The 72089-nt window shown below is 35.9% G+C and overlaps 2 protein-coding genes and 1 non-coding gene across 9 annotated transcripts; 2 read left to right on the forward strand and 1 right to left on the reverse strand.

The window, feature by feature from the left end:
- The first annotated feature begins 1127 nt into the window (after nucleotides 1-1127).
- LOC126721214 (UDP-D-xylose:L-fucose alpha-1,3-D-xylosyltransferase MGP4-like) lies at nucleotides 1128-29456 on the forward strand. 5 transcript variants are annotated; one of them, XM_050424260.1, is made up of 7 exons: nucleotides 4520-4714; nucleotides 5292-5366; nucleotides 6440-6532; nucleotides 17512-18175; nucleotides 19400-19631; nucleotides 20390-20565; nucleotides 27123-28789. In XM_050424260.1, the coding sequence occupies exons 4-7, from the start codon at nucleotides 17690-17692 to the stop codon at nucleotides 27129-27131; spliced, it is 903 nt and encodes a 300-aa protein (XP_050280217.1). In that variant the 5' UTR covers nucleotides 4520-4714; nucleotides 5292-5366; nucleotides 6440-6532; nucleotides 17512-17689; the 3' UTR covers nucleotides 27132-28789. The 5 variants fall into 5 exon arrangements, with proteins under 5 accessions (XP_050280215.1, XP_050280217.1, XP_050280213.1 ...); XM_050424256.1 differs by lacking the exon at nucleotides 27123-28789 and adding an exon at nucleotides 28796-29456 and having other exon boundaries at nucleotides 4524-4714; XM_050424259.1 differs by lacking the exon at nucleotides 27123-28789 and adding an exon at nucleotides 28796-29456 and having other exon boundaries at nucleotides 4527-4714; nucleotides 19400-19561; nucleotides 20350-20565.
- A 5388-nt stretch (nucleotides 29457-34844) lies between these two features.
- TRNAG-UCC (transfer RNA glycine (anticodon UCC)) lies at nucleotides 34845-34916 on the reverse strand. The gene has a single exon. It is a non-coding gene; the product is annotated as a tRNA-Gly (tRNA).
- A 2479-nt stretch (nucleotides 34917-37395) lies between these two features.
- On the forward strand, nucleotides 37396-50036 carry LOC126721216 (uncharacterized). 3 transcript variants are annotated; one of them, XM_050424261.1, is made up of 14 exons: nucleotides 37403-38237; nucleotides 38422-38508; nucleotides 39875-39984; nucleotides 40572-40622; nucleotides 42238-42409; nucleotides 43288-43605; nucleotides 43686-43889; nucleotides 45067-45546; nucleotides 45682-45891; nucleotides 47050-47298; nucleotides 48322-48485; nucleotides 48612-48764; nucleotides 48877-48955; nucleotides 49388-50036. In XM_050424261.1, exons 1-14 carry the CDS (start codon nucleotides 37794-37796, stop codon nucleotides 49826-49828), a joined length of 3162 nt encoding a protein of 1053 aa, XP_050280218.1. In that variant the 5' UTR covers nucleotides 37403-37793; the 3' UTR covers nucleotides 49829-50036. The 3 variants fall into 3 exon arrangements, with proteins under 3 accessions (XP_050280220.1, XP_050280218.1, XP_050280219.1); XM_050424262.1 differs by having other exon boundaries at nucleotides 37406-38237; nucleotides 47110-47298; XM_050424263.1 differs by lacking the exon at nucleotides 48877-48955 and having other exon boundaries at nucleotides 37396-38237; nucleotides 49388-49683.
- Nucleotides 50037-72089: the final 22053 nt, after the last annotated feature.

Here is a 72089-nt window from a genome sequence, read left to right on the forward strand (position 1 = left end):
TCTAGGTGAAGGTTTTCCTCTATTTCCTTCATTTTCTTCTCTAGGTCTTTGGGTTTGATGATGTTTCGTTGAGTCTAGGATTTTGGTTTGAAGATGTTTCTTTCGATATCTCAAGGAAATCGAGCCTTGAAGACTCGAGTTCCATGGAACTCAAGTTCATCACACTCGATTTACCACAACAAAATCGAGTCCCTTATGCTTGAGATGTTACTTCACTAAATTGTTTTGGAAATGTGTTGACTAACAAAATTGTTTGAGATTCAGTATTATATATATTTTTTTTTTAAAAATCCTTCTTAATAACTTTGGTGTTTAGTTGCCTTCATTAATATTTTTTTTAGTAGCCTATATTATTTTAAAGACACTATTCTGATTTATTAGATACAACGTTTTACTTCTCAAAAAAAAAAAAAAAAACCATTCTTCTTCTAAAAAAAATATACAATGTTCTAACTTTTGGGTAGGGGCAAAATTTGCTAAACAGAATCTTGTTAGGAAAATATTAGATAAATAGCACGCGTTTGAACTTATTTAGTTAGTTGGACTTTTTTTAGAACTCTAGTTTGTTAAACTCGAGTTCCAACTCAAAATTGAGTTTTTGAAACTCGATTTACTCTTGGATTCATCTTATGTGGATTGAAAAAAAAAATCACGTGGAACTCGTTGGAGATTTTTTTTTCCTCGCTTGGAACTCAAGTCTCGCAAACTCGAGTTCCTTGCAGGTAAATTTTTTTTAAAATGGAAATCGAGTTTACTACACTTTAGTTCCACATGGTTCTTTTTTTTTTTTTTTCAAACTAGGTCAGATGAATCCAAGAGTAAATTGAGTTTGGGAAACTCGATTTTGGGTTGGAACTTGAGTTTGACAAACTTGAGTTCCAAAAACAGTCCAACTAACTAAATAAGTTCAAATGCGTGCTAGTCACCAAATTTTTTCCGAAAAATGTACTTTTTACCGAATTTTGCGTTTGGGTAGGAGTTACAAACCCATTTCATGTTCCTACCCATAAAAAACTACATAAATTTTTTAAAAAATAAAATAAAAAGATCTAACACTTTACTCTCTCTCTCTCTCTCTCTCTCTCTCTCTCTCTCTCTCTCTCTATACGCTACTCCTCTCTCCCTTTCTCTCTCTCTCTCTCTTCTGAAATTTATTTTTCTGTGCACAACTTTGAAACAATATCTTTCTATTTGGTGGAAAATCTCATAAAAATGACTTCTCTTTTCAATCCCGCTCTTTGTACATTATTTCTTGCAACAACTTTGTGACAATTTCTCCATACAAGTTTTTACCTATTTACAAGCAAAGCCTCAAAGCAAGAAAAACATATTTAAAGCACGTCGAGACGAAATAGAGACCTGGAGAGAGAAGTTTGAGGGCTGCCAACATTGTCAAGCTAGCACTCACCTTCAGTCGGCAGCCCACCATCGTAATATCACCGACACCAAATCAGTTAATGGTACTTTCTTATGTTCAAAAAATTTGATATGAATTGTTTAGTTTTGATTTTGGTATGTAGCCTAGAATTGGTTTTGATTAAGGTTTAAAATTTAGAATTGGTTTGAGAGAATTAGAAAGATGAGAAAAAGAATGGCACGATTGAGGGATTTTGAAAAGGGTTGCCTGCCATGTGTTTGATGAAATTTCTCTTAGACAGGTGGTACATAATCCTTCGATTCAATTCTTTCTTTTTCCCATATTGATATAAATTTTGGCCTTCTATTGGATTCACAAAATCCTTTTGATCTGTCATCGATTTCTTGGCTTGGTTTGTTTGCAACAGTTTTGTTGCTTTTGGGATTTTGTATATATATGTTAATTTTATTGGTTTATTTGTTGTTCAATTCTAAGATTCCAACATAATCAAACAAAGAAATATGTGGCATTGGTATGAAACTATGAAATATTGGCAATCCTTTGGGGTTTGTAAGTTGGAACACCAGATTACAAACCATGCTGTAGAATGCAATTTTGGGTGTAGGTCCATTTCTTGACGACAATACAGGGAGTTGTCTTTATCTATAACTCATTGTGAAGGTTAGAACCTTAAGTTCTTGAATTACACTCCATAATTTGCCAAAAACAAAATCTATTTTTAACATTTCCTTGGAACTCATTCATGACTGATTACAATTTAAAATGCAGATTTCTTCATATTGATGATCCATTATCAATCACATGACCATATATAAATGGCTGTGGAACTTGATGAATTGATAATGAATGCATCTATCTAATTGCTTTTATGATAAGCATTTGATACCATTTTTCTATATTTGGCTGTGTTAGGATTAGACAAATCATTCTAATAGTAGGTGCATGTTAACAATTAATTGATTGGCTTTCTACAACATGTGAGAGTTAGTCATAGTATTATTAGAAGGGAAAAAGGAAATTTAAAAGGTAGAACATATAAAGTATGCTTGGCAGATTTTCTTGAAAACATTAATTATTTGTAGTTGTAGTTCTTTTATTGACAAGATTTTATTCAAATTAAAAATCAAGTTTTGAATAAATTAAGGTAAAGGGGAATATGTCGTTTTTAATAGTAGGCCAGTTACCATGAATTCTAGACAAGCGTTGTTTAAAACATATACCTTTCTAAAAACAGATACCTGGAACTATCAAACAACAAAAAATAAATTGCAAAACTATTGTACTTTTATTTTCCTTGGGGTTGAATAAGGTGAATTAGATTTGGTCACATGTATTTAGAAGTACACTGTTAGGTTCTAAAGATTTAGGTATTTATGTATTTAGAACTCTAATGTGTATCGTTGGCAAACCATGATCAAAACAATGTGTTTAGAAATGTTTTAGTCTTGCTCAAAGTTGTATCTTTTATGTAAAGTTGGAATCGAGCTAATGCAGAAGTTACTATGCATTTCGACCTGGCTCGATCGATCGAAGCTTAGGCTCAATCGATCGAATTTCGAGCAGAATGCGTTTTTCTGCAGATTTCTAACTCAGCCCTAGTTGTTTAAAACGTTTAGGGTTTTCTAATTTGTCCTAAGTATAAAAGGCAAACCCTAGTCACGTTTTCGTGTTGCTCATATTGCTATTTGTGTAAATCTCTTGTGAGATTTAGAGGAGCTTTCCTTTATACAAACTTAGGGTTTCCAAGGAGGAGATTTTATCTACACCTTGATGATCAACTCAGTTACTGCCATTGAAGCTTAAAGAAACACAAACGGGTGTGCTTGTATCTGGTGGTGAATCCAAGAAAGAAGGAGTCCGTGGATTCGGAGCTTGCACGTGGTCGTGTCAGTAAGTTCTACTGGTGGGTAGCAATAAGAAGTCGAGCGTGGGGACTTGTAAGTCTTATTGTATGAACTTCGATTCTATCAAGATAGTGGATTCAAGTTTACCTTAAGGATAGCTAGGTTAAATCCTCCCCAGGATTTTACCAGTTTGGTTTCCTGGGTGATCATATCTTTGTGTTTTTATTTTTCTGCTGCTTTGCATAATATGATCTTTGTGATTGTGATAACCTAGATTTGTTAATTTGGACTAAGTAACTACTTGGCTAATTACCTAGGTTTATTCAATTGTGTTTTAAGGGGTCCAAAAACCAACATACACTAAAAATATGCTAATGTTTTAAATTCTTATATCATTAATTCATTCTTGCATTACAATAATTTTAATTCTTATTTATTTATTGCTAACTTTAAGGGTCCAAAAGGCTTTCTGTTTTGGTTTAAGGCTCACTTTATGGGTATATTTACTACATACTGAGGTTTTTGTGGTTTCAATTCATTTCATGACTATAAAATATTGATGAGAAAATCATATCTGTATTATAGATTGGGCAGTGAAGACCCTTTCCACTTTTGATGTTACAAAGATTGCATCTTAATTTGATTAGGCAATGAAGACCCTTCCCTTATTTAATGTTACAAAGATTGCATCTTGATTTATTTATTTTGATAGGTAAGATTGCATCTTAATTTATTGAGAGCCATGACACTTCTATCTTTTCATAACAATATGATAGTTTCTGCTTACTTAATGGAATTCAATAGTTTGACAAGTGAAAGTTTCTTCACATGACATATGTCCTAATTGATCATGTTCTTCAAACAGTTCTTGGCTTTCTCAAAAGTGGGTTTGTATTTGGTTTTGTGGCTTTTGTCATTTTTTAAAAAAATACAGCAATTCTTATTTAGTTTTTTTTTTTTTTTTAATTATTGCATGGGTTTGAACATGAGAAATAATATTATTTTTAATTGCTTATTATTTAAATATGTATCATAATATTATTACATCTTTTGAAAAAGTTATCTATTTCTATATCATATACTATATATAATAGCGGAAGCTGAGAGAAAGTTAATTCCTACAATTAAAGAGGTACTGCCATATAGGAAAAATGCCTATCTAAAATTCAGACACGTATACAATTTAATCTTTAAAAAATCGTATGGTACATCGTTTGGAGAGGCTCCTATCACAGCATTAAAACAATTTGATGGTCTCTGAGTATAAACACAACACTAACTGCTTAAATGGGTAAATTACATTCGGAAGGCTTGCCCGTATACGGAGAAAGAGAGAGAATAGAGTTGTTCGTCGAAACCCAAGAGAAAGAGAGAAATAGCCAAGGTCGGCGATTATTCATTCACTGGCCAGAATTAGACCATCGGAACAGCAAGCACAGAAAGAAACCGTTAAGCCATATATCAACCACCCGAATCGTCGAAACCGACACCGGTAAATTTTTTTTCTATTTTTTAGATTTGGGTATGAAATTTTGCTTTTAATTGAGTTCTTTTGTTGGATAGGTTTAGATTTATTCATTTTTGTTTTGGGTTTTAGGGTTTTCTATTAAAAATTTTGTAGATATTTGCTTTTGTTTTAAGGAAAAAGAGAATTGTTTCTCGGTTCCTTTCAAAATTTGCAAAATTTAGGTGAAAATTTATCAATGTGTTATGACTCTTAGTTTATTCAATGATCTTCGATGAATTTTTCCCTAAATTTTGCAAATTGTGAACTGAAATTTGGTTGATTAATGCAATGGTCCACAATTCACATAGATGAGAAAACTTGGCTAATCTTGAAGCAAAGTTTGATATGAAAAGGGATTTTTTTTTGACGATTTTCTCTCTGTGTTCTGCAAGAGAACGAAGAGATTAGGATGTAATTGATTTTATCTTGGTTCTTGGATTATATTTTGACTAATTGAAACCAAAATCCTAAACCTTTATCTTTTAGAACTTTGTTTTGTGTGTGTAATGCTGCCAAATCTTTCTTAGTTTTGTATGTGTAACGTTTTTATGTACATATATAGTTTCCTTGCCAACGTCAAAATCAAAGAATCTACAACTAAAGTCAACCTTCTCTGAAGAGCAAAATCCGAACCCGAGTAAGAATTTTGATTCGCTTTCAATTGAAAACCTACCTACCCTGTTATTATTTACTTTTGGTGTTTTGGGTTGCTATGGCTGAATGATTGGCCTTTAGTTTGCCAGCCTTAAAAAGGGTTTTCCAAAAAAAAAAAATTAATTGTATTTACTTTAGGGGCTATGGTTTCTTCTGCTTTATATCTTATTGTGGTAGAAGTCGAACACTTTAGTGGGTTTTCAAACTTGGGCTTCTTCCTCTAGAGGTGGAAGATTCTTTCTTTAATTTTTGGTTATTGGTTCTGGATTTACATGACTTTGCTATTATTATTATTTTCATACGTGATGCGTAGAATTGGATCATGGGTGAATTATAATTGAATTCATAGATTGATGGGTTTAGATGTAGAGGGTTTAGATAAGTCAAATTATTGGACGCATTGAATTTTTATGTTCCTATCTATGTTGTGATTTGTTATTTAAAAATATTGTATAGTTTATATCATTAGTTGCCCTTTTTAGTTGGTAGATTTTGGATCAAGCTGAATTGCATGGTGTCCTTTCTTCAAAATTCTAGACCTTTACATAAGACTCATTGAGACAAAAAAATTTTGAAGATAGGCCAACCCTATCATAGCATCACCCGATGTGCTCGACAATTGTCTGAGTGAAGTCAAAAAAAAAAAAAAAAAGCTTGGTAAAATTTTTTATGTTTATTTTATGAAAGTCCTCTATTTTCGTTTGGATTTTTTTTTCGTGCCAATACAACATGACATTTGTTTTGTTTACTACAAGGATTTTCATAATTATTAGAATATGATGAGTCTTATACCTTGATGTTTTTTTGCTGATTCTTCCCACTGTAGAATACTGTTCAATATCCCAACCAAAGCACCTAGGTTGTCCACCTATTTCAAACCTTTGTATAGCCCCTTTCAATTTTCAGTTCAAGCCATTGATATCTACACTACCTGCAAGGTCTCTGTCTTTCTCCATGTATATGTGTATGTGTGTAAAGTCTATTTATATGTGTAAAGTTTGACTCTTTTATGGCTTTTCAATGGGTGATATTTTCATTTTGGTTGGGATTGCTTAGGTGTTTCAAGTTAGAGTGAGTTTTGTAAAGGATGTGCAAAAGTAAGAGGCATGCTAGGAAAGACAACATGAACTTGTGGTTGAGAATTTTGGGGTAAGAATTTCTTTTAATATTTCTCATTCTTCTTCTTCTTTCAATTTTTATTTCTTTAAGTTTTAATTTTGTTTGTATAGAACTATTAGCGTTTACATGTATTTTGTGTGGTTGTCTTTAAAATTAATAGATTATGACTTTGGGAATTTACTTTCTGACTTAAGTGAATTATAAATATAGGGGCCTTGAAGCTTATTTCATCATAATTTACCACAAATCAATTAGTATTGTATGACCTATTATCTATATATCTTTAAAAGAAAAGGTTTGTAAAAGGTTTTTTTTTTAATTTTTTTTAAAATTTTTTTGCCCTGTTTGAACCTTCTCAATGGGTATCACTAAGACTTAGTAAGAAAACCACAAATATGATAAACCATATGTACATTTACTTTAAAATTTGATTCACAGTTCGTATTGTTGTTTTCATTACATTCCTATGTGTTATTCTATAGACTTTTACATCTATCATTTTCATTATGTTATGATTTTTAAAAAATCATTTATTTTTAGGAGTGACCTTCTTGCATCAATTTATAATGGTAGATGATGAATTTTGATAAATGTCAAGTTTTGCTAAAGGAGCTTACAGGTATTGATATAAATTTCATGTAAAATTGTGAGTGGTGTTAATGCATTTACTTAAAAGTGATTGTCTATTTAGTACTATTAGAAATAATTCTTGCTGTTGGCTGGGTCATGTAATTAATTGGACGTGGACATAAAAGAAATCCATTTATGAATAGATGATTACATAATAATGGGTGAAAAGTTTCATGAATTCCATAACTTGGGTGTGTGTATAATCTAATATATCTGTTTTGTTTATCACTACAAGGGTTGTTAACAAATTTTCTCTGTATCATTGCAACTTTTCGGGATTGTGAGCTTTTTCTTTTTCTTTTTCTTTTTTTGTTTTGCAATTGAAATTTAGGGTCAAGATTAAGATTCAATGTTGTTTTTATGGGTTACGATTTATGAATTGGTTTCATTTTAAAATTTGAGATTCCCATGTACTATTGATTATGCATTTTATTTGTTGCAGGTGGAATTCTATTTTGTTTATATATTGTGGCTTTATTATGCACTACCGCTTTTTCTTTTTTCTTTTGTGATTGAAAAGTTGGATTCAATGTCTCTTTTAAGGGTTATATCTTGGTTTGGTTTTAGAATTTGAGATTCCAATGTACTATTGATTATGCATTATTATTTGACTAATGTTTTTCTAACTTTTTGTTTCATAAACCAGTAGCCATTTTTTTCTTTTAAACTTTTTGGTTGTAAAATTCTCTAATCTCATGGTTTAATTCACTATAGTTCCTAGGAATGGTAGATTTGGTATTTGAAATTGTCTTGCAAGTTTTAGTTCTGTGTGATTCATTGTGGTTCCTAAGAATAGCAGATTTGCTATTTGAAATTGTCATGTAAGTTTTAATTGCTTAAAGTTAGATTCCTTTTTTTTTAGTCTCTCATAATAGGGAAGTACACACATGAGTGATTTGAAGAAACTAATTTTTAAAAAATTTAGGGGATATTGGACACTATATGCTTAAATATACTACGTTATTTAAGTTTGAATATATATAGTAGAAGTATGATAACTAAGTTTATGTTGGATGCAAAGTTCGTTAATATGTAAAATGATTCCGCGCATTGCGCGGGTTAAACGCTAGTAATAACTAATAGTCGAAACGTTTGACTTTTTGTTAATCACTCCTCATTGCGCCACATGGCTACATAAATTAATACCACGTCTACGTTTAAAAATGCACAAAAAATGTGTCTGTTCAAGCAAACTGTTTCAGAACTATTTTTGCAACTATTGGTGTTCAATTGCATTGTTCCACTAGGTAGTTATTAATTTTGCACAGTTACTGATACATTTCATGTTATATTTCTTTAGGAAAAGAAAAAGAAAAAAAGAAAAAGAAAACAACAACAACTTCAGTTCATTTTTCACCCCCTATCTCTATATGACAAACTTTCTCTCTATACGGGGAAAGTTTTGGGTTTTAACGCCATTTTTCATCTTAGTGTTTTAATTCAAGTTATTGAGTCATATTTTAATCTTTGAAGCAAATTTTGATTCTCTCTAATTCACTCTTACTAGACTAACTTTTTTAAGATCATTAAGCAAAGCCAAGGGGTGCAAGCGTAGAAAGAGGTTTTTGTCCTTTGCAATTATTATTATATCTTAATTTATGAAGAGAACTTTGCAATGGGTCTACCAAGTTGTGATAGGCCAAAAAACGAATTGACCTCTTGTGATATATTAATTGATTAATTAGCCAAGTTTATTAATTAATCAATTACATGCAATGAGCGTGGTAACACAAACAAATCATCAAACAACTAAACGCAGCGGAAATTAAATTTGATACGGGTGATTTGTTTACGAATGGAGAAAACCACCGAGAAAAAACCCCACTAGGTGATTTTAAGGTCACAACTCCCGAGAATCCACTATTATCACAACAAGCGATTACAAGTAAAGGAATCCTAGTACCTTATACTAACCTACAGTTGAACCCTTACCTTAATACCCAATTGGACTTGTTCTGTAGTGACAATCTCTCCTTGTAATGCACAGCTCCCAGTACGTGACTAACCAATTGCGCGGATCCCAGTACTCGACTTCAATCACCAACTAGAGAAGGCTGTTGGCTGCAAAGTTCTTCAATTCATCACACGATGAAGATCGAGAAGCTCCTTGGTTACAAAACCCTATGGTGCACAAACACAGTAGCTTCTTCACAAGAAAGATGAACGAGGGCAAATTTTGTCTCCAGTCACAATTTGCTTGAACAAACTTTGCTCAACACTTGTGCAACTTGCTCCACCTTTGACGGCCCTTAAACTAATCCTTTTAAATGTCTAGGGTTGTGAGAAAAGAAAGCTTAAACATACAATCACAGATTGGAGTCAAAACAGAACTGAAACTCTGTTTTTCATAAACCTCGATAGATGCCTATCTGTCAAGCTGCTATCGAGCCACAGGCTAGAACAGCTCTTCAAGGCTCAATAGATGGCTAGTTGTCGAGCTTTAATGAACAACACTTTCTGCACTTGAATCTTGAACAGACTTGCATGGCTTTAACATTTTAACTTGAAACAAGGTTTCTTGAAGTATTAAACACATCCTGGATCTACCCAATTACAAGTAAAGTGTGTTTTGTCAAAGGATTAGCCAATTACATAAAATAGTGACATGTGTTTCTAACAAGTAAATCACATATGTCCTAACAATCTCCCCCTTTGGCAATCCATGACAAAACCACAACAAATAAATGAACATATGAGAGAAGTCATAAATCACTCAACTCATATTCACTTGTTGAATACAATAAAATCTATCTTAACACAAACTCTTGAAAAACTTTGCAAGAAGTGAGTTTATGACAAGAAAGACTTTGACAACCTGTATTTCTGAAACACTTTAAACAAAACTCATCAAGGCATCTTAGTGTGAAACAGAAATAATAAATTGCATACAAGATATAAGAAACATGTGTATAAAGAAAGAAAAGAAACAAAATATGGTAAGAGTAGGTGAAAAGAAAAACATATATCAATATAAAAGGAATATAAGTACAATGTATGTCAAAACGGTCACAAGACCACAATATACAAGATATGATGTATCTGAAATAGAAAGAAAAGAAAAAAAATACATCAAGTCCTCACTACATCCCTCAATGTACACACTCCCCCTAACAAAAATCTCCTATGCTAACCCTCCCCCTAACTATGACTACTCTCATAACCAAAACTACTTCCCCTTTTTGTCACGAGTGACAAAGGGTAAGAGTGTCAAGTAGACATCTCATCAGAGTTGGAAGAACTAGCATCTCCATTAGTATCATCATCGTCGTCGTCAGAGTCATCATCGTCCTCAAATGCCTCAGGTGCCACAGGAGGAAGAGAGGGAGACTCCACAAAGCCACCAAGGTGAGCCTACTGTCTAGCAATACGGCTGACATGGGTGTTCACTTGATACAACTTAGTAGAGAGTGTATCAAGGCGAGCATCCATACGCTGAAGCTGCGCCATGATCGCATCCAAAGTCACACCTCCCACAGAAGTAGAGGGAACAGAGGTGGATGGAGCTGAAGGAGTGGGAAAAGCTGTCGGACTGGACCGTCTTGAACAAAACTACGCCTCGCTCTGATTAACGGTAGCATAGTCAATGACACACATAACGTGAAAGTGGTTAGAAACAGGGAAGGGAATGGAAAAATGGGGTAAGATCCTCGTGATAGCTGAAGGGAAGATGAGCTTATCATGGGTCGCCGTATCCTTATAAACATCTATGATGGAAAGAATGAAATGTGAGGGAAAATCTATAGTGAGATACTCTAACAAAGAAAGCAAAAATCGAGCACGGGGCTCGGTAATAGAGTTATAATGAGAAAAAGGATGAAGAACAAAAGTCATAACCATGTCATTAATCTAGGACCTTTAGCAAAGGTCGAACATGGAGTAAATTGTCGATCGCCCCAATCAGCGGGACGCTCACAAAAGGCAGAAATCATCTCGTCTTTGGACACAATCCTCAGACGCTCACAACCAGGGTAGTCAAGATGCTCTACCCTCGGGACATGGAGCACCTCGGATACAATATCCGATTTGACCACTATACGCGTACCTCAAACGCGAACCTCGAACGCGAGTAATGAAGAAAGGTACTAAAGAATCAAGTCCATGCATGTTGGAGTAAAACTCCTAGATCAGCATGGATGGATAGGTGATCGGGACGTCACACAGTGACTCCCACCCCAATTGTGAATGATAGTAGGTAGGTCAGTGTTAGAGAAGTCCGACAAAATGACTCGGTGTTTTGAATGAGTACCTCATCTAGAGAAGTTCTCCGAGAAGTCCTTTCGGGCTTGCTCATCACGGAACCAAACAGAAGAGGGGGTAGGATTAGAAGAAGAAGGATGCCCCAAAATGAAGAGGGTTCCAGGATAGAGCAGACTTATATTTCGGTCCTATGACAACACTAACGTAAACTAGAGAGTGAGGGGGAAGAAAGAAACACTCAGAAAAGTCCCAAAAACAGTTCAAATATATAAAAATATATTGAGTGTAAAGGAAATATGTAAGAAAATACATGAGCAAGTGACCTGCAAAGATAATTGCATCATGGGCTCAGCCCAATCAAAACCTACCAACACACAAGCAGTTTAACATATATAACACATCTAAATGCATGAAAATATAGTTATAATGCACATGGGATGCAATGCATGAAGATTTTAAAGCATTTTCACAAAAACCAACCCAAAATTTCACAATAACTTCATTAATTTTGAAAAACCACAAAATATTTTCAAAAACCCAAAAACCTAGGTCTAATGTATGAAATGCATGAAGAATAAAGGATTTAGACACTTACCAAGTAATGAGAAACTTGATTAAGGCCGAAAATCAACTTAGGATGAAGTTTAGAGTGAGAGAGGGAAGATTAGGAGGTGAAAAGACACGAACAGATCGAGAGAGATCAAGCGAAATGAAGTCCAAATCACGCTGAACCCTTATATAAAAGTTCAGTAAATCTCGATAGATAGAGGTGTCGAGAGAGGTGTCAAGCTTTAAAAGCTTTGACAGATGCAACTATCGAGAAGGTGTCTAGAGGTGTCCACAGCAAAATAAGCTCGATGGATCGAGGAGCTATCAAAGGGACAAGAACTTTCTCGATTGATCTACCTAGCTATCGAGAGGTGTTGAGATTGAGATAAAAAGTAACTAAAGAACTCAATAGATAAGGCAGGTATCAAGAGGTGTCGAGGAAGTGTTGAGATTGCTTAAAAACAGTTTTTCAAGAAGAGAAAAATATAGATATGAATGCAATCAAACATGCAACTCAACTAATGATCCAAACAGCATTTTGAACACTCAAAATCATCTCTCAACCAAAAACAATTTAGCACGTAGGTCCCAAAAACACACACACACACACTAAACAAGTCTAACCAATTTTATATTTCAAAAACAAGTCAAGACAGTTTAGTGAGCATACATTAACACATGTAAACATTGTGATAGCCAAATCACATTGTACCTGCACATGTATCAAAAGTAGCAAAGAATATTGCGTGTTGTGTGTGAAAAATATCACAAAATTGCATAAGTGTATACATGTTATGACGATTTGAGATATGAGAAAATCATTTTAACTCACACACAATCATAACTGTTTGATGAGGACTATCACCTTCAAAGTACATCATATAACTCCCACATCTCCTAAAATACATGTTTGCAATCATATATAAAGCATTTTGATCTTTTTGTTTTTTATTTTTCTTTGCATATTTTTCTTTTAATAAGCATATCATGCATGAACATATAAGAGATAGAAAAGAAATACCCAATGATGTTAAGTATTTTGATATTCCACTTTTACTATGCCAAAGCATACAAATGTCATTTCATGATTGGCGGGCAACAGTGGTAAGATGGTTATTTATGCATTTCTCTTAGGATTTTCTAGTCCTTCCCGTAAAAAAGAGTGATACGAGTATTAAGTACAAGAGATTACTTAATATTACTCATCACAAACAAGAGCCACAAAGCTTACTTGCTTAGTTGTGCATAGAGATGCCCATCTAAGCTACAAGAGATACAAAGTTTAGAAAACTTTATTTCAATGGCTATCTAAAATACACAAGTACCAATCTACACAAACACACATTGTTTTTTTATTTTTCTGATTTTTTTTCAAAATTTTTTTATTTTTATATGAAAAAAAAAAACCAAAACTGAAAACAAACAAAAACATGTTGAACAAAGAAAGCATAAAACTAGACTGACTCAAAACAGTAAAGCAAAACACTCAAGTAATGCAAACAAAAACAAGAAGAGGAGAAAGAAAAAAAAATGACATAATCACTTGGAGCCATTTTCCTTCCACACCTTGGAAGAACCTTTCCTTTAAGTAAACCCTTGAATTGGTGGTGAGTGAGAAGAATTGAAACCGTTCAAGTTCGAAAGAAACATGAGGTCTTTAAGAAAATCTCCAAGAGGAGCAAAAGAAGATGGAAATTAATTCTGGTTTCCCGATGCTATCATGTCGTTGTTCTGTTGAATGGCTAGCCACTTATAGCACTTAGGTCGAGTATGACCATCAACTCCACAGTGATGACAGAGATACTGCTTCTTTTGTTTAGGCTTTTGAGGGTTAACCTTCTTAGCCCTAGGGTTTTTAGCTTCTTTCTTATCCTGCTTAGGGGGTGTTCCTAAGATAAATTTACCTTTATCTATGTTCTCACTAGCTAAATCATTTTTAACAACATTCTTCTCAGTTTCAATATTATTAGCAGGAGGAACAAAAACAGTAGTACTAGTAAAAGCAATACTAGGAGAAAAGAAATCATACCCTAAACCGGTTCGATCAGAAGCAGATTTCTGAAGACTGAGCATCTCATCACTTGAAGTCCTCTCCAATTGAGTTTTGACTTGGAATAGTTCTGCTTCAAGCTTCTTAGTCTTCTTAGCCAAGAAGTTGTTCTTAAACCTCAGTGCTCCAATAGTCTGATTGGCTTCATCAAACTTTGTGGAAAGCTCTTCTCGTTCCAGCTTTACATCACTAAGCTTCTTGGTAGTCAACCTATACATCTTCTCATGCTTCTCTAAGACCTTGTATAACTTTGCATAGGCTATATGGATGTCATCTTATTCATCCATCTTCTCAAACTTGTACTCCACCAATTCCTCTTCTTCATTCACATCTTCAAAAATCCCCTCACTAGGATTGATAGTGGCAGTGAAGGTATTCAGGATTCCGTCATCCTCATTATTGGAATCATCCTCAGGCTCAATGTCACTCAATGTAGCAGCAAGTGCCTTGCTTTTCCCAATGGTCTTGAGATATGTGGGGCACTCCTATTTCATATGTCCAAAGCCTTGACACCCGAAGCACTTTGGTCCTGAGGAAACAGTGTACTGGCCACCATCCCTAGCATCCTTATTCCCTTTGTCTTGACTCTTGAATTGAGAAGAACTGGATTGCCTATGGTCCTTGTCAAAGCCCCTTCCATTTGCATTCTTCATAAACTTCTTGAATTGCTTGGTGATGTAGGACTACATCTTAGAATCTTCATCGTCTAAAGACTCATCAGTATCACTGCTCTTGGCCTTCAATGCTATGTTCCTGCTCTTACTCGATTTACCAATTCTTGTTAAACCTAACTCATTGATCTGCAGATTACCAACCAGCTCTGTCAAAGGAATTTTGTCAATGTCCTTTGATTCTTCTATTGTGGTAATTTTGGCATGAAATCTCTCAGGTATAGATCTGAGCACTTTTCTCACAATCTTGGGTTCAGGAATGGTTTCCCCAAGGTTGAAGGCTTAGTTCACTATATCCTTGAACTTGGCATAGAACTCATTAAACGACTCATCCTCCTCTATCTTAATCTCTTCAAAGTTTGTAGTGAGCCTTTGAAACTTTGAATCCTTGACAGCTTTGGTTCCCTCATAGGTTGTCTGGAGAATGGTCCATGCTTCCTTAGCAGTTTCAGTGGAGGATATCTTCTTGAACTCCTCATTAGTGATCGCACTGAATAAGGCATTCAATACCCTGCTGTTGAAGTTTGCCGCCTTGATCTTGGCATCATCCCAATCAGCTGGCGCTTCCTTTAGCTTAGTCCAGCCTATTTCAACAACTTGCCACACCTTCTCATCTAGAGACTATAAGAAAGCTCTCATTTGTACTTTCTAGTATGCATAGTTAGTGCTATCAAATAAAGGAGGTATAATGAGAGGCTGTCATCTATTCATGACAAACAGGGGGTTAATGGATCACACAGCAAAGATTAAAACCTAATAAGAGTGTGCTTGCTTTGATATCACTTGATAGACCAAAAAACGAATTGACCCCTTATGATAAATTATTGATTAATTATCCAAGTTTATTAATTAATTAATTACATGCAATGAGCATGGTAGCACAAACAAATCACCAAATAACTAAACGCAACGGAAATTAAATTTGACACGGGTAATTTGTTTACGAATGGGGAAAACCACCGAGGCAAAACCCCACGAGGTGATTTTAAGGACACCATTCCCGAGAATCCACTATTATCACAACAAGTGATTATAAGTAAACGAATCTTAGTACCTTATACCAACCTACAATTGAACCCTTATCCCAATACCCAATTGGACTTGTTTTGTAGTGACAATTTCTCCTTGTAATGCACGACTTCCGGTACGTGACTAACCAATTGCGCGGATCCCAGTACACAACTTCAATCACCAACTAGAGAAGGTTGTTGGCTGCAAAGTTCTTCAATTCATCACACGATGAAAATCGAGAAGCTCCTTGGGTACAAAACCCTATAGTACACAAATACAGCAACTTCTTCACAAGAAAGATGAACTAGGGCAAATTCTGTCTCCGGTCACAATTTGCTTGAACAAACTTTGCTCAACACTTATGCAACTTGCTCCACCTTTGACGGCCCTTAAAATAATCCTTTTATATGTCTAGGGTTGTGAGAAAAGATAGCTCAAACATACAATCACGGATTGAAATCAAAGCAGAATTGAAACTCTGTTTTTCATAAACCTCGACAGATGCCTATCTGTCGAGCTGCTGTCAAGCCACGGGCTAGAACAGCTTTTCAAGGCTTGATAGATGGCTAGCTGTCGAATTTTAATGAACAGTACTTTCTGCACTTGAATCTTGAATAGACTTACATGACTTTAACACTTTAACTTGAAACAAGGTTTCTTGAAGTATTAAATACATCCTAGATCTATCCAATTACAAGTAAAGTGTGTTTTGTCAAAGAATTAGCCAATTACATAAAATAATGACATATGTTCCTAACAAGTGAATCACATATGTCCTAACAAGTTGTAATCCGAGAGATTTTATGTTTTTGCATAGAATTTCTACATTTTGTGATTGCATTTTGCAATTACATTGTATTTGTGTTTGCGTTTAATGAACGTGTTTTGACCATTTGTTTTAAGAGTCTGGGTTTCAATCTATTTTGTAATTACCAGATATTGTCAACATATTGTGGGTTGCGTTAATTGTGCATATTTGGGTTTTTACGGTTGTGATTGTTTTACTGGTTTTGATTTGTTTGCCCATGTGGTTATTGTTTCGGTGAATCAACATTGTTATTCATGGCGTTTGTATTATTGTGTAGAAATTGTGGGTCTGTTTACAAGTCAAGTAATATGCCTTTTTTTATATTCTATTTTCATTTGATTGTGTTTATATAATATGCATTTGATTGTTTATGATTTTGCTTCATCAAATGCAGTTTTAGTTTTGCTCAAAATTTGAGATGGCAACAAAATTGTCAATGTTATATGATTTAGTGGAATGGGTGTTGGATCTAGTGTAGGGGTTGGATCAAATTGTCCGAGCCGCTAAAGCCTAAATGTTATGTTTTGTGCCATTCTAACTTGCATCTTTATTATTGTTGGTTATTATTTATTTATTGTAACATATTACTTCATAATATATAATGTAAGCCAGTAGGCTTTGATAGTTCTTCATAAATGAGAAGAGAAGAATGGCCAACCTTTCACCCTCAAAGTTTTTGAAAAGTTGCCTGTGCCAAATTGAAAAAATGGGACTTTTATAATGTTCTATAAGCACAATTGTATATATTCTATTTACTGATTCTTTTGTAGTACTTATTAAACTAAATGTACGAACACATTATGATTATTGTAATATATTACTTAATAATATTTGTATGTATCTCATTTTTAATGCTCTTGTGTGTAAAATTTTGACAATTTCATCATAAGAAATGTTCGAACTACATTTTTCATCTTATATTGGAGACGATTTAGCTTTCAATAGTTAAAATTAGAGAAACTTTCAAACTTTAACATGTAAACATTTGATTTAAAACAATTCCGTGCATCGTACGAGTTAATGGCTAGTTTTATATATATATATATATATAAAAGCTATTAATATATTGTCTCTTTTTTCTCTTTTTTTTAAGGCATGTTATTAGGGTGAAAATTGCAATACTGCATAAATGATCAAAATCCAAACATACTCTCATAGTCATCTCACGATCTGCCACCTGGGCTGGGAAGCACCCAGATCCGATCTTCAAAGATCTCTCAGTAAATCCCTTTACAAACTCGAGAAATTCCTCTCCTAGAATCTCACAAAAAATGTCAGCATTTTTTTTACACCAAAGACCAATTCACAACCCGTTTTCAGGTCCAAACCCATTATTATACCGACGCTCCTCCTCCTCAAGACCCTTCATCATCATGTCTTCAATCTTCACCCCAATTGCTCTTCTTCTCTTATCTCTTCTCATCATTCTCGGTGTCTTGGCTGGCATGCCTGACTTCCTCTTCTCCATTAGCTCTAACACTTCTTCCCAATCCAAATGGCGTGATTACACGCTGGCCCAAGCGGCTTCATTTGTGGCCAAGAACGGTACAGTGATCGTCTGCGCTGTGAGTCACCCTTACTTGCCTTTTCTTAACAACTGGTTGATTAGCATTGCCAGGCAAAAGCATCAGGACAAAGTGCTTGTCATTGCCGAGGACTATGCCACGCTTTTTAAGGTTAATCAGCTTTGGCCTGGCCACGCCGTGCTCGTCCCGCCTGCCCCTGATTCTCAAACTGCCCATAAGTTTGGTTCTCAGGTATGTATTTTTTAACATCTGGGTTTCATTTATATTTTATTTTTGCCCAAACTGTACCTTCCTAAACTTTAACAAACTTAAAAGTGATCGATTTTAGTTCCTTACAAACTTATATCGGTTGATTTTAGTTTGGCCACATCTAAAAGTGATCACTTTAAACATCATAGACTAAAATCGCTAATGGGCTAAATTTTCAGGAACAACAATGTATTTAAGCATTTATTATTTTATATGTGAGTTCAAATTCTGTGTTTTTAAGTTAAAAAGTTGGCAATCTAAAGTCATTGTAAATTGGAATTGCAAGTTGTGCTAAACTGCTTATATATTGTTGCAAGTTGTGCTACATGTGTAGTTATGTAATATGTGTATTGATCCTAACCTAAGTTATTTTATAGTTTAGTTTGCAACTTAAGCCCATGAGCAATTTAGTTCTTTTAATGTGATTGCTTTATTTAGTTTCTTAAAAATTACCATTTCATCACTCTGTTAGACACGTTGGACAAAAACCAATTAATTTAAGTTTGTTAGAGACTAAAATTGATCACCTTAAACTTTTTAGGGACTAAAAGCAATCAGGTTAAGTTTGTTAGGGATTAACAATGATCACACTTTGAACTTCAGGGATTATATCGCTCATCAGTTAAAAGTTTAGGGACTAACAATGTATTTTGGCTTTATATTTTCTTATTTTATGTGAGTTTAAAGGTGGTATTTTTATGTTAAAAGTTGTCAATCTGAAGTCTTTGTGATTGTAAGCAGCATTTGTTGTGCTTAGCTGTTGTTAGTGCTTCTAAAACTTAGGCTTTTGTGCTACATTTGTAGTTATGTAATGTATTGATCCTAACCACTTTTTGTGAAAATTGAATTGATTTGTTGAATTGAAAACTACTTTTCTTGCTACGACCAAGTTGTTATGCCAATGTCATTGCCTAAATCATGAAAAAAAAAAAAAAAAAAACCACATATAAATCCTTTTTATCACATCAATCATGTTGTATTTTTTGTTTGCATCAGTGCAACAAGGAGTTTGGAATTCAGATGTTTGCTTTACTAATTTGTTGCCCTTTTGATGTTCCTTGGTAGTATAAACTACAGTGTCATTTCGCTTGAATATTTCCTTGTTTTTCTGCCAGTTAGTATACAATGCTTGGAAATGTTTATCTCCATTTTTTTGTTGACTTCATTGCAATTTGGAAGCAATCCTAATTGGTTTCATATGTACAGGGATTCTTCAATTTTACATCCCGAAGGCCACGTCACCTACTCCATATTTTGGAACTTGGATATAATGTAATGTACAATGATGTTGATATGGTCTGGTTGGCTGATCCATTTCCTTATTTGGAAGGGAGTCATGATGTGTACTTCACAGATGATATGGCAGCAGTAAGTACACCTACTTTGCTTCTTGCCTTTGCTGTGTGCCATTTACGGAAAATAGCGCCAAGTGTTGCATGTAAGCTACCAAAAACATTATATTCTATACAAACTCAATTTGTAACAAAATCTAAATATGCTGGTCGTTTGTTTCCTCATAACCATTTATATTTGTCTATCATTTGATGGCCGTAAATTGGGAAATAGAGGGACAAATCATGATCTTCTCAGTTACTAGTTGAAATGTTTTTTCAATTTTATTTATTCTGTTTTTGTCTTGCAACATAAGAACATCACATCAGCGAACACACCCAAGTTCCATTCTACTGGAGCCTGCCTCAGAATGTTGATTTCTTGAGATGTTTTGGATGCCTTCCAATTGCAACTGAACTGCTGCTTTTGTGTCTCTTTGTCAAAATTTTATATTTTAGCTCAAAAAAGAGGAGAAAGAAAAACTGAAAAACAAATGACATTTCAACCTTGAATTTCAAAATCAATCGCCGCGGGGGGGGGGGGGAGGGGGGGGGGCTCGGCGCGGCGCCTGGGAGGAGGCGTTGAGCGGAAGAGTGCTAGTGAAAGTTATTTGTGGATTTAAGCTGAGTCAATATGATGATGTTCTCAGAATTCAGTTATTCAATGGCTCTAGCATTGCCATGGATCTAACAAGTAAACTAGATCTAAATTGAGGCTTCTTGAATGTAAATTTATCTTGAACTTGCATCATCTTAAACAAGATGTAAACATAATTTTATTTCATTGTAACTATCATCAATAATTTCTTCTTTTTGACTGACCAGGTTAAACCACTGAATCACTCTCATGATTTGCCACCTCCAGGGAAAAAAGGGCGCCCTTACATATGTAGCTGCATGATTTTCCTTCGCCCTACTAGTGGAGCAAAACTGGTTATGAAGAAGTGGATTGAGGAACTTCAATCACAACCATGGTCCAAAGCAAAGAAAGCAAATGACCAACCTGGTTTTAACTGGGCATTGAATAAAACTGCTGGAGAGGTTTTTTTTTTTTCTATTTGCCTTCCTAGTTTATTTCATAGCCCTGAATTCCCTACTAAATTTTTATTTCTAGGAAAGCTTAGTCATCTTAATAGTCCCTTTAGAGCAAAGTCTCAAAAGGCCTGTGGGGATTTATGCTTCTGCTGAAAGTATAGCAATTTGGTGTAGGAAATAAATAATCTGGAAATCTTGATATATTGGAGTTGTCTGCATAATCTGGTTGATTTAGGTTGCATCTGGTAACTCTACTTTAGGAGCAGAATGGGTTCTTCTTCAGTATTCTGACCCAAAAAAAAAAAAATTTCTTTTTTTCCTTAAAAATTGTGTTTGGCATTATGCTGAAACTCTTACTAAAAAGTAATTATACTAAATGAAATTGCGTTTGGTTTTAAGAAGTGCAGAGTGCATTTTTTTTCCCATTTAAACCAAATTTTAATAGGATGGCAATAGTAATATCTTTTTAACAATCATAAATTTTACACAAAAGATTACAAGCATTTATATTGACATCCATTACATAAAATCCCACTTAAAATTAAATGCTTGCGTGGGTCTGCCATTTATAACTGAAACATTTACTATAGGATCTCCATGAATCACGTTCTGCCCCAATTTAGTTCCAATTTTTTAAAAATTCCTAATCTTCTACAGATTACCATAAACAGACATAATCTTCCAACTCTGGCCACCACCAGCAAACTGACCACCTCCACCACCATTATTGAATGATACTTCGGCCATAGACACCTTTTTGCACCAAAGCAAAAATTCCTTAGCTCTTTCTGAAACAAAGACCAACTAGCACGATTGGAGCTTGTTGGTATCATTATACAACCTCTCTTAGTCCCTCCAAAATATACCGCAATAACAACAAAAAGACCAGCTCTGTTTGATCTCCCACAGAACTCTTATCAACTTCCCATTTTCCCTGAATCTCTTATAGAGTACAACATGACCAGGCACCCAATCTCGAATATCTGCAAGACAAGTAAGTATCCACTCCATGCCCCTACATCCAACCCAAATAGAGCTCTTAACATCCCGATGTGTCTCATGTCTGGCATATGAATCATACCGCCCCCCATCAAAAGAGAGAAAATTTTTTTGCATCAATGCGAAATGACCTCTTACTGCTCCCATGGTCAGAGGATTGAGATTTAGGAGGGATGTTTTGTGACGTTTCTATGGACGGAGAAATTGGTGTGGCTAGAGGTGCAGGTACAAGGGTAGGCTGTTTAGGCAAAACTTGGTTAGGCCCTTGAAGTGGTGGGGATGGGGAAGGTAGTGATGGGGGAGGGGGGGGGGGGGTAAGGGTATGAGAAAAACCCAAACTGTGGAGGAAAGCATAGGGGAGAGGGAGGAGGAATATGTGAGGATGGTAAAAAAGGAAAAAAAGATGTTGATGGTTGAGGGAGAGGGTGAGAGTGGGGTGGAGGAAGGGGGTGGAGAGGATGAGGGTGGGGGAGGAGGAGGCATCACACTAGTACTCTACACATGCTATTTTAATAATAAAAATCTATGATATATTCCTGCTATTTTGGCTTTTAAGTGTGTGCAAGCCTGAGGGTGGGAGATGAATCGTGACTTGTCTGGGTGCCAACGAGTTCAACTGGCCCAAGGATTTAAGTGGTGGGCCTAAAGTTATAAAGCAAACAGGTGGGCTTGATAAAGCCCAACCCATGGCACCAATGTCTTCAAAAAGTATGGGTATTTTAGTCAAGCAGAACCCACCACAAGTGGCGAAAATGGCCAAATGGCCATCAAATCTAAACTATTTAGTTAGTAGACCGGTTTTGAAACTATATAGTTTATTAGCAATTCGAGTATAAGAAACTCGATTTTGATCTGAAAATCGAGTCTTTAAGACTCGATTTTCATCATATTTCGGCTGCTTAAAAATCGAGTCTTAAAGACTCGATTTATAAGCCTATATATAACTAAAATGAAATCAGATACAAAAGGAAAAAAAAAAAAAAAAAAAGACGACGAAGAAAAAACCCAGAAAAAATCAGATCCACCCAGGCCGCGGCGAACCTCAGGCCGCGCGAGCCTGGTGGCCGGGGGTCGCGCGACCTGGGTCGCGCGAGACCTGGGGCTCGCGCGACGGCCTGGGTTGCGGCGGCCTGGCCGCGGCGTCGCGCTGCCCAGGTCGCGCGACCCAGGTCGCGCTGCCCAGGTCGTGCGGCCTCTGATCTGGTCTCCCTCTCTCTGATCTGATCTGACTCTTTCTCCCTCTGTGATCTGATCCGATCCGGTGAGATGAGGCTGCGCTTGAGACTCAAAGTTTAAAAAAAAAAAAAAAATTTGTTTGTAAATCGAGTCTTTGAGACTCGAATTGCTAATAAACTATATAGTTTCAAAATGGGTCTATTAACTAAATAGTTAGATTTTGATGACCATTTGGCCATTTTCGCCACCACAAGTCAGTTTTGATGCTCCGTGTACGTGGGTTATAGGCGAGAGCTTGAGGGGAAAAATGAGTGGAAATTCCGAGTCACTGGTGATAGCAACAGTGCCAAAATTGGAACTCTGTGCCTTTGCCCTCATCGTTGACCCTCCTCATGTCGCCTCGGAGGTCACATTGACTGTCGGGATAGAGGGAGATCACCTCGATGAAGCGGCGAGTGTGACGGAGGCTTCCAAGCTTGGGTCCATCGGCGAGACGATGACAAATTGAGGGATGGGGGATGTGAACTGGACTCCAATGGCTAGTGATTTGAGTGTGGGGATGCCGGCGAGATCGATGGGGCTTGGGACTGTTGTTTCTCCTCATCGCTAGTATCAAGGTGCTAACCAAAACCACTTTTCACCTCTGTTAGGTCTGATTAGTGGGAAGGGCTTTTGTTTTTGGGGAGAGAGATAACTCGACAGAGGTATCAGGTGAAAAGGGAGAAAAATGAAGCAATCCTCATGCTGAGTTAGTGTCATCTAGCTATTTGGATAGGGAGGAGTTGTTACAGGATGGGGCTAAGCATTTTTTGCTTCAATGGAAGCACAGTGAAGTTAATCCTAGTGGTTTTTTTCATGGGGAGGAAGAGAGTGGCTTATTGGAGTGTTCATCTCTATCTAAATGGGATCCCAATGAACAAAAGGAGTTGGAGGTGATCCAGGAAGTTGATGAGGGAGAGGTTCGGGGGTCTGAGGTGAAAAATTTGAAATGGGTATGTAACCTGATGAAAAGTTTCTGTAGAATTGTGGGTTTTCCTATTGTTAAACACGAAGATCAATGTCTAGCTTTGTTTCGTCTCCTTGAACAAGACTACATTTATGTTGTAAACGTTGGGACTTCTAAAGCAACTATGAACCCAAGCTAGAAAGGGCTTAAGGAACTTAAAGGTTTGATTTCTTCAATTAATTATGATGGGGTATCATCTAAGGGGAGGAATAGAGTTTCTTCAGAAGATACGGGGGTGATTACTAGTTTTAAATGAGTTTACAGCTTTTATCTTGGAATGTTAGGGGATTAAACAATCCTCAGAAGCGAGAGGTTTGTAAAATTTTGCTCAAGGAGTGGAAGTGTGATGTTGTTTGCTATCAAGAAACTAAGCTGTCTTCTTTAAACTCCTTTGTTGTTCGAAGCCTTTCGGGTAGTTTGTTCCTTGACTGGGTTGCTCTGGATGCAGTGGGCATTGCAGGGGGGGTGTTACTGGTTTGGGACAAGAGAGTTTATGAAAAAGTTGACTGTGCTATTAGTCAGTTTTTTGTTAATGTTTTACTGAAGGGGGTTGTAGATGATTTTGTATGGGTATGTTCAGGAGTGTATGGTCCTAATGATGATAGTCAACGGGGTGCTCTGTGGGAGGAGCTTACAAAGATGTGCTCTAGGTGGAATACAACATGGTGTGTGATTAGGGATTTCAATATCATTCAATATCCGAGTGAGAGATTTGGTTGCGAGGCTTTTAGTCCGGCAATGTTGCTTTTTCAGACTTCTTTGAGGCTAACTACCTTGTGGACTTACCTCTTGAAGGGGTTTCGTTTACTTGGTTTAGAGATTCAAGGATAGATTGTATGTCAAGAATTGATAAAACTTCGGCATCAGTGGATTGGGTAGATCATTTTGGATACGTGTGTCAAAGTGTACTCCCTCGTGTAGTTTCTGATCATTGCCCACTTTTGGTGGTGTCTGGTAGTGTTAATAAAGGTCGAAGTGCCTTTAAGTTTGAAAATATGTAGTTGAAAGAAGAGGGTTTTGTAGAGAAAGTTTGGCAATGGTGGAATGGGTATTGCTATTCGGGTTCGCCAAGCTTTATTCTGGCTCGTAAATTAAAAGCTCTTAAAAAAGACTTGAAAAAGTGGAATAAGGAGGAATTTGGGGATCTAGCAATTTAGGAAGAAATGTCTTTTATCTGAATTGTTGGGTTTGGATGCTAAGGAAGACTTGTCGGGTCTTTCACAGGAGGAACAAACTTGTCGAATTCAGATTAAAGGTGAGATTGCACATCTAGCCTCTTTGGAGGAGATTTCTTGGAGACAAAAGTCTCGGATATTATTTGTGAAGGAAGGGGACAATAATACTTGCTTTTTTCATCAAGTAGCAAACTCCCATAGAAAAACTAATCATATTTGAGGTATAGAGGTGGATGGTGTCCTCTATGAGGATGAGGAAGAGGTGTGGTCTAAGGTGGTTAATTTTTATCAAAGTTTGTACACTGAATCAGATACTTGGCGTCCATGGTCCTTCCATGGACGGATTGGAGTTTGCTAGAATTGAGGAGGATGAGCAGCTTGATCTTGAGAGGGATTTCTCTAAGGAGGAAGTGGTAAAGGTTCTTCAAGAGATGGAGGGTGATAAAGCCCAAGGTCCTGATGGTTTCACAATGGCATTTTTTCAAAAATGCTGGAGTGTAGTGGAAAAAGATGTTATGGCATTTTTTGACCATTTCCATAGGAGCTTAGAATTTGAACAGTCTCTGAATGCCTCTTTTCTATCTTTGATTCCCAAGAAAAATAATGCTTTGAATATCAAAGATTTTCGGCCTATCAACTTAGTCGGCAGTGTGTATAAGCTACTGTCTAAGGTTTTGGCTAACAGATTGAGGTTGGTGCTAACAACAAAATTCTTTTGTTGGTGGCAGACAGATTTTGGATTCAATGCTTATTGCTAATGAATGTTTAGACGGTAGACTGAAAGGTGGTACTCCAGGGGTGGTGTGTAAGTTAGACATTGAAAAAGCCTATGACCATGTGAATTGGGACACTTTGTTCTATTTGTTGGAGAGGATGGACTTTGGGGATAGATGGAGGGGAGGGCTAAAGATATGTCACTACCGTTCGCTTCTCAATTTTGGTTAATGGATCTCCTACTAGTTTCTTTGGGAGCTCTAGGGGTCTAAGACAAGGTGATCCATTGTCTTCACTTCTTTTTCTTTTGATCATGGAGGTTTTAAGTCGGATCATGAAGAAAACTGAGGAAGGTGGTCTCATTCAGGGTTTTCATGTGGGTCCTGTTAATTCTACCGGTATCTGTATTTCTCACCTATTATTTGCTGATGACACCATTCTTTTCTGTGATGCCTCTAGAGAGCAGATGCTTTCCATTAGGCTGGTTTTGACTTGTTTTCAAGCTTTTACTGGCTTGAAGGTGAATGTGGGGACTTTAGCTAGTATTCTTCAATACATGGTGGGTGGTTTGGGAATTTGGAATTTGGTGTCTTTTTATCAAGCCCTATTAGGGAAATGGCTTTGGAGGTATGGCCATGAACTCACTCATTTGTGGCGGAGCGTCATAGCCGTGAAATATGGGGAGGGGAAAGGGGGTTGGTGCACTAGAGTTTGTAGAAGGGCTCATGGTTGTGGCTTATGGCGGAGTATTAGGGAAGGGTGGGAGACTTTTTCTAAGCATTTGTCTTTTGTGGTGGGGGATGGTTCTCGTATTCTTTTCTAGCATAATAAGTGGACTTGGGAGGATTCTCTTAAAATTCTTTATCCTCAGTTATATGTGTTCAGCCAATAAGAAAGCTTGTATTTCTAAAATGTTAAGCCCTCTAGTTGATGATAATGAAAGAGTGTGAAGTTTAAGATTTTATATGGAATTCAATGATTGGGAGTTAGTGGCTTCCTACTCCCTACTTCATCTCATCCAAACCCGGACTCCTAGGGGTGGAGGGTGTGACAGTCTTAGTTGGGGTCTTAATGGAAGTGGGAAGTTTGATATCCGGTCTTATTATCATAAGATTCGTAATGCAGCTCCTTCTACTTTCCCTTGGAAGGGCACTTGGAAAGTTAAGATTCCTAAAAGGGTAGCATTCTTTATGTGGACAACAGCTCATGGGTAGCATTCTTTACGTGGACATTAGCTCATGGTCAAATTTTAACTTTGGATGACCTTAAGCTTCGTGGTCGCCCTTTAGCGAATTGTTGTTGCATATGCTATTGTAATGCGAAATCTGTAGATCACCTATTACTTTTTTGTCCGATAGCTCATTCTTTGTGGGCACATATGCTTCGGTTGTTTGGGGTCGATTGGGTCATGCTAGGTTTAGTGGTGGACTTATTATTTTGTTGGTATCATTGGCTTGCGAAGCATAGTTCTGACATTTGGAATTTGGTTCCAGGTTATTTAATGTAGACTATTTGGACTGAACGGAATCGGCATTCTTTTGAGGATAATGGGAAAACTGTGGTTCAGTTAGTAGATTTATGCCAACGGACCCTCTTTCATTGGTCTCGATGTTGGGTCTCTCGGATTGTTCTATTCTTATTGATTTTCTTTTGTCTATTAGAATAGCTTAGTGTGCTTGTGTCTTTCTGTTTTTTATCATTCTTTGTTCACTACCGTGAATCTTTGTATTTTTCTTGCTACTCCTTTTTTAATAATACTTTCTTCTTACTTATCAAAAAAAAAATCCCAACATTAAAAATGTAAAATTCAGTGCATAAAATTGGAAATATTTACTTAAATACAGTCACCATAAGTAATAGAAATAATAATAACATAATGCCAGTGAAATTCTAATGGCACAACAACAACATATGATCCACCCTTGCTGTCCCTTACAGGTTTCTGAATATGATGTACTTGCATCATGTGTGCCTGTGTGTCCAATGTTGCTATACATGTCCCAAAATGACTGGTAGTTGTTTTAAAAATGTATCATGACCTGCACATATAAATTACGAACTATTCATGATAGTTGTTTTAAAAACGTATCATGCTATACGCAGTATCTTTAAATTGATAAAAAACAATACCAGAAAGAATTAGCAAATAATGTTGTGTTAACATGCTGTACCTGTCAAATCAAGAACCGAAAGAATCACAATCCTTTTGAATTTAGATCAAACTCAAGCACTGTCAAATAATAAATGGATGGTATGTCAACAAGATCTTCAAAAGAACAAAAGAATGTGATAATTAGCCCAAAATAAGGAGGCTGGAAACCAATTAAGGAGAAAAGAATGGAGGACAAAAACAACAATTGTGTCATGGAATAAAAACAAAAAACAAACAAAAAAACTAATTCCAAGACACGTCAAAATTTCAGTAATTCCTTTTTTCCCTTAAATTTGTCATGCTAGATACTTCAATCTTGTAACAAGGACAACTTATCAGCCTCTCTCTCTACTGGTACTCTTCATAGAAGACAATCACAGGGCATTGTCACAATGAATCCTCCCTGAGACACACTTATTGTATTGATATTGGCCTGTAACACGCAAATAATTTTTTCTTGCCTTGTTATGAATCCTTTAAGCCGACCCCAAAAAATTTGTGACTAAGCCTTTGTTGTTGTTATTGTTATGAATCCTTTAATATTGAGGAAGTTTAATGACAATGAGTAGATACTAGGAAAGCCCAGGGAGGGAATGCTTTGAGGATGAAATGCAAATGAGAATTTGAGGTTTTTTCTTTTGCTTCATAAAATGAGAAATGGAAAATGCATTCTCAATAAAGTGCATTCCTCGGAACCTGAAATTGCATACCAAAAAAAGCTTCTTTTTTTTTTGCTTAGAGAACTGTGAAATGTATCCTCACTAGAGATGCCAAACACAGCCTGAGTTGTACAGAATATGTTCTAGGTGGATTTTTATGTGTTTCAGAGCTATTCCTTATGAAGGTCTTCCTTCAACTCTCCTGTAAGATATACTTTAATAGTATGAGAACAAATCTATGCAGCCTACAGTGAGAACTAGTGGATTTTTGAGCTTCTGAAATCTCTAACATTGTCTTCACAATTTGTATTGGTTGGAATCTTTAGATATTTAGATGTTGAAGTTTTTTGTGCAGGTGGATCTCTACTTGCTTCCCCAAGCTGCATTCCCAACAGGAGGATTATACTTCAAGAACAAGACATGGGTGCAAGAGACCAAGGGAATGCATGTTATAATCCATAATAATTATATCACAGGTTTTGAGAAAAAGATAAAGCGCTTCCATGACTTTGGCCTTTGGTTGGTTGATGATCACGCCCTTGAGTCCCCTCTAGGCAGATTATGATAAACCAAAAGACCATATAGCTCCCTGTAGGACCAAGCAGACTTGTTGGAGACTGTTGGAAATGCTTCCAGCCTACTTGGGACTTCTTGCAAAATGACTACTCTTAAGAAGTCTGTGAAGAACATGTGTCTGCAGCTAAACATTATTGTGCACTGATGGATTCTTCAAGAATTGAAAAAGAATATCAGGCATTTTACGGGGCAGATATTTCCAATTCTTTGGTGAGGTCCAGTTAGCATAAAGGAGATGTCAACCAGTGGTAACAGTTGGGATAATGCCTTATTGCCCATCGTTCTCTTTTTCAACCAAGTTTATTTTTTCTGTTGAAGTTCAATTTTGTTGACAAGTTTTCCTCAATATTTCTATTCTTTTTGTGTAATGCTAACCAAATAAGTTATTTTCTTCAACCGTTACAAACATTGAAGCAATCTTATTTTATTTTTATTTTTGAGATGATTATCTTATGTTTTTAGATACTTGCATAAACCATCAACAAAATGAAAAGTGGTCCATTTAATATCTCTCTGTTTCGTTCAGTTTAAAAGTTGGGGTGTTTGTGGTTAGATTTGACTCTGGTAAATACCGTGTGAATTAAAGCTCGGGTCAAATTTGAGTTACCTAAAATTGCACCAACCGAGTTTAGAAAATTTATCCAAAAGATATCCAATTTAAAGCATTTACATCAGTTTGACTAAATTTCTTTGTCTATTTTAGTATAACAACCTACTTTTTATATTTTATCCAACTAATTTTACAAAATGCTTACGTCAAAATATCTATTTTACACCTCATTTTAATTAAATAATTATTTTTATTATTATTTTTACCTATATTTCTTCTCACATTTTCTCTCTTCTCTCTTGACCATGACGCTCTCTCTCATCTCTCTTCTCTCCTGACCACCACAAAACCTCCATGGCTGGACCTCCATGGTCATGGCCGAAGCTCACATGACCACCACAAAAGCGTAACTCCATGGCTGGACCTTTGTCTCCTTCTTCAGCTATTGCTGCTGCTTCTTCATCTGTTGCTGCTCCTGCCATTGCTTCTTCTCCTTCTTCTTTGCAATTTTTCATATGGGTTTGTTCTTCTTCTTTGCAATTTGGATTTGATGATTAATATGGGTATGTTCTATTTCTTCTTTGCAATTTGGGTTTGTGATTCATATGGGTTTGATGAGTTTGAATCTAGATTTAGGATGGCTTTGACAAAAGAATAAAGTCAAGGTAGAGAATAGAGGAAGAAAGAGAAAATCTGATGGGAAAGGAGAGACAAAAAAATATTTAAAAAATAAAAAGCTACAATAAACTTGTATATTTACATGTTACTGTAACAGTTGTGTATATGAATAGTATAATAGACAGACTGATGTGGATAGTTTTTGAGCTAAAATGTGTAAAATTGATAACTTTTTTCTATTTTGTATTGATTGATGCAAGTGCTCTTAAGATGGTAGTTTCTCCACATTTTATTTGTTGCAGTCAATGTCTTAAAGACTAAAATATAAATAAATTGACAAAATCTATAGAAATCAGCAAACTTGATTTTAAATAAAAAAAATCTACACAAATTTAAGTAACTTTCTAACATATTTACACAACTTATATAAGAAAATATCAAAAATAGTAAAGCATACGCAAACAAAAAAGAATTAAGATATAATTAATCCTTCAATTATATAAAATAATTGTATAAACAAATAAATAATTTTGTAGTTTCACATTCAATCATATCAAAGTACATAAAAATCTGAATTTATATGATTTTTGATGAAGAATAAAAATGCACCATCGTCCAAGATGATCGTTTAATGAGGAAGACAGAAACTCGTCTAAGTGGTATTGTCTAAGTAAGGTCATCATCCACAATATCAAAAGCTCGACACTTAGTAATTTTTAGCCACTTTCATCAGGTTTATGGTTTATCACACAAATTCACTACTTCAAAACATGGGATTGAATTCCCCAAAATTCGCTCCCATTTACTCCATTAGGCCCACATATCTCCCATGAGAGTAGTGGAACCAAACAAGTAGACCCACTCAAGATCCCTTACTTAAATGCCAGACTTCACCAAATCAAAGGTACTAAAAGCCATTTGCTAACTCTTACACTTTTTGAGAGTTATGGAGATCTTGGGAGAATTTCTGACTTAACCATTAGAGGGTCTTTGGCCAGCACCACATCGGTGCACTCTGATAGTATTTTCTTTCTTCTTTAGGTCTTCAAAGCATACACAAAGTTCAGAGTATACAACCCATTGATATCATACTTCATTAGTTGGCACCGTCTATGGGAATTCATGTGAAAAGTCATTTTAATGTTCTTAAGACAAAAGGGGCTACATGGTCCAAACTCAATCAATAGCTACCAACCTAGAAAACCCCAAGGTAAGAGATGCGTCTAGCCCATAACCTGATCCAGTCCAAAAAGATCCTTAGCATAGGGATCCCATCCAAAGGCAGTGCAGTCGATGGCAATTGTAGTTGAAGAATTGACATGGCAAAATTGGGATTTAGCACAGCAAATCCATTGGCAAAGGAAACATCATCAAAACCATCACTAGAAGGGAAGCACTTGGACGAGTCTAGGGAAAAGAAGGTACATAGAGTAATGCCAACAGGGAGGACTTAGACTAGTCAAAGGCCCCAATGGCCAAGGGTGCACCACATTTAGAAGCGAAAGTAAATCAAATGATGACAACTATGTAAGAAATGATGGATGCCATGAAAGGGAAGATAAACTTGGACGACCTAGTCCATTGTATAGACTTCCCATTCACTGCATCAATCACTTCTCGTGCTTTACCTCTTAGATTCAGAATGCCTTATATGGACTCATATGATGGGTCTAGATCCTTGTGATCACATTGCCTTGTTCACAACTTTGATGCATCTCTAAGGGATACTTGATGAGATTATGTGTAGAGGTTTCTCGCCATGCTAAAGGGCTCAACGAGAATTTGGTTTATCAAGTTACCTACTAACAATATATCATACTTCCAAGAGTTGAGCAAGCCCTTTGTTAACAATTTCTTTGGAGGCTAAAGACACAAGCGTCCAACGTCTAGTTTGTTGCAGATAGAACAGGGAGACAACAAAAGTCTGTAGTCTTTCATCAACTGCTTCAATAAGGAGGCTTTGTTCGTAGACAAATCTGATAATAAAATGCTCCTAACCGCTTTCCCAAATGGAGTCTTCTTAGAGTCGTTCATCTTTCGTATGTTTGACAAAGACCCTTGGACGATGGCAAATTTGTTGCACTTAGCATAGAGCTTCATAAATGCGGAGGACACTATTATTGTAAAGAAAGTGAAAAAGAAGTTTGAGCGAATGGAATTAGGTTCTTGTCCATTCTATATTTTGCATCCAGACTACATGCCACATCTAGACTTAAGGCCTCGTCAGTAAAAGGCCAAAACGTCTAACAAGAAATTTAGCAAAAATGCAGGATTGTCCACATGACGATACTCAAGCTACACCCCCCCCCCCCCCCTGAATACTTCACTCAATTAAGTGTTCATGTAGATCAAGGACGATCCATCTTTAAGATGGCCAGAAAAGTTGAAGGGAGACCTTAGCAAGCGATCAAAGAATAAATATTATCAATTATATCATGACCATGGACATGAGATCGACGAGTGTTATGACTTAAAGCAACAGATTGAGGTCCTATTCAAGCAAGGGGAGTTAAAGAACTTTGTTGGAGAGGATCAAAGAGACAGAAGACAGCTGCTGAAGAGCAGAGCAAAAGAACCACTAAGACCTCCTCTTGGAGAGATAAGGATGATAGTAGGAGGAATGTCAATAAGAGGGTTGTCTAAATCAAAGAAGACTTATCTTTGTGCAGTGCAATTGTCCATCGAAGGTACCCAAGATGGATGAGCCAACAGTATCTCGCAAAAAGATTACATCATCCTCATGACGATGCTATAATCATCACTTTGACAATACCTGACTTCATCATAAAGAAAGTGTTAGTATACAATGGGAGTTTAGTGAACATTCTTTATTATCAAACCTTCAAATGGGGATTAACAAGGAACGACTTTGTCTAGCAAGTGCCCCCTGATAGGCTTTGGAGGAACAAAATTTTATCCCATGGGAACAATCTCCCTGCCCGTTGTTGTTGGGTCTTATCCATGACAAATCACAAAGGAAGTGAATTTCCTTGTTGTGGACTATTTGTCCTTTTACAATACCATCATAGGACAACCTACTTTGAATACATGGAGAGCAACAACGCCCACTTACCATCTAGCAGTCAAGTTTCCAACAGAGTATGGGATAGAAGAAGCTTAGGGAGATCAACTAACAGCTAGGGAGTGCTATCTGGCTATGTTAGAGATAGTTGAACGATTATCAACCATGAACGTTGAAGAAAGGAGGGCAACCTTTGAGTTGATAAAAGAATTAGAAGACGTCCCCCTGAACGAATCTAATTCGGAGAAGATCACACGTATTGGCTCAAGCTTAGACAAGAAGACTAAGCAAGACCTTGTCATCGACTAAGCTTTCACCAAGTCTTATAGCTCAGAGTCACATTTGTCTTTAATTAGGAAATCAAGAACTTCCATACACATAATGAATAAGTATGAGGATAGGGGGTCACCTTGCCTAATGTTCTGAGAAGGTTGGGACTCCTCTAAAGCTCCTCCATTAAAAAGCACAGCAACACTATATGAGGAAACACAACCCATGATCACATTCACAAGGTATTTTGGAATGTTGAACAATAACAATCAATAAGGCTCCATTTTAATCTGTCATACGCCTTTTTCAAGATCAATCTTAAGAGCCATGTACCCCACATTGCCTTTCTTAGAGCTTACGGTGTGTAGAAGTTCTTGGACAATGTCAAAATTTTCAATGCCTTTTCTACCTAGGACAAAGGTGGTTTGCATAGAAGCTATGAAATTTGACAAAAAAGGGCACAATCTTGCAACAATTTTCTTCATGATAACCTTATACATAGTGTTGCATAAATTGATTGGCTGAAAGCTGCAAAGACAATCTACTCCAGGGTGCTTTGGGATAAGCATAATAAGAGTTTTATTGATGAAGTGGGGAACTCTTCCACTCTAGAAAAACTCTTTGAACTATTTCTATTACCGAAGTTTCAACTAGCGGCCAGAAACAATGAAAGAACCTAGCATGAAGCCCATATGGACTAGGAGCTTTAAAGGGTTTCAAGGACTAAAGCACTTCCTTATTTTCTTGGGTTAAAATGGAGCGAGAGATATGAGATGATTTTCACAACAATTTCAAATTTGTCTATCATCTCACACATGAACCATTAAAATAGAATTAAATTGTAGATTGTGGTGTGTTCATGAATGAGTTAGTAGACAAATTAGGGATGTGAAATTTTGTTGTGATTTTAGTTTTATTGAAAATGAAATCATATTTCTTGGATTTTTGTCTATTTGGGTACACCTTATTTAGCTTTTTATTGAAAGTGTGTTAAAGTATACTTGTACTTTACAAAGTGAAAAAACGTAAGAAATCTCAAATGAAGTTTTAAAAAGCTATACATAAAAACAAAAAAGTAAAAAGCTGGCTTATTAGTCAATGCCAAAATCACACCTATTCTCATTTTTGTAGAAACCTAAAATTGCATTTGGATCAAGTGAAGGAGGGAAAGGAAAGTATAGAAAGAGAAAGACTGCAATTTCTACTATTGGATTGCTATGAAAGCAAAGAAAATAAGTAAAAAGGGAAGGGAAAAAAAAAAAAGAAAAATACTAGTCCCGTTTCTTGTTATAAATTGTGCAGAATTGGCGAGAAATTTTGTACTATAATGTGCAAACCTCACATTTGGCTTATGATGTTTGACAAAATTGCGTTTGCCGGGAGTCGAACCCGGGTCTATTGCTTGGAAGGCAATTATCCTAACCGTTGGACTACAAACGCTGAATTGTTATTCGACTGACCAATTTATAACTTCTAGTTAGCAATGAAGAGACTAAGGAATTCTCGACAATTGCAAGCTTTTAAAATAAGGTTTAAATTAATCTATGAACAAGCACTCCTAGATTGAAATAGTGGATACAAAACAACAGCTCAATCTGGGTTAAGGATTTGGACATAAATAATAAGTTGTTTATCCTATGATATTTATAGAGAAATCTGACTGGAATATAGGGGAAAAAAAGTTGTGTAAATATTTTATGTTAAATGGGGTTGGGAAAATTGTGGGAAAGTTGGAAATATTCAACTATTAAATATTAATAAAAATCTGGATCTGGGGAAGATGAGATTTGCAAAATTAGGGGCGGTTTGATAAGGTATTTTAAGTAATAATATTTAGTGTTTAAACAATATTATACATATTTTTGTACACTTTTTTCCTTACACATTTTCCAAAAATACAAATAACATCAATGGTACCAAACGGCGTAAACATCTCTAAACTCACAAGAGGAAAGTAGTACTGTAGAAGTCTTAAGCCAAAAAAAGTAAGCACCCGCAAAAGAAAATGGAGAAAGTGCCCATCTCTGTGCTTGACAGGTAATTATTGCAACTGCTCCAGTTGTCAAACTGTTATAATAGTTTATTTTTATTAATTGATTTCTTTTTTGTTCTTTTTTGAAAATATTTTTTTATGAGTTTGTTCATTTATGGTAAGACAGTATGCTTTTCCCTGCTTCTAAATTAAATAAAAGGAACAAAACTTTGTTGTTATCCAATTTAAAGCAGTTTTTACTGTATATTTAAAGATTAAAATCTTGTCATTTTTTATTTTTTTGGGTGTATAGTTAAAATTGAGTCTGCCAAGTGCCAACCTCATATTTATTCCATTTTTTAATTATAAAAAAAGTTATCAATTCCATAAAAACGAAGGATATCGCTAATATTTTTTATGTTTACTGAACATCATCTTTGGTTATCAAAAAAACAAAAAAAACAAAAAAATCATCTTTGTTACCCAAAAATACCATATGGTCTGGAACTATCTCTATCCAGAATCTTAGGGAAGAAGGAACCTAATAAAGCAGATAGAAGCAGCTAGAGAACCATACATTTATTCTCTATTTTTTTTAATTGTAAACTCTTTTTTTTTTTTTTTTTTGAGAAAGTAAAAATAGGGAATCATTGAATATTATTAGTACACGCATTTGAGTTTGTGATATTTATTGCAAAATGAATAGTAGTAAAGATATTGACATTGACATTTATTTGTACAAACTTATATAACTTTGTAAAAATCTATGTTAATGGTTATATAAAATTATAAAGGGTAAACTATATATTTAATCCCTAATTTTTACATTATATTTCAATTTAGTTCATAATTTTTTAATGGTGTGGAATTGGTCCCTAACATTTTAATATCGTGTCAATTTTGTTTTTGCTGTTATATCTTAGATGAAAATTACTTACATGACAAATGATCAAAATAAAATTTAAATTTATTGTCACATAAATGGAAACTAATTTTTTATTTTGGCTATTAAACATGTTATCAATTTTCATAAAAAAGATAATGGTAGAAACTAAATTGATATGATACTAAAAGGTTATGGACCAAAATGACATAATTGTAAGGTTAGGGATTAAATTGAAATATAGTATATAGGATAGAGACCAAATACTTACTTTATCCAATTATATATATACCACAATCACTCTATAATGATTTAAAACCACATTTTTTTTTCAAAGAAAAAAAAAAGAATTTGAATATAAAAACGCTCATTAAAAATAATAAGAACATAAGAATATGTCTATTTAAAAAAAAAAAGCATAAGAAGATGTCATCTAACTTAAAAGGTTATTGACAAATTATCATGCTAATGTATAGTATTGATTTTAAGCAATTTTTTTTTTTTTTTTTTTGAGAATACTAAATATTTTTAACACACATGGAGAGACGAAAAAAGTTTTTTAAAGAAACTTATAGTGAAGTATATCTAAAATGGCTTAACTCTTGGATATACAGTATAGACTTTCAACTTCTTTAGTTCACTTTTTATCAAATCAAGAAATCATATTTGGGAGTTGGACTAATAATTCTTTTACTCTTTATTTTATTTAAATTTTTTAATAATTTGACCGTTTATAAGGAGTAAGGACAGGGGATTGGCTCTTGTCATATTTTGTTTTTCTAAAGAACTAAATAATTAGAATTCATTTAAAAATATAAAATATAAGCCAATCAAAATTTCAGAATGCCAGTATCGATTGGCTATAAGTATAGATAAGTTAAAAACAGTGAATAGTGAAATTAATACTAAACAGATGGGATTAGGCTATCCTTGTGAGCAAACTTGTAATTTAAGACACCACACGCTACAAATAAGGTTCTATTAGATTTTAGATTGTCCCTTCCCGAATTTGTAGCTCTTTCAGTGTTTGCTTTTTCTACTACTTCTTTCTTTCTACTACTTCTATTCTAACAACACCACATTTGATTTCACAAAAAAAATGAAAAACCAGTTTCTCCAATCTTTTAAACAAGTCTCTGATCAGTAACTAAAAGTACTGTAAAAACCTCTGGTTGACAAAAAAAAAAAAAGTCTATGTCTATGACTATGACCAAATACACGTCATCATTATCATCCTTTATTATTGTGAACATGATGACCCCAATGAATCCTCCTCTTTCTCTGACCTTTCACCTCAAGCATGTTTATTAACATCTCAACACGAACCTCCCCCTCCTGTGTAATCTTTCTTTGTCTTCTTTTTGTTTTGCACTGAGAAGAAGAACACTATAAGAAGAGCTGATTTTGATGTGTTCTTGTCAATTTTGAAGCTGTGTTTTCCTTTATTTTGATGGGACTCTAAATGGGTTCTTTGGAAACTGGAATTCCATTGAAAAGAGACAACCTTTTCAGGTCTTTCTCTTCTGTTAGAACTGAGAGGCACCCATTTTCACAGAGACCCAGATCAAGGTTCTCAAGGTTCTTGCTTTTCAAGAAGCTAGATTACCTGCAATGGATTTGCACTGTGGCTGTGTTCCTCTTCTTTGTGGTGCTCTTCCAGATGTTTCTGCCTGGTTCTGTGGAAAAGTCTGGGAATTCTTCATTGCAAGATAATGTGGAAGTCAGTTCTGGGGATTTCAAGTTTTTGAAGGAGATGGGTGTGTTGGATTTTGGGGAGGATATTAGATTTGAGCCTTCAAAGCTTTTGGACAAATTTCAAAGAGAAGCTAGAGAGGCTATTCTCTATTCTCCTGCATTCAACAGGACAAAACAGCGTTTTTCCTACAGAAAACCCCAGCTTGCAATGGTCAGTATTCAATTATTGTCAGAACTATTTGTGGGTTCTTACATTTTTGTTTGTTTGTTTGCTCAATGGTATTGTGTGGTTTGATGTTTACTATTTCTATAGTGAGATTAATTACTTTGGAGGATCCTTTGCTTCTTTGGGGTGCGTGACTGTTTTTTTATTTTATTTCATTTTCTACTTGAAGGTTTTTGCAGATCTGTTGGTTGATTCACAAAAATTACTGATGGTGACAGTTGCAGCTGCTTTGCAGGAGATGGGCTATGAATTTCAGGTAGTTTCATTTGTATGTGTTCTTGTACTTTTACGTTTGGAGTATGGTTGTGAAGAGAGTAAACAATGTTTCTAGGACTATGGCATTTTTACTTGAGTGATGACTGCAACATCACTAGCTGGGTAGTGCAGAGGCATGGGATAGATTTTAACCAAGTGTTACAAATGGCATTTAGGCTTGAATCCTAATTCTCAAATTATCACTTGATTCTTGCTTAGGCGACTGTAATCCACTCATAGTGTTCTGATATTGTGCTTGATATTCTGGTTCTTAGTCATTGGCAATTGTAGGAATTAGAAGTGAATTGGACCATTTTTTTTTGATAAGTAAATTAGACCTATGTTATTGCTGTTAACCTTGGACCTATCAAATTCAATAATGGTTACTCACTTTTATGCTAGGGAAATCAAGGTTTTTTTTCTTTTTGTTCATTTTCTCTTGATGGAAAATGAGATTAGAAGGGGGATATAGCAATTTTACTTGAATTGAATAGCAAAATTAACTTACTGGAATATTTGCAGCCATCTTATTAAATGCTTTTCCTGCTACCTCTTCATTAAAATTTAAAATCAAACCATCTTAATGGTCTACTGGAATCACTGTCAAAATTTATAGAGAATTTATTGCAAGTTTCAAATTATTTTGTAGTTGGTCTCTTGTCTTTGTCTTTCTCTAACTCTTAATGTTCTACACATCCTTACCTGTGAAACTTATGTATGTCGTGATAGAAAATTTTGCCATAAAATTTTCAGGACATACAGAATGGTATAAAAGCTCTAGCACATGGTAGGGTTTGAAGGAAATGACCGTGAAGAGATGGAGTGATGAAAATCAATAATTTGACCTCAATTTGAATTTGATGGAAATATGATTGAATCAAATGACTGCCAGGCTATGAAAATTTGAAAGATTGGCCTAATTTGGGACAGTAATTGTGAGCATGAGGACTAGATATATGTTTCTGGGATCTTTAAATATTGATTTATTTACCTGTTGTAAGTATTTAACACATGAGATTCAGATTTTATACCCCAACTTCCTCACTTCTGTGAAAATATAAAAGAAATTCAAATTGGCAGTAGTCATTTAGTGGTTCTAACTTGTAACTCATTCCATGTTGTATACTCTTATAGAATTTCCTTTTTGTCCAAAGAATTATATGCCCTTAGCATTGGAGGCAAATGACTATAAGATGTTTCTTTGGTTGTTGACTTGTCATGAGAGACTTGCCCATCTCAGGTCTTGGAAAAGTTGTATGGTGACTAAAAGCATTTACCTTGAGTTCACTGTGAACCATAAAATTATAAATGGAAATTTTATAACTTTTATATCAGATGATGACGTCAGATTTCTATTAATTTTGCAGGTTTATTCGCTTGAAGATGGTCCTGTGCATGATGTTTGGAGAACAATAGGAATTCCAGTCACCATTATTCAAGCATTTGATAAGACAGGGATTGTTGTTGATTGGTTAAAGTACGTGTCTCATACTACTTTTCCAATGTACCTTGAACTTAAGGAAAAAATAATTTATCTAGGGGATTTTGTTTAGATTGAAGCAAAATTAAGAATTATTTTGCTCTGGTTCCCAGAAAGAGCAGTCAGTTCATTTAATAAAAATAATTTATAACAAAAAAGAAAAAGAAAAAAGAAGGAAAACTAGCACTCTGTTCTAACTTAATCTTACCAAGGAATGTTGAAATGATATTAAAGTTGTTTCAATACATTTGGCATTTGATGGGCTGTGTTCAGTGTCTTGTGAAAAAAATCTGTGTTAACATCATGATTTGATTTTTCTGAATTGGTGATCAATTAATTACGAATAGATTTTTTGGTCTTTTGTCATGATTCTCATGCAAATGAAATTGATGTTATCCATTATCATTTAGTTTTGTGTAATATTAAATTAAATGCTTATTGAAATTTGATCAAGGTGACTATGCAATTATTACTAAATATATAAAATGTAATTTTTGAGTTGTTGGTCAGAGCATATGAATGTGGTTCAGTTTATTGGATCTGGTAACTTTTGGACATATAACAAGAATGTATGTATTTTGCAGCTATGATGGCATACTTGTGAACTCTTTTGAAGCCAGAGGTGTCTTTTCATGGTAAGATTAGTTATTTTATGATTTTATCTATGTTTTTGAAACAATAAACTTCAAGTTATTGTGGTCACATGAACTCTCTGCACTCTCTCTTCTAAAATTTCTTCAGTATAGAAACTGGTTTGGAAAACTATTAGAGCTGATGATACTGTATCACTATAATAGCATCAGATTTTTTAAAACATAAAGGAACAAAGAGAGAAGTACACATAGATGATTGGAAACAACTTCCAATAGTTTTTTTAATAAAAACATTTATCATTTGAGTGTTCAATAATTACAATTATACTTATCGACGATAAAAAAAAAAAAATACAAATATACTTATGCCTTCTTTTAAATATTGATTTAAAAGTTGGGCAGGAACTGGGAAGTTGTCTATCTAGCACATTGTTGTGGTCTTGGTAATGAGGTATAGTGATGTGGGATGCACAAGGAGAATTTTATTATAATTTATTAATATTTGTTTTTGAACATCAAGTGTATTTTTATTTTAGGCCCTAGTATTTAATTAGGTTAATTTGTTTTTTTAATTGAAAGTGAAGTGTATTTCTGTCATTCAATAAGTAGGGTTTCCTATGCCTTAGGTTTAGTTTTTCCTATATAAGTTAGTTATAAAAAAAAGTTTTTCCAATATAAGCAAACTATTGTACTCAATTTTAGATATGATTTTTTGGATGAATTAAAAGTTTCCTTTTGGTTGTGGTCTAGTGCTGACTCCAACCAACCCTAAGTGCTGACTCTTAGTGGTTTTCCTCGCTTGTTGCCAACTCCAAGCAAGCCAAGGTGTTGACTCCTGGGTTCCTATCTTTTATTTTCCTATTGTTTAATTTTGTTCTACTTGTCTTGCGTCAAATAGACTATAATGATTTGGTAGATATCTGTGATGGACCAGAGGCTTTGACATAGACCAGAATTGACCTTATATTATGTAGCTTAAGGTCTCTTGGTTGTCTGCACAAGTGTGGATGACAACAGATGGCTTGACAATGTGGTGCCAAGGGGGACCCATGTGGGCTGAGGCCTGAGGTAATTTTTATTTAGGAGTCTTGAAAAACATTGTTTGAGATTTTGGGCATGGAAGATTATGCTGTGTGCGTAGTCAATAATGTGTGTCATTTTATCTTGTATATGTGCATTGTTGGTTCAGACACAGAATCATCTCTGGCACTAATGTTGCCAGTGTAAAAATTTCTTCCACTCTTTTATTGGGAGAACAAAATCTTGGTTATATAGTTTTCTTGAGGAGACAAGCATAGCAAGAACGTGATTGCTTGAGATAGTGAGCTCTCAACTATCCTTTTGCATTATTAATAATGAGAACTTCTTCACCGATAAAAATAAAAATGAGAGAGCTTCTTCATTAGATTGTTACGAATTAAGTGTGGAAGCTTCTGTTATCATAGAAGGTTAATAAGGAAAACTCACTGACTCTTTTGCTAGTTAATGTAATCACTCTGATTTTGTTCCATTTTAGTTTCATTTGTTTCTTATTTGTGTGATTTAATTTTCCTTAGTTTTATTGAAATATTTCTAAGTATGTTGCCAATGATGCTTAAGATTTCTTCTCATCAGCATTGTGCTTATCCAATTAATAGAATGATTTTACTTGTTACAGTTTTGTGCAGGAACCTTTCAAGTCATTACCTCTGATATGGACCATCCATGAAAGATCGCTTGCTACTCGTTCAAGAAAATATATTTCAAGTGGTCATATCGATCTTTTAAATGATTGGAAAAGAATCTTCAACCGCTCTAGTGTTGTTGTCTTTCCAAACTATATCCTTCCGGTAATATTTAACAGGAAATTCTTGTAGACGCTCATTCTTGTTGATAATCTGTTTACATTTAGTACACATGGAATGGGTGATTTCCAGTATCCAGTGATAAAACTCCTTTGGGTTGCGTTTGGATTTTATGATTTAAAATCAAGGGATTTGAAAAATAATTGTTAATATAAATTGCTTGATATAAATTTAACACCTTATTATGATGTGAGTTTTAGAGATTTGTTCAAACAAAAACACTTGTAATATTATGGATTTGAAATGACCTCTAACACTTAGTCGTATCAAATCCATGTATTAATAAATCTAAACCTCAATAAATTTAATCAATAGGATTTTATTTTATTTTATTTGTTTATTTCATTTCATACTCCATTCATGTTATTTAAACTAAAGAATGAAATCTAAATCCTCTTTAAATTCCTTGATCAAAATGATCCATATGTTTCAAATCCATATATTAATAAATCTAAACCTCCTCCATAAATTTTTTAATCAATAGGATTTTTATTTTTATTTTTTCATACCCCATTCAACCTATTTAAACCAAAGAAAGAAATCTACATCCTCTTTAAACTCCTTGTTTCACACCATTCTTGGTTTTTCAATTTCCTATCTTTTTTAATTAGGATAGAGTAAATGACTCATGAGATCTAAGTGTGCAGACTGGAAACCATATGCCAATAAAACTCATGTGACATTGAGAAAGCATCCTAGTTTATAAATAAAGTGAGCCGATGATAACTTGTTCATTGTCTAATTAACAAAGCATTGAAATTGGTTCTGAAATTAGCACTCTTTTTTTGGATAAGTGAGTTTTTGCCCCAATAAAAGTTGGCACTTATTTCTAGTAGTCTTATATCATTCTGGTCTTTCAACAGATGATTTACTCCACATTTGATGTTGGAAACTTTTTTGTTATTCCGGGTACTCCTGCTGAAGCATGGGAAGCAGACACTGTAATGGCCTTACACAAAGATAATCCGCGTGTCAAGATGGGTTATGAGCTTGAAGATGCTGTTATAGCCATTGTGGGAAGCCAATTTATGTATAGGGGTTTGTGGTTGGAGCATGCCATCATTTTACAGGCTTTATTACCAGTTCTTTCAGACTTCCCTTTAGATAATAATTCCAATTCTAATCTCAAAATTGTGGTTCTAAGTGGGGATTCAACAAGTAACTATGGCGTGGTATTTGAGGTAAATATCTGCTAAAGTGTGGTTCTAATATTTTTGGATAGATTTAGTCATCATCTTATTGGCTATCTTGTTGTCGGTAGGAAATTGCTATTAACTTGACATATCCAAGCGGCATTGTAAAGCACAAAGCTATTGATGTGGATGCAGACAATATTTTAAGCACGGCTGATCTTGTGATATATGGATCCTTCCTTGAAGAGCAATCTTTTCCGGAAGTTTTAATGAAAGCCATGTGCTTCGAGAAGCCAATCATTGCCCCAGACCTCTCCATGATAAGGAAATATGTATGTTTCTAAATGCTGTTCTCATCTCTTCACACACCAACTCTGATCAACACACACATATATGTTCCAAAGCAACTAAATGTATACAGTAAATAACAGAAGTTTCATGGGAGGATAATGCATTCATAATCTCAATTCAGCTCTGTAAATACGTGTCCCCAATACTTTAGGTTGTTGTCTTTAAAATTATTATTTTCCCGTCTACCAAAGACTTGAACCTGGTTCTTTTCTGTCTTCTTGTTCCTTGTTAGGCCTTTGACTTAAAGGACACTTGTATTTACCAGCGTGGTAGCTCCTGATTTGTTCATTTCTTATGTTATTTTTATTTTTTTCCCCTGCCTCTCATCTACCAACATCCTCATTTGAGGTCTAGTGATTTCATGAACAAATATTCTTTTAAATGCCCGTGGCTGGCCTTACAGTATTTGAAACTTTATTCCCTATATTATGAAGAGTACTATAAGAATTGTTTGTTTAAATAATTAAATTTACCATATCTCAATAGTTTAAGCATTTGGGACAATCGATAATTTAACATGGTATTAGAGTGAGGGATCCTAAGTTCTATCATTGCCTCCATTCTACTTCCCATTTAAATTCCCATGCAGGCCAAACATGAGGGGAAGTGTTAGAATTGTATGGTTGAATAATTAAATTTACCTTATCTCAATAGTTTAAGCTTTTGGGACAATCGGTAATTTAACAGTATTGATAGTCCATTTTTTTAACACAAAATTAAATTTTGTTCCTTTAGCATTCTTCTAACTAGTTGGCTTGGAGACCCTTGTGGAAAGGTTTTGTTACATATTAAGTTTATTTTAGTATGAAAAATCACCCAGAGGCTTCCCAAAAAAAAAAAAAAGAAAAAAAAAGAAAAAGTCACCTTGAGTTGTTTATCTTAAATTCATGTAGCTAAGCCTATCTACCAGCCATTGAATTTTTGAAATAAGGACCTATCAAAAAAAAAAAAGAATTTTTGACGTAAGGAATCTCAAGGCAGGACCTAATTAACTGTGGGTATTCATTTCTAATATGTTGCCATGCTAGACAGCTAGAGTAATTGCTTATAAGGCATCTTAAACATCATGCTTTCCAATAGTTTTCTCATTTTGAATAATCAGTTTGTTTCAACTGTTTTTCTAATCAAACTACTAACTGCATTGGCAATAACAACTAGGTTGATGACAGGGTGAATGGCTATCTTTTCCCTAAGGAGAATCCTAAGTTTTTGACACAAGTTATAAGGCAAGTGTTCTCAAATGGAAAAGTATCATCGCTAGCTCGCAATATTGCCTCTATAGGAAGAAGTACTGCAAGAAACCTGATGGTTTCGGAAACTGTTGAGGGATATGCATCACTCCTTGTAAATGTTCTCAAGCTCCCATCAGAAGTTGCTCCTCCTAAGGATGTTGCAGAAATGCCTCTCAAATTTAAGGAAAAATGGCAATGGCATTTATTTGAAGCACTATCAAATTCAACATATATTAACTGCACTTTGAGAAGTTACACATTTTTAGACAAGTTTGAGCAGCAGTGGAACAATGCTCCAAAAGATAGACCACTTAGTGCTGATGATGGACCTTTTTTATATAGCATATGGGAGGAAGAGAAAAACATTGAGATTGCTAATGCCAGAAAAAGAAAAGAGGAAGAAGAGGTAAGTGATGTCCTGTGAAATTATGTATTTTTTGTGTAATATTGGTAAATAATTTTGATGACCTTTATCCAATTTTGTGTGTGTGTGTGTGTGTGTGTGTGTTTGAAAACTCATATTATTTGGTATTTGATGAAGTTGAAGGATAGATCTGATCAGTCTCATGGAACCTGGGAGGAAGTATATCGAAGTGCCAAGAAGGCTGATAGATCTAAGCAGGATTTGCATGAAAGGGATGAGGGGGAGCTTGAAAGGACTGGTCAACCACTGAGCATTTATGAACCATACTTTGGGGAGGGTACCTGGCCTTTCCTACACCTTTCTTCTCTTTATCGCGGGATTGGGCTGGTGAGTTACCAAGCATCTTTCACTTTTTTCCTTACAACAGACATAGTTGGAGACTTGTAGGTTCATACATTTATATTAATATGGAATTACAAATGAATTTTTTTCCAACAAAAAATGTCAACCTTAAGCTGCGTTTGTTTCACCTGAGATTGATTTCTGGAAAATATTTTCAGTATTTGCGGATGTTTGGGGTTTTGGAAAATATGGGTTGTTTTGGCGTAAAACGTTTTTTGCCCTTATTTCAGTCATAAAATTTTACACGCCAAGAGTCCTTCACATTTGAGCAGCAGAACCACTCCACCCAGCCACACCCACCACTAGATCCAGCCGACCTCCGTGACCCACCCAACCCCATCCCTAGATTTCGCTCCTCATCCTCATTGCCGCTCTGCCTCATCCTCGTAACTGCCACCTCGTCCCGTCACCCCTCTATGTTGCTGTCATTCACCCAGGGGATGCCAGTTTGGTGTTCTGTCTACCTGCATTTTTGCTTGTGAATTTTTGTTGGTTTTGGTTGTAAATTTTAATTTCTGAATTTGTTTATTATGTGATGCCTGTTTGGGAGCTGAGAAATTGTGGGAAAGTAGTAGAAAATCTGTTTTTTGGAGCATTTTTAGGAATGCAAACAAACACTCTTAAAATATTCTTCGAAGAATTTTTAGGAACACAACCAAACACTTGAAAATATTTTATTTTCTGGAAAATTTTTTCACTTGAAAATATTTTATGGTTGAAAAATATTTCCAGGTGAAACAAATGCAGCCTTCGAAATGGTATGCCAGAAAAATTGTAGTCATTCATCTATATGCAATTTGGCATTGGTTTTTATTTTTTATTTTTTTTGGTAATAGTCTCATTTCGTGTCAATATTATAGATACCTTGTTCAGCAATATAAGATTCAGAGTTCAATAGTGTGCTTTCTCTTGAGCATGGGGGTTGGTAGGTTCAATAGTTGCTCTTCTTCTTTTATATTCTTTTGCAATTCTTTCCAGACAACCATTTGTAGTATGCAAATTTGCTTTCTAGATGTGTTCCTTGGGGATGTGTGTGTGTGTGTGTGTGTATGGGTTTTTTTTTCCTGGCCACCTTTGCACTCTACTTGAGCAGGCCTTAATACTTATCTAATAGTTATTGTACTTGTTTCTCTTGAGTTGAAGTTGGATGAGATGAGCTATTACATTCAATCTCATATGTATACATGGACTGGGTACTTGCAGTCCACTAAAGGCCGAAGACCTGGGGCAGAAGATATTGATGCATCTGCTCGTCTTCCACTTCTTGATAACCCTTACTATCGAGATATACTTGGTGAATATGGAGCCTTTTTTGCAATTGCAAATCAGATCGACCGTGTTCATAAGAATGCTTGGATTGGGTTTCAGTCTTGGAGAGCAACAGCGCGGAAGGTTTGTCAATGCTCTTTATATTGCTTTATCCCTATTGTTGTTTACATGGATCTGCTCTAGAGTACCTTTTTCTTTTTTAAGTCTTTACTCTCTCAAGTGAAAAAACACTTGATTTCAACATATTTTTAAACATCTAACTAGCGGCCAATTTTTTGCATTTTCTATGACCCATCAATCTTGTAAGTTAAAACAGTGGGCTGTGTCATGTGATGATAATATAAGGCATGTCAGAAAATGACTGGTCTATCTTAACTGTTCTTGTCATTATTGAACTTCCAGGTCTTACAAGGATGGCAACATGGATCACCTGACTGCAATCATTGTATTATGTGATTCTTAAAATGTCATATGATAGTACATGAAACTCCTTTTTGTTTTTGATGGGATGGTGGAATATGTGGCCAACCTTAACTAATTTGTTGAGGATTAGTAGCCGACTCCAAAATTTTTGAAACTAATGCTTTGTAGTTGCTGTTAGTGGTGGTGGTGCAATATGCGTCCCTAGTGTTTGTTACTTGAATTTTGTGATCATTCATGCCTCTTATAATTACCTTTATAATTATTAAATTTTTAGCTGTGATCAATTTTTGAAACATACAAGAAAAAGTGAATACAATTAAATTGTTAAAGAAATAAATTACAGCACATTTGTTACTCCAAGGGGTAGCACAATTGGCTAGGGACCATGCTTCATGAAGCGGAGGTCATTAGTTTGAACTTAGGGCCCATTTGGATTGAGGGGGAAGGGAGGAGAGTGGAGGGGAGTAGAGTAGAGTTAGCTTAAAATAGACTAATTTTGGGCCAATTATACTCTACTCTCCCTCCCTCTCCCTCAATCCAAATGAACCATTAATAAAATAAAAAACACCACCTATGTTGAACCTCCAACCTTTTGGGGTTGGATGTGTGCGCGTGCACACAGGTTAGTGAAGCAAAGCAATGAAGTAACTTTTTTGTTTTAAATTTTTTTTCGATGTGTGCCTTTAGATCCAGTTTTATATCTAATGTGGAGGGCTTAAACAGGCATCTTTATCTAGAATTGCTGAAAATGCATTGTTAGATGCTATTGAAACTCAAAGGCATGGGGACACGCTCTACTTTTGGGTGCGGTTGGATTTGGATCCACGAAACTCTTTGCAGCTGGATTTTTGGTCATTCTGTGATGCTATAAATGCTGGAAATTGCAAGTAAGACCAGCAAAAAAAATGTGACATGAAATTTTTAATTGTATGAATAATTCTGTATATATCCATTCTCTCTCTCTGTGTGGTTTAAAATTTTAATCTGATTTTCTTCATCATTGATGATTGAAGGTTCGCTTTTGCTGAGGCTCTTAAGAGGATGTATGGCATAAAGCACGATTTGGATTCTTTACCACCCATGCCTGTTGATGGCGGCACATGGTCTGTCATGCAGAGTTGGGCTTTGCCAACTAGGTCCTTCCTAGAGTTTGTGATGTTTTCTAGGTAGGATAATGAACAACTTGGTTTCTCTAGCACTACTTGCTTATTTCATGTAATGAGAAAGTTATGTACTAGTTGTTCACTTTTTAACCTGTTGATATGATCCCATGTGCAGAATGTTTGTAGATGCATTGGATGCACATATGTATGACGAGCACCATTCAAGTGGACAATGTTATTTGAGTTTTTCCAAAGTACTTCTCTACTTATTTAATTTTCTATTCTTACATAGGGTCTGTTTGGGATTTGCTTATTTTGCTGAAATTAAAATTTTTTTGCTAAAAATACTGTAGATAAAAGTAAAAATTAGTTAAAATAGTACAGTGAGACCCATGAATAGTACCAAAAAGTGCAGTGGGGCCATGAATAGTAACAAAAATAAACTGGCAAAATTAATCATGCCAAATGAACACATAATTTGCTTTTTTCTTGAGTTCTGGATGTCCTGCTTGATTGGCCCTAAAGATATATTACAAAAGAAAATGAATGAAAAAGAAAATTACTATATGCTTTGGCATAAACTATTTGTGTGGATGGATTTTCTTAAATTTTAATTTTGCAAATTATAAGGTAGGTGGGATATTGGTCTATTTTGTGGTAATTGAATTATCGTTTACAATTTGCAGGATAAGCAGTGCTATTCACGGCTTCTTGAGCTACTTATAAATGTTTGGGCATACCACAGTGCAAGGCGGATGGTGTATGTGAACCCCGACACAGGAGTAATGCAGGAACACCATAAATTCAAGAGCCGGAGAGGTCAAATGTGGATTAGATGGTTCTCATATGCGACACTAAAGAGCATGGATGAGGATTTGGCGGAGGAGGCTGATTCTGAGCATCCTACTAGACGGTGGTTGTGGCCATCAACTGGTGAGATCTTCTGGCAAGGTGTATATGAGCGAGAAAGGAAATTACGGCATCGGCAAAAGGAAGATAGGAAGCAAAGAAGTAAAGACAAAATTGATAGGATTAGGAAGCGCACTCACCAAAAAGTAATAGGGAAGTATGTGAAGCCTCCACCTGAGATGAAAAATTCAAACACGAGTACTGCAGAGTTAAATTAATGTCATGGGTTTGAGCTTCATTTAGAGTAGTGTAATTTGCAAATTCTTTTATTATTATTATTATTTTTTTTAGTTTTTGTAATTTTTGCTTGGAAGGATGCATCAATTTGTGATTTTCATGTGAGGGTTTTGTATGTAAAACTGCATCCTTCTGGTCATTGATCTTGTTTAGTGGCTGAAATGTATAATAGTTTACTATTTTTTTTTTTGTAACTTTTTCTTATCCCAATTTTATAAGAGGATAAATTCTTTGGAAAAGAAACTAAAGGGATGGAGAGGTGTAGATGAATGATTAGTTACTTTGTCAGAAATTTTATATGGGAAATGAAAAACATGGAAAAAAAAAACAGGTCTAGGTGGGAAAAATTTACAAAATATTATATTTTTAAATATAAAAAAAAAAAAAAAGATAAAATATCACTTTTGTCCTTTAACTATTATAAAAGTTCGTTTTTCACCTCTAAACTTTCAAAAGTTCCATTTTTATTTTTAGACTTTGCAAAAAGTTTTGATTTTAGTACCTTGGCGTGTTTCTGTTAGTTATTTGTCTTATTTGTCTTGACGGAGTGTTGATTTTGGAATTTGGACTGATTTATTTTATTTAAAAAAATATGGACACATGGCAAAGACTTATTGGCTCATGTGAGAACACTAAAAAAAAAAAAAAAAAAAAAAAAAAGGCCAAAATCACCTTTCACTCCCTGGAAGTGGAACTTCAATCCTTCCATCCGTAAAACCCCCACAGCAACAGCCCAATTGGCGACCAAAATCAGCAAAATAGTTTCAATGTCCTAGACACGTTTAATAGGTAAAATTTGTTTATTTTTTTGCCTTATAGCTTTTTTGAATGTATATAATTAGTATATATACCATTTCTATGGCTAGATATAGGCTTATTGGGGTTGTTGTGCTACTGTGAAGAATCCATCAGACATTGTTCTTGAAGACTCCATTAGATGTTGTATATAAACCAATTTAGTAGTCCCTAGTGTCTATTGTTGAAGACTCCATCACACATCGATGAACCACGTGTTGTATTTGAATGGCTTTAATAAATTTGGTTGGCTTGCCGCACATGATTAGCACTTAGCACTATGTAACTTCGACAGCGGCAAAAACTAACAACGATTAGGGACGCTGGTTTGAGGTTTTCAGTGAGTGAGGGTGGTGGGTTTTCATGGTTTAAAGATTTTGGGTTAACGCCGGCATGCTTGAGACTTGGAGTTTTGATGGGGTGGTTTTGGCCTTTTAAAAAAAATGTTCCCACGTGAGCCAATAAGTCTTTGGCATATGTCCATATTTTTTAAATAAAATAAATTAGTCCAAATCGGATACCACATCAGCATTCTATAAAGACACGTAAGACAAAAACTAATGAAAATAGATGGAGGGAAGAAAGTCAGAGCATTTTGCAAAGTTTAGGGATGAAAATAAAACTTCTAAAAGTTTAGGGATGAAAAAAAAAAAAACTTTTGTAATAATTTAGGGACAAAAATGATATTTTACCCACAATAAATTGACATTGTTTTAAAGTTACTAGGAATAAAACCATTTCATTTATTTTAAAAATTTGTGTTATATAAATACAATTTCTGAAATCTTTTAAAAATAAGATCGTGTTTTAATTTTTAAAATAATTTTAAGGCTAGATTCCCAAATAATTTTAAAATAATGTTAATTGAAATAATTATTATGGAAAAATTTCCAATCTAAGTGATGTAATACTTTCTTCTCAAAAAAAAAAAAGAAAAAAGAAAAAAAAAAAGGTGAGGTAATACCGGGAAAGTGCAGCCTCTTTTATTTATTTATTTATAATAAAATAAAATAAATTACTCTTCAACAACCAGTTTTGTTAGTTTTTAATTTTTATTTTTTTATATATTTTTAAATGAATAATATTATTCTCTATATCATATAATATACTATATAATAAAAGTCAGCCTAGAAGCTGTGATTATACCAAATAGCTTCAACAAATTGCATAAATTTTTTTAGATTTTTAAAAATTTAGATATATATATTTTTTGTTCTTATCTTCTTCTCCTATAATTTCTAAGTTGATAACAATATTAATTTAATTACAATCCAAATTCTCCATCCAATCATTTTCTCATTATAGTTTATAAGTTGATAAATAATATCAATTTGAGTACAACTTAAAATCTTCAACTAATCCTTTTTTTTTTTTTTGTTCTAAATTATATTACTAAACGAATTTAAAAAAAAAAAAAAAAAAAAAAAAAAAAAACAGCAACTACTTTCAGTGATTAAATAAAACACTAAAATTTTTGGATTTCCTCTTCACACAATGTGACTTAAAAAAAAAAAAAAAAAAAAATTCTTTTGATTTCCTGTTCACATGCCACTTCAATCCAAATTCTTCATTTAATCCTTTTCTTATTATAATTCATAAGTTGATAAATAATATCAATTTGATTGCAATCCAAAATCTTCAACTAATCTTTTTTTTTTTTTTTTTTATCTAAATTATATTACTACATGTACCCAAAAAAAAAAAAAAAAGCAACTACTTTTAGTGTTTAAATAAAAGACTAAAGTCTTTAGATTTCCTACCTCAACATTGGGCCTTCTAGGTACATGGTCAACCTAAATTTCATCAAACTTGGCGAATTGAGTCTAGGGCTCTTTTTGTGCATGGCTGCTGCTTTGCTTCTATTACCTGATACTCAACAATGACTTGTTTCACTACTAGTTGAGAATCACTCTTATTAACGTTAATGTTAGGATATATGTGTTTCACATGTTAGAAACATGTCACTATTTTATGTAATTGACTAATCTTTTGACAAAACGCACTTTACCTGTAATTGGGTAGATCTAGGATGTGTTTAATATTTCAAGTTCAAGTGTTAAAACTATGCAAGTCTGTCCAAGAATCAAGTGTCAAAAGTGCTGTTCATTAAAACTCAACAGCTAGCATCTATCGAGACTTAGAGCTGTCTGAATCTCGTGGCTCGACAGTAGTTCGACAAATAAGGTATCTGTCGAGGTTTATGAAACTCAGATTTTCGAGTTTGTTTTTCATCCAATCCGTAATTATATGTTTGAGATTTCTTTTCTCATAACCCTAGACATATATAAGGATTATTTTTAAGGACCGTCAAAGGTGACACAAGTTACACAAGTGTTAAGCAAAGTTTTGTTTAAGAAAATTGTGACCAGAAATAGAATTTGCCCTAGTTCATCTTTCTTGTGAAGAAGCTGTTGTGTTTGTACACCGTAGGGTTTTGTGACCAATGAGCTTCTTGATCTTCATCGTATGATGAACTGAAGAACTTTGTAGCCAATAACCTTCTCTAGTTGGTGATTGAAGTCGCATACTGGGATCCGCATAATTGGTTAGTCACGTACTGGGAGCCATGCATTGAAAAGGAGAGATTGTCACTATAGAACAAGTTCAATTGGGTATTGGGGTAAGGGTTCAACTGTAGGTTGGTATAAGGTACTGGGATTCCTTTACTTGTAACCGTTTGTTTTGATAATAGTGGATTCTTGGGAGTAGTGACCTTAAAATCACCCGGTGGGGTTTTTGCCGTATAGGTTTTCCCAATTTATAAACAAATCACTGTGTTAATTTATTTTCCGATGCATACTTAGTTTAATTGGTGATTTGTTTGTGCTACCACACGCTTTGCATGTTAATTTGATTAATTAATAAACTTGACTAATTAATCAATTAATTCATCACAAGGGGTCAATAAGTTTTTAGCCTATCAAGTGCTATCAGAGTAGGCACACTCTGATTAGGGTTAATCTTTGCTGTGTGATCCATTGACCCCTGTTGTCATGGCTGAAACTATCTTTAAGAGATTTTTGTTTTCAAATACATCTTGTTTTTCTAATCTCTACTTGTTTGAGTGTATTAGAAAATGCAAGTTTAAAAGTTATTTGAATGCTATTATGATGACTATTGGAAAAGATCTCAAGTTGACAAAGAAGAAACTAGACTATCTTAGAATGAAGATGTGCAAAGGAGTTTGTCTAAGAAGAGTGAAGGTTAAATGTTTACTTCATAAAAGGCAGATGAGAGAAAACACCATTCCCACTGATCTGTCATCTAAGCACGAAGTGTGCTTCATGATGAAGTTTGCATTTAAAGTTATGGACAGCGGTTGCTCAAGACACATGACTGAAGACCAATCTCTCTTGAAGGTTTTCGAGTCATAGAAAGGTGGCAATGTCACCTTTGGTGATGGGAGCAAATCATAGATTAAAGGAAAGGGAATCATCTCTCTACCTGAACTGTCGGACATTGCAAATGTTCTATATGTAGAAGGTCTAAGAGTGGACCTGTTGAGCATAAGTCAGATATGTGATCAAGATTTCATGGTACTATTCTCGAAAGGAAAGTTCCTTGTCATGGATGAGTCTGGGAAGAAACTCATAAGTGGTGTTCGCACTTTAGACAATTGTTATGGATTGGTTCCTGAAACTGATATTTTATGCAATAGCATTCATTTACTGAATGAAGATCTATGGCACTAAAGGATGGGACATACTAGTTACAAACATCTTTCAGTTGTATTTAAGCATGAATCAATCTTGGGGATACCAAAACTCAATAGAGTGAGCAATGTGGTATGTGGACCATGTCAGCTTGGGAAACAGATGAAAGCTAAACATCTGGGCACCCAGACATTTTCTACATCTAGACCATTGGAGCTTCTACCTTTGGATCTTATGGGTTCAACTAGAACCAAGTCTCTTGGTGGTAAGAGATACATCATGGTTGTGGTAGATGACTTCACTAGGTACACATGGGTTATCCTCCTACAATCTAAGTCTGATGCTCCTGAGCATATTGAAGCCTTGTGTACAAGATTGCAGAATGAAAAGAGCCTAAAGATTGATCGAATTCGAAATGACCATGGTAAAGAATTCGAGAACTCATATATAAAGTCCTTTTGCACAAGATCAGGTATATCTCAAGAATTCTCTGCTCCTATTACTTCTCAGCAGAATGGTGTAGTAGAAAGAAAGAATAGGATTATTCAGGAGATGGCTATAGCCATGTTACACAATAAGGATGTGGCTAGAAACTTGTGGGGAGAAGCCATTAACACTGCATGTCATATGGTTAATAGGGTGTACTTTAGACCCGGTACCAAGAAGACTCCATATGAATTATGGAAAGGAAGAAAGCCAAATGTGAAGTATTTCAGAATTTTTGGAAGTACTTGTTTCATTCTCAAGGATAGAGAGAATGTGGGAAAATTTGACTCCCGAAGCGATGAAGGAATATTTCTAGGATACTTCTCTACAAGCAAGGCTTATCGGGTATACAACAAAAGAACCTTGAAGGTAATGGAAACATTGAATGTTGTTATTGATGAATTTTCAGATTCTGGTTCTGAGAAAGTTAGTGAGGAATTCCCCAAAGAAATTCTTCCTCCTGAGCCAATGGAAGTTCAAGAAATTTTTGAACAAGAGCCCACATCTCCAAGTACTCTTGATACTCCGAGTGTTGTGGAAGATTCTACATATATAATCACTTCACCAAATCTTGAATCCCATGAAGAGAAAAGACCTTCTTCCAGGATTAAATTAAATCATCCTCCTGAAGTTATCGTGGGAAACATGAATGAACTCACATTAAGGAACCGTACAGTTAATAAATGTTATTAACTTTGTGTCTTATTCTTGTTATTTGTCACAGGTTGAACCCACTAAAGTTAAGGAAGCTCTTCAAGATGAAAGCTGAGTTGAAGCAATGTATGATGAATTGCTTCAGTTTCAGAAGAATGATGTCTGGACTCTAGTACCTAGACCGGAGGGTGAGCACATCATTGGCACAAAGTGGATATTCCACAATAAAATTGATGAGGAGGGTAATGTGATCTGCAACAAGGCTCATCTTGTAGCTCAAGGATACTCACAAATGGAAGGAGTATACTATGATGAGACATTTGCCCTAGTTGCCCGTATAGAGTCCATCAAAATTCTCCTAGCCCTAGCATGTCACTTAAAGTTCAAGCTTTACCAAATGGACGTAAAGACTGCTTTCTTGAATAGGCTCCTTAAAGAAGATGTCTATGTGGCTCAACCAAAAGGATTCATTGATCCACACTTTCTGGATCATGTGATGTACCTCAAGAAGGCACTTTATGGTTTAAAGCAAGCCTCTAGAGCTTGGTATGATTGGCTCACACAATACTTGGTGTCACATGGGTTCAAGAGAGGAAAAGCTGATCAAACTCTCTTTATCAAAAGGGAAGATGGCGAGTTGATAGTTGCTCAAGTCTATGTTGATGATATCATCTTTGGGTTGACTAAGGATGAACTTGCTTATACCTTCTCAAAACTCATGCAGGCCGAGTTCGAGATGAGCATGATTGGAGAGCTGACTCACTTCCTTGGATAGTAAATTCGTCAACAAGATTTAGGCATATTTCTATTACAATCTAAATATGCTAAGAATCTTGTGAAAAAGTTTGGTTTGGAATTTGCTAGTTCTGTCAGAACCCCTATGAGTCCAAATGTTAAACTCACTGTTGACTTGTTAGGTAAAAGTGTAGATTCATCTCTATATAGAAGCATGATAGGTAGTCTTCTTTACTTTATTGCTAATAGACCTGACATTAGTTATAGTGTAGGAGTTTGTGCTAGATATCAGGCTAATCCTAAAGAGTCTCATATGATTGCTTTGAAAATAATCATAAAGTATGTTAAAACCACTGTTGAGCTTGGTGTGTGGTACAGCAAGGACACAAATGATGTCTTAGCTGGGTATTCTGACGCTGATTAGGTTGGGAATGTTGATGATAGAAAGAGTACTTTAGGGGGTTGTTTTTATGTGGGTAATAATCTTGTATTTTGGATGAGTAAAAAGCAGAATTCCATCTTATTATCCGCTGCAGAAGCTGAGTACATCGCTGCCGGTAGCTGTTGCACCCAACTCCTATGGATGCAAAAACTCCTTCATGATTATGGTATTTTTCAAAAGCATCTTACCATGTACTGTGACAATACCAGTGCCATTAACATCTCTAAGAATCCGGTTCAACATTCTCGAACTAAACACATAGAGATTTGACATCACTTCATTAGGGAGCTTGTCGAAGATGGTACTCCTACTCTTGAGTTTATTCACATTGATGATCAGAAGGCTGATTTATTTACCAAACCACTTGATAGCAAACAGTTTGAATTCCTTCATCAATACATTAGTGTAATCTTCATAGATTGATCTCTTTCTCTCCTCCTTCCTTCTTATGCATTTGCATCTAGTTGTATGCATTACTTTGTTTAATTTGTTTTTGTTTGTTTTCTTTTTAGTTTTGGTTTATTTTTCTTTTCATATAAAAAAAATTGAAAAATACAAAAATGGTGTGTATGTGTACATTGGTACTTGTGTACTTTGGATGGCTATTGAAACAAATTTTTCTAAACTTTGTATCTTTTGTAACTTAGATGAGCATCTTTATGCACAATTAAGCAAGTGAGCTTTGTGTCTCATGTTTGTGATGAGTAAGATTTGTAAGGTCGAATTTAATCAACCATCTTGTTGGCTTTATTCCGTGCCAAATTTGCTTGTAATTTAATAATTAGTAATCTTGTATTTAGGTGGGAATCATATAAGGGTAGTGTGTGTGTGAGAGTGTGAAGAAATGTTCAAGATTGTGCAGTGAAGCAGGGACTCGCAATTGGATCTCGCGAGTGGCTCGCGACTTGCATGCCACCAGAAGATGCACACGAGTGAAGCATGTAGAGAAGCTGAATTGTCATGCCAGTTGTAGCACTATAGGACCAAAAGTCCAGACTGGCCATTTAGTTAGCTCGTGGCTTGGACTCGCGACTCAGTCAAGTCGCAAGGCCAAGTCGCTTGTCCATTCTGTTATGGAAAAACTGACTCTTCGCATTCCTTTCTCACTCCAGTATAAATACCCTTTATACCCACGAAATATTGAGAGCTTCTAGAGAGAATTTTTGGAGAGAAACCTTAGAGAAAAACAAGATTGACTCATCCACAATCTTTACATAGTGACTCTTCAAATTCCTCAACTCTCACCCTCTCCATTGTTACATCCTTAAGAGGTGTTCTTTAATCAAATCCTTTTCTCACCTTACCCATATCTATGAGAAGGCTTTTTGGTGCTTTGGGAAGCAATTCAAAAGGAAGCAATTTATATTGGTTAATGCTATGGGTTATAGTGGAATCCAGTAAGCTAAAGAAGAAATAGGTTCGGCGTAACCTCGTTGGAGTTGGAGCTTGGAGGGCTTAGGTACACTAGATAGATTAGGCTTGGAGGGTCTTTTGTTGTTCATGTATCCCAACTACATTCTTTAGTGGATTATTTACCGCTTAGAGGGCGGCGGAGAGGTTTTACGTCGAGGGCTTCGGTTTCCTCTTCGATAACACATCGTTGTGTTGTCCTTGTGTTTGCATCTCTCTTCCCTTAATCTTTGCCATTTAATTTCTACTGTGGATGTGATTTTATTTGGTTTAGATTTTTTATCAATTATGTTATATGTTTATGTTCATGTTCTGCATATTAATTGTTTGATAATAAGCTTGAATTGATATTTTGGAAATTGGGGGTCTAAACGTTCATAGTGTTTTATACACATATTGAACATTCAAGATTAAGTAATCTCTTGTACTTAACACTCGTATCACTCTTTTTGATGGGAAGGACTAGAAAATCCTAAGGGAAAGGAATAAATAACCATCTCACCACTGTTGCCCTCCAATCATGAAATGACATTTGTATGTTTCAGCATAGCAAAAGTGGAATGTCAAAATGCTTAACATAATTGGGTATTTCTTTTCTCTCTCTTATATGCCCATGCATGATTTGCTCAAAAAGAAAAATATGCAAAGAAAATAAAAAGCAAAAAGAATAAAAATGCTTCTATGGCACTTAAACACAAATCTACTTCGTCCCGAAACCCTTTTCATTCCAAGGCATCCACTTCTTCTGATCCTACACCTTTTTCTGTCTAGTTCCGTGATGAGAAGGCCAAAACGAACTTCTTTGAGAACTTCTCTAGACGAGGCGTTCATTCGGAATGCCAAGTCATTTTGTCGGACTTCTTCGACACTGACCTACCCATTGTCATCTACAGTAGGGGTTGGGAGTCATTGTGTGAAGTCCCGGTCACTTGTCCATCCGTGTTGATTCAGGAGTTTTACTCCAACATGCATGGATTTGATTATTCAGTACCTCTTTTTGTTACTCGCGTTCGAGACACGCACAATGTGGTCACACCGAATATTGTATCCGATGTGCTCTGTGTCCCGGACGTAGAGCATCCTCACTACCCCGGTTGTGATCATCTTAAGACTGTGTCTAATGGCGAGCTTATTTCTTCTTTTTGTGAGCGTCCCTCTGATTGGGGTGATTGTCAGTTCACCTCTTATATGGCCTTTGCTAAAGGCCCTCGTTTTCTTAACATGGTCATGACTTTTGTTTTACATCCTTTATCTCACTATAACTCTATTACAGAGCCCCGTACTCGGTTTTTGCTTTCCCTTTTAGAGCATCTTAGTATAGATTTTCCCTCTCATTTCATTCTTTCTATCATAGATGTGTATAGGGATTCGACGACCTGTGATAAGCTCATCTTCCCTTTGGCTATCACGAGGATTTTACGCCATTTTTCTATTCCCTTTCCCTTGTCCGACCACTTGCACGTTATGGGTGCTATAGATGCCGCTACTGTTAAACGAAGCGAGGCATAGTTTCGTTCGAGACGGTCCAGATCGGCAACTCCTTCCACTCCTTCAGCTCCATCCACCTTCGCTCCCTCTACTTTTGCGAGGGGTTTGACTCTGGATGCGATCATGGCGCAGTTTCAGTGCATGGATGCTTGCCTTGATACACTCTCTACTGAGTTGTATTAGGTGAACACCTGTGTCGGCCATATTGCTAGACGGCAGGCTCGCCTTGGTGGCTTTTTGGAGTCACCTTTTCCTCTACCCGAGGCATCCGAGGACAATGATGACTTCTACGACGACGATGATGATGAGGATGGAAATGCTAGCTCTTCCAGCATTGACGAGATGTTTACTTAATACTCTTAACCTTTGTCACTCGTGATAAAAATGGGGAGTAGTTTTGGATATGAGAGTAGGCATACTTAGGGGGAGAGTTAGTATAGGAGATTTTTGTTAGGGGGAGTGTTGATATTGAGGGATGTAGTGAGGATTTTATGTATCGTTTTCTTTTGTTTCTACTTTAGATACATTTATCTCTTGTACATGGGTCTTGTGACCATTTTGACATACATTGTACTTATATTCTTTATATATTGATGTATGTTTTTCACCTACCCTTACATGTGTTGTTTCTTTTCTCTCTTTATGCACATGCTTCTTATATTATGTATGCAATCTATTATTTCTGTTTCACACTAAGATGTCTTGATGAGTTTTGCTTAAAATGTTTCAAAAATACAGGTTACTTGTCATTAACTCTCTTCTTGCAAAGTTTTTCAAGAGTTTGTGTTAGGATAGATTTTATTGTATTTAACAAGTGAGTATGAGTTGAGTGATTTATGACTTCTCTCATATGTTTATTTGTTCGTTGTGGTTTTGTCACGGATTGTCAAAGGGGGAGATCGTTAGGACATATGTATTTCACATGTTAGGAACATATGTCACTATTTTATGTAATTGGCTAATCCTTTGACAAAACGCACTTGTAATTGGGTAAATCTAGGAATCAAGTGTGAAAAGTGTTGTTCATTAAAACTCGACAGCTACCATCTATTGAGACTTAGAGCTGTCTGAATCCTATGGCTCAACAACAGCTCAATAGATAAGGAATCTATTGAGGTTTATGAAACTCAAATTTTCGAGTTTGTTTTTCATCCAATCCGTGATTATATGTTTGGGCTTTCTTTTCTCATAACCCTAGACATATATAAGGATTATTTTTAAGGGCCGTCAAAGGTGACACAAGTGTTGAGCAAAGTTTTGTTCAAGAAAATTGTGACCGGAGACAGAATTTACCCTAGTTCATTTTTCTTATGAAGAAGCTGCTGTATTTGTACATCGTAGGGTTTTGTGACCAAGGAGCTTCTTAAAGAACTTTGCAACCAACAACCTTCTCTAGTTGGTGATTGAAGTCACGTACTAGGATTCGCACAATTGGTTAGTCACATACTGGGAGCCATGCATTGAAAATGAGAGATTGTCAGTACATAACAAGTCTAATTGGGTATTGGGGTAAGGGTTCAATTGTAGGTTGGTATATAGTACTGAGATTCCTTTACTTATAACCGCTTGTTTTGATAATAGTGGATTCTCGGGAGTGGTGACTTTAAAATCACCCGGTGGGGTTTTTGCCATGTAGGTTTTCCCCATTCGTAAACAAATCACCGTGTCAATTTATTTTCTGCTGCATACTTAGTTTAATTGCTGATTTGTTTGTGCTACCACGCGCTTTGCATGTTAATTTGATTAATTAATAAACTTGGCTAATTAATCAATTACTTTATCACAATGAGTCAATATGTTTTTGGCCTATTAGTTAACATGGATGGATCGTGTGTCCATTGCCGCAGCTAGTTCTAATCCAATAAGCAAGGCTTCATAGTCAGCTACGTTGTTCGTGCATAGGGAAAAAAAGGCGGTATGAATGGTGAGAAACTAGACCACTAAGAGAGACAAGAACAATACCTGCTCCGCACTACCTTGCGTACTGGAGCCATCGAAATACATTTGCCATGGAGTTGTGGTCAGATGAATGGCCTCTCCATCATTTCGATCGGGCAACTGCTTGCCTAAGTCCAATAAATGATTTATAAAACATTTAGCCAATACCTATCCTATGACTGAGCTCTAAAGACTTTCATTCATCCCTTCCCACAATCAGGGTTTTACCTTCCAGATATGGCTATTTGGTACCAGTATGAAAAGATTCTTGATTTCCTCTATGGATTGATCTTTTTCATTATTTGTTCATATCAACTTCTTCAACGTGGAGTGTGTGTGTGTATATATATATATATATCAAATAATTCATAATGAATACGTACCATACGGTTCCTTTTCTCTATTCTCTTCTTCTACTTACAACCTTGCAGAGTTGTAGGTATGCATTTGTTTACTCTAATTTTTTTTTCCATTAAATTGAATAGATTTTGTGTATTTTTTTTTATCTTTTGTTTAACATAAATTGCTAAATTTTTGTCCAATTTATATGATTATGGTTTGAGAATCAATCATTAAATATGCTTAGACATTATTTTTAAAATTATTTTGTGTTTTATGACATGGGTTCCAAGGAGAAAATTGGCAAATGCCCTTTTCACACAAATTTTCCAGCATTTTGCCCCATTTCCCAAACTAATTAGGGAAATGCCCCTGTTTTGAAATTAAATTTTCTAAAAATTGAGTTTCAATTTAAGACTCGATTTTTAGACAATCGAGTTATAGCGAACCGAAAAATTTAAAAAAAAAAAATTTTTGGAACTCAAGTTCTATGTAAAGTACTTGAGTTTTATGTGAAGTACTCGAGTTCCCTGAAAAAATTTAAATGGAACTCGATTTCCATGAACTCAAGTACTTCACATGGAACTCGAGTTTCAAAAAAAAAAAAAATCTCTAAGTCCACGTTCGCTATAACTCGATGTTCCAAAAATCGAGTTTTACATTTGAAACTCGATTTTTAGAAAATCGAGTTTCAAAACAAGGGCATTTCCCTAATTAGTTAGGGAAAGGGGGCAAAATGTTGGAAAGTTTGTGTGAAAGGGGCATTTGCCTATTTTGGCTTGGGTTCCAATGGTTATATGATGCTTTCATCTCCCCAATTTTGATTTAGAGAACAATCTTTTTAGTTTATTATTAAGAATGTCTTGATATAAATTTGATGATAAATTGTTTATAACAATTTGATTTTTTTTTTTCTTGATTGAAATAGCTTTGGCTAACTATTAGAGTTGTACACTTTGACCTATAAAAGAAGACAAGTTGCCCATTTAGGTTTTTTTTTTTTTTTTTTTCAATCAATCATTAAATATAGCTTGATGTGATTTTTATCAATTATTAAATTTTCTAATAAAGAACAATAACAAACAAAAACAAGGATATACTAAAAATATAGTGTACAAAGAGGTATTCAACAATCTTCCAAAGATACAAAATTCTCATTAGAGTACAATTGGTATGTTACAAAATAATAATTTTTCATTTAGGTGCTATAATTTTATACTTGATCATTATTATACCAATAAAATATATTCTTTTTTTATTATAATAATTATTTATTTCGTTATTGTTTATCGGATAAAATATATATTCATTATTGTTTATCAAATAAAATATATATTCTATAAGTTTATGATAAAACTGTGTAACGCACGAGCTTTAACTAGTATATATTAATAGCCAAAGCTTAGAGAAAATCCAATTAAATTTTAATTAGATTATAAATTTTGTGCCACGTGCCTATTTAATTTTTAATTTTTTGCCAAGTGAATTATTGAGTGTGAAAATTGAAGATTTCAAATCCAATTAGATTCTAAATTGGATTTCAATTGGAGTCCAATTTTTTTGCCACGTATCCATCTAAGTTTTTACTTTTTTGTGGCAAGTAAATTATTAGGTGCAAAAATCGAAGAGTCTAAAACCAATTAAATTCTAAATTATATAAATATATATATATATATATATATATATATATATATATATACATATATATATTGTGGGTGAAAGAAATCCAAACACCACCGACCAATTACAAATGTCTAGATAACTGTCTTATACAATTTATTTATCATACACATAAGGTAAAAATCTCACAGTGGGAGGCTCAAACAACTAATTAAGAAAGTAGGAGTAAAGAGGAGATGTTTTTAGATACGATAAATTGTTTTCCCAATGTACAGGGAGTAAGCAAGAAAAGAAAAATACAGTGACACTCTAAAGTAAGACTTTTGGGGGGTGTCTGCACTGTTCAGGTTATCCTATTTGTATTTAATGTGGAAGAGATTAGGTAGAGAACCTCTCATTAATGCGTGGGCGACTGTTTTTGTGATCCTTATCCTTTCAAGGTGTTTCATAAGGTGAATTTGATGGGAGTAACATCTCGAATTAAAAAGGGAAATAGTTACCTGCGGTCCCACTCTTTTCCACTGAAGGGCCATCCATGTTCCTTACCTCGAATAAGAGTTTTGGTAATGGTGGCCTACTTGGATCTCCATGGGAGTTGCTCTGGTGAGTTACCTGTGACTCTTTTGACGCCCTAGCTTGTATCCACATTGATGGACTGGTCCATTTCTTCAAGTATAACCTAATGGCTTTTGGGCCTTGGCCTAGAATTAAGTTCATCCCCCCCCCCCCCCCTCCCCCACACAATAGCCCCTCATGATCTCTACTTCATTAATGTTGAGGTGGAGATCGTGGCCCGAGATATATGGGGGATAATCATTAACTATCATTGATCGGAGGTGGCACCATCAGGTATTAACTGCCCTAAATGTGCATGGATTCCCCGCCCTTCGATGAAGGGCACGTGTATTTGTGAATGGTTAGATTAAAGCTTAGGAAAATGGGAAGGTGCGGGAAGCCAAAGGTCGCTCCTTGCATTTTTCCGCTCCCTTCTCTTCTATATAAAGGGGGAACTCAGACCAGTTTTTGAGTTCCCATATTTCATTCTTCTCAATTTTTTCTTCAATTTCTCTTCAGTCTTTTTCTTAAGCTTCTCTCCTCTTTCTCCACCAAGAGTTTTTCCGGCCACTTTCAGGCGATCTCGAGTATTACTTCAATCTTTTTCTTAATCTTCTCTCCTCTTTCTCCACCAAGAGTTTCTCCAGCCACTTTCAAGTGATCTTGAGTATTACTTCATCTCTCTTTCTTGTTTGTATGTCCTCCCCCCCCCCCCCCTCTTTGTTTTTATTCGACTTGATAGTAGATTAGGATAATTGGAAAATTCAACTCTATGGTTGACACACCTGAAAGACTAGCCGAGTTTAAAAGGGTGTATAGGATCCCCAGGGATGTAGAAGTTAGGTATTGCCCTGAGTCTAAGGTGATATTCTCAAGGGGGGAAGGAAAGGTCATTATCTCCTTGGTAGCATTTGTAGAGGGAATTAGGATCCATATGAGTAGGTTGCTGACCAATTTTCTGCGGCACTTTAAAGTTTACCCCGACCAATGTACCCCTAACGCATTTAGACTAGTTAGTTGTGTAGATGAACTTAACAAATGACTCAGTTATAGCTTAAATGAGCATGATATCAATTACGTATATAGTTTCCAAGTTAGCAAAACCTTTGGATTTTACTTCAAAATCCGGCACGGGGAGGTTAGACTTATATCGGGTCTCCTAGATTTTGACAAAGAGATAGAGGGGGACTATCTAATCATCTCGGGGAATTGGTGTCCCGATGGAATCCAATGTCCTACATCTTCAGGTAGAACAGGTGGGTAGAAATTCTAGGATCTTCCTTTACATATTTACTTGGTATGTATATATAATTTTATATCCGTGTTGTTTACTTGATCTTATCTCCCATGCTAAATTTTGTTTCATCCCTTTGTCTTTTCAGATGACCATGCATTCAAGAAGAAAAGATAGCTGATCAACTCCACAGACCTGAACAAGCTACTGAGATCCCCTATATACCCTCACTCAGATCGGTAGCTTCAGGCCACCTACCTTATCCTTGGGTATACTCCCGTATACTGGAGTTTCAAGAACATAGGAAGGGCAATCACACAGAATCATTCGTTGCTCCCATACATTGACGTCCGAGTAAAGGGATACGTTCTATCCCCATCTGAAAGAGCTTGGAAGGATGAAGGAAGAAGACGTAGCAACTCCCTACCTCCTTTCACCCTGGCCAATCTTGGAATTATAGTAGTCATTCTCGCCAAACACCTGCGTCATAGAAGGAAGAGGAAGACGGGAAATTCTTTTCCTCTAAGTCCCCCTACTGGGACTCAAGAACCTGAACTCCTAACCACCCTTTCTATGGAAAATACTTCAATTGAGATGTCTTACCAGAGGTCTTAGGTCACCCTTAGCTAGATTTTGGCTAATCCCTCTACAGCTCAAGTCCCAAATCCACCTATTCCTCAAAGTTAAGCCCCCTCTACTCCTGCTACTCCCCAAATTACCTCGATGTCTACTACTCTGCCTTGAGGATCATGAGGTGGATGGAAACGTCAGAGGGGGGAGAGAGGAAGTTCAGGGCCCCAAGTGACGGTCCTTGACCCTGAGAGTTCCCCAGCAGAGGAGGGTAGTGCTCCTGTAGACATCGCAGGAGCTTCGGCCTACACCAAGGCCTTCATAGTGGACGTGGAGCCTCTTTCTGCCATGGATAGAGTCAGGCCCTAGAGGGAAGGTCACGAGGGTTGTGTGGCTAAGTTCGTGGGCAAAACACTCATCCTCCCAGAAGACATGAGTCATTAGGAGCAATGGGAAGATGATGCCCTCCTTCTCAACATGAAGAGGGAGGCAATCATGGTAAACCCTTTGTCTCTCTATTTTCTTTTCTTTACCTTTAAGCTACTTTTATTTCTAACTCCTAGTTTGTAGGGTTATTAATGTTCCGCAGTGGTGGAAAGTAGGTACTTGGCAACTAAGGCCAAGTTGGAGGAGCTGACCAAAGACAACGAAGATCTTCTCAAGAAAATCTTGGATATGATGAACAAGGTATCCGAGTCTGAGAAGCTTCGCTCTGAGGCTGAGAAGAATACTAAGGCTATAACTGAGAGGAAAGAGGCCTTAGAGAAAGAGCTCCAAGAAATTTAGAAGGACCTGGAGGCCAAGATTGCCGAGCTGAAGGCCTTTGTAGCTGTGGATGATGAGAAAATACAAGTTGCCTACTATCAAGGCCAAACCAATTGCATTATCTTGAAGAAGCCTGAAGTGGAGCAGAATCTTTAGGTTACTTCACTAAAGGGTGGACCGTGGCCTTAGACAAAATGCAAGTAGAGGCTACCTTTACTCTAAGGTAGGCTGATAGCATCCCGATTCCACTTGAATTGATAATAGTTCCCAACCTCGAGATCTAGGCTATCATCAATGATGAGTCCTCTATGAGGGAAGTCAGGGGATCAGCCGGGTTATGCCAGTAGTGGGGGATTTGGCAAGCTCTACTGTGGAGCTGTCCTCTAGGGGACTGGCTTAAAAGATGTGCTTAGACTAAATTTTAAACTCTTTAGTTTTGGTTGTTTCCATTTTCTTTTCTCTTTTGTTTTTGGGTGCCCCGTTTTAAGGGCTAATTTTGTAATTTGACTATCCTTATCTATATTGTTGTTCCATATTTCTCACATGTTCATCTTTGCTTGTTATTTAAAGAACCGTTGTAAAATGCGAGTTGCTTTATAATATCCCACGGATTGGGACGTTCTTTTATCTTCACACTGTGGCTGTGCTTAAATCTCTTATGTATTTGAAGGAATCGTAAAGTTTGAGGCCATGAGATCCCTTTTTTCCCGGTTACTTTATGTTTCTCTTACTACTGTTAACTCTAGATTCGAGTTAAGGTAGAAAGTTCATCTTAGGCATTAATCGAGGCAAATACAGGGTCTAGTACCACGGGGCTTATTACTAACATCCTTTGTTAAGTATTAATTTCCTTTTTTCTGTTAATGACCCTGGAGTTAGGCTAAGGCAGAAAGTTCAGCTTAAGACCCACTCGAGGCAAAGATAGGGTCTAGTACCATGGGATTTGTTCTTGCCATTTTTGTTGAGTCTTAATTTCCCTTTCCGTTAGTGACCCTGGAGTTAGGCTGAGGTAGAAAGTTTAGCTTAAGGCCCACCCGAGGCAAAGATAGGGTCTAGGGTCCGTTTGGATACAGTTAAAAACTGAAAACTGAAATTGAAAACTGAAAAACACTATAGTAAAATAATTTTTAAATGTATGAATAGTATAGTGGGACCCATTTTTAATGAAAAAGTTGCTGAAAAGTGAAATTTGTGGGTCCGTGAACAGTACACGGTGTGCACTGATTGGCTGAAAATTGTTTGACAAGTCAAACTTTGCGGCTACTGTTCATGAACAGTGCATGAACAGTAGCCTTAACAGTAAAATTTGTTCCAAAATGCGTGAAAAAAAAAAGAAAAAAAGAAAAAGAAAAAGAAAAAGAAAAAGAAGAAGAACAGAAAACGCAAACGCAAACGCATCAGCCGGACCTAAATGCACACCTAGTACCATGGGATTTGTTCTTGCCATTTTTGTTAAGTCTTAATTTACCTTTCCGTTAGTGACTCTGGAGTTAGGCTAAGACAAAAAGTTCAGCTTAAGGCCCACCCAAGGCAAAGACAGGGTCTAGTACCATGGGATTTATTCTCGCCATTTTTGTTAAGTCTTATTTTCCCTTTCCGTTAGTGACCCTGGAGTCAGGCTAATGCAGAAAGTTCAGCTTAAGGCCCACTCGAGGCAAAGACAGGGTGTAGTACCACAAGATTTGTTCTCTTGCATTATAATCTCGATGCCATGGCTTGAATTTTCTTGATGTCCTTCGTTATTCTTGAGATGTAATAGTAATAAACGTGAATAATGTACATTATCTTATTTATCAATCAAAAGTAATACTTCTTTAAATTAAATACATTCCATGGCCTAGTTATTGGTCTTTCGTCTAGGTCTTCTAACCGATATGCTCCTGTCCCCGCGATGGATGTAACTCAATATAGCCCCTCCTAGTTTGGTCCTAACTTTCTCATTATGGGATCTCTCGTGTTCCCTTGGACTTTCCTCTTGGATTAAACTCCCTATACTTGATGCCTTTATTGTATCCATAGCTAATCTTTTGTTGATAATTGGTCAACTTTGCCGAGGCCAACTCACAGTTTTCTTCCACAAGGTCTAGGTGCCTGCTGAGTAATTGGTTATTCTTTCTTCACCAAATCTATCAGTTTGAGAAGTAGGTAGTCCTATCTCCACAATAATTATTGCTTCTACGCCATAGGTCATTGAGAATGAGGTTTCCCCAGTTGACCTTCTTGGAGTGGTTCAGTATGCCCATAGTACGCTAGTTAGTTCTTCGGCCCATCTTTCCTTAGAATCATCCAGTCTTCTCTTTCGACCATTCACAATGGACTTATTAGTTTCCTCAGCTTGACCATTACCTTGGGGGTAAGATGGAGTGGAGTATCTGTTAATGATGCTCAGCTTCGAGTAGTATCGTCAGAATGCTTTACTGTTGAACTGTAGCCTGTTGTCTAATTTCAAAACCTTAGGTATGCCAAATTGGGTCACAAGGTTTCTCCACGCAAATATTTTGACGTCGGTGTCCCGAATGTTGGGTAGGAGTTCAGCTTCGACCTATTTGGTGAAGTAGTCCTTTCCAACTAAAAGCCACCTCATGTTGTTAATTACCTTAGGGAGAGGCCCCGCTATGTCTAGTCCCCATAGGGCAAATGGCCAGGGACTGGATATCAGATTAAGAACTCCTTTGGGCTGATGGATGCTAGGAAAATTTTTTGGCAAATCACACTTCTTAGAAAACTCTTGGACTTGCTTTCCCATGCTCAGCCACTAGTACCCCTGGGTAAGAGCCTTATGTACCAAAGACCTTCCTCTCGTGTGACTTCCACATATCCCCACTTGTAATTCCTCCAGTAGTACCTCAACTACCTCGAGGTGGACACATAGCAAATAGGATCTTGAGTATGATCTCTTGTACAACTTTCCTTCCTTGGATAACCAACACCTGGGTGATTTCCATCTGATCTTCTCGACCTCTTGTCTGTTCTTGGGAAGATTTTCTTCCTAAAGGTATATCATAATGGGATCCATCCAACTTGGAGATGCATGTATACTTAAGATCGCGGCTTCTTTAGGGGAGAGAGTGCTAGGAGAAGGCAAGAATTCTACCGATATGATTCTTGGGAGAGGATCAATCCCTGATGAGGCCAGAGTAGCTAGAGAATCAGTATGATTGTTGCTCCCCCTAGAGATTTAAAAGATATCCACTTTCTCAAACTAACCCTTTAGGGCTCTGACTTCTTTTAGCCTCAAATTCACCATTGTCTTGGCTGACTACCAGCCGAGTGTCACAATGCAATCGCAGCTTAGCTGCCCCTGCCTGCTTAGACATCTGAAGCCTTACTAAGAAAGCCTTATATTCTGCTTTGTTGTTTGATGCGTGAAAGCCCAACCTAAATGACTTCTCCAACCTGATACCCTTCTAAGAGACTAGAACTATACCAATTCCTGTTCCTCTGCAATTCGAGGCTCCATCCACGTATACTTTCCATGTTGCGTATTTCTGGGGACTTGCTTGCTTATTTCCTCCGATGCGCAAGATTTTGGGATGTCTTGGAATGAATTCCATGATGAAATCCGCTAGGACCTATCCCTTGATGGAGGTTCTAAGCTTGTACTGAATATCAAAGACCCCCAAAGATGCCTCCCACTTCGCTATCCTGCTCGAGAAATTTGCCTTCCTGAGCAAGGCCTATAGTGGATGCTCGGTTACGACTACCACTGTATGAGCCTGGAAATAGTGAGGTAGTTTCCGAGTAGCGTGGATCATTGCTAAAGCAGCCTTCTCCAGAGGGGGATAATGCATCTCTACCTCCACAAGGGTTTTGCTAACATAATAGATCGACTTCTGAATATCCTACTCTAACTAGATTAGTACAGCACTTACTGTGTAGTTCGTCATAGCTAGGTACATGTACAATATTTCTCCCATTACCAATCAGCATAAGATTAGGGCTTGGGCTAAGTACAACTTCAGCTCATGAAAAGCCGTTTGGAACTCATCTGTCCACCGAAAATCCTTCCACTTCTTTAACAACTGGAAGAAGGGTTTACACTTGTCTGTAGACATAGAGATGAAATGATTAAGAGCTACTATCATTCCCGTAAGGTGCTGGAACTCCTTTGGATTCCTTGGGGTTTTTAGGTTTTTCAATGCTACGATTTGGTCCAGGTTTACTTAAATACCCCGGTTTGTGACCAAATATCCCAGGAACTTCCCCGAACTTACCTTGAAGGCACATTTAGAGGCATTCAACTTTAGGCAATGCTTCCGAAGAGTTTCAAATGTTTACTTGAGATTCGAAATATGCTCTTCTACAGCTTTACTTTTCACCACCATATCGTCTATATAGGCCTCCATATTCCTCCATAATTTTCCCTTGAACATTTTGGTAACCATCCGTTGATATGTTGACCCTGCATTTTTCAATTTGAACGGCATGACCCTATAGTAATAGTTACCTATAGGGGTGATGAATGACGTTCTCTCTTGGTCCTCGGGAGCTAGGGCTATCTAATGGTAACCCTAGAAGGCATCGAGAAAATTCATTCTTGGATGTCCAAAGGTAGCATCGACAAGTTGATCAATTTTGGGTATTGGAAAGGGATCTTTTGGACATGCTTTGTTTAGATCCATGAAATCCACACACACTCATCACTTTTTGTTTTTCCTTTTCACTACCACTGTGTTAGCTAGCTACTCGTGGTAGAAAACCTCCTTGTTAGCCTCAGCCTTCTGTATGTTTACCTTTTCTTTTACTGCATCAGCATGGATATCCAAGGACCTACGAGGCTTTTGCTTCCTTGGTGGGTGGTTGGGATCCACATTAAGCCGATGGCATATAAACTTAGGGTCCACTCGGAGGGCTTCATATGGGCTCCAAGCAAACACATCCACATTATTTACTACAAATAGTAGAAGCTCCACTTTTTCCATGATTTGGAGGCTTTTTCCTATTTGAAAATATCTATCTCCAAGGTCTATGTACACCTTCTCCAACTATTCATGCAAATCTTCTGGGGGAGATTGTAGCTGTTGCAGATGCTGTATTTTATACCCCTTACAACTTGGGCCCCCGTTCCTCAATAATGCCCAAATTCTAAGGCCCAATGTTGGTTTATGGCCCAATCAGATTACAAATTAACTTGAGAGGTGTCAAAATGGAAAATATAAATTTTTTGAGCAAATAAATCCATTTTTGGAAAATAAAAGGCCAAGGAAACCCTCGGCCTGTGTACGTAAGCATGGACCTAGGCACGCAACTAAAGTTTCAGAAACCTATGAAAGGAAAGTTTTCTGCATTAAAGACTGAGGTTTGGAATGAATCCCACATCATCTGGGAGCCATTCCAAACCCCAATTTTCAACTATATAAAGCCTTACATGGTATATTTCAAAAACACAAAGAAAATCCTAAGGGAAAAACCTAAGATTCACTAGAAATAGTGTATAAAAAGGGAGTTTTTTTCACAAAACATCCTTAAATCAATTTTATTTTGATTGAGACATTTTCTGGTCTTGATCTTCAAATTTTGAAGTTTACTAATCATTTTTGTTTGGTTGTGAATAGATT

This window comes from Quercus robur, chromosome 4, assembly GCF_932294415.1.
Source record: "Quercus robur chromosome 4, dhQueRobu3.1, whole genome shotgun sequence".
NCBI classification, from domain to species: domain Eukaryota; kingdom Viridiplantae; phylum Streptophyta; class Magnoliopsida; order Fagales; family Fagaceae; genus Quercus; species Quercus robur.

Excerpts from the sequence above, each read along its gene's own strand:
- LOC126721214 (XM_050424258.1), top strand. The coding sequence starts at position 17,690 with ATGTCAGCATTTTTTTTACACCAAAGACCAATTCACAACCCGTTTTCA. Across the intron at positions 19,632-20,389 it reads AATAGCGCCAAGTGTTGCAT|GGAAAAAAGGGCGCCCTTAC; the intron begins GTAAGCTACCAA and ends TGCCACCTCCAG. Across the intron at positions 20,566-28,795 it reads TGAATAAAACTGCTGGAGAG|GTGGATCTCTACTTGCTTCC; the intron begins GTTTTTTTTTTT and ends TTTTTTGTGCAG.
- LOC126721216 (XM_050424261.1), top strand. The coding sequence starts at position 37,794 with ATGGGTTCTTTGGAAACTGGAATTCCATTGAAAAGAGACAACCTTTTC. Across the intron at positions 42,410-43,287 it reads TTCCAAACTATATCCTTCCG|ATGATTTACTCCACATTTGA; the intron begins GTAATATTTAAC and ends GTCTTTCAACAG. Across the intron at positions 48,486-48,611 it reads ATAAATGCTGGAAATTGCAA|GTTCGCTTTTGCTGAGGCTC; the intron begins GTAAGACCAGCA and ends TGATGATTGAAG.